The sequence below is a fragment of the Carassius auratus genome, chromosome 9 (assembly GCF_003368295.1).
Source record: "Carassius auratus strain Wakin chromosome 9, ASM336829v1, whole genome shotgun sequence".
Lineage (NCBI taxonomy): Eukaryota > Metazoa > Chordata > Actinopteri > Cypriniformes > Cyprinidae > Carassius > Carassius auratus.
Window position 1 is genome coordinate 23,159,699 of NC_039251.1, and position 72,089 is coordinate 23,231,787.

At 40.7% G+C, this 72,089-nt stretch overlaps 1 protein-coding gene across 1 annotated transcript; it reads right to left on the reverse strand.

The window, feature by feature from the left end:
* Positions 1 to 9,327: 9,327 nt before the first annotated feature.
* Positions 9,328 to 50,623, reverse strand: LOC113108777 (Krueppel-like factor 7). Its single transcript, XM_026272082.1, has 4 exons — positions 50,146 to 50,623; positions 24,138 to 24,747; positions 19,436 to 19,559; positions 9,328 to 14,130 (listed from the first exon to the last, which is right to left on the reverse strand). The coding sequence occupies exons 1-4, from the start codon at positions 50,245 to 50,247 to the stop codon at positions 14,079 to 14,081; spliced, it is 888 nt and encodes a 295-aa protein (XP_026127867.1). The 5' UTR covers positions 50,248 to 50,623; the 3' UTR covers positions 9,328 to 14,078.
* Between the last annotated feature and the right edge of the window lie 21,466 nt (positions 50,624 to 72,089).

The following is a 72,089-nucleotide window of genomic DNA, read 5'->3' on the forward strand; positions in this document are numbered from 1 at the left end:
CAAACCGTTTCTATCTGGAGAGTTAAAGAGAACAAAAACGTCATTTTCTGAAAAAAATTACACTAAACATGAAGGAAAGGAGGGAGAAGCAACTGAATGTAATAATTTGAATATATAAAAAATTTGTGCCTCAGAACGAGCAGACGAAACACAATGAATGCGGTCGTACTTTGATGACAAACTTTGCTTGGACATTTGTGACCCTGGACCACAAAGCCTTAAGTGTCTTAAGTGTCAGTTTTTTTAAACTGAGATTTATACATCATCTAAAAGATGAATAAATAAGCTTGCCATTGATGTATGGTTTGTTAAAAGAATATTTGGCCGAGATACAACTATTTGAAAATCTGGAATCTGAGGGTGAAAAAAATCAAAATACTGAGAAAAATCGCCTTTAAAGTTGTCCAGATGAAGTTCTTAGCAATGCATATTACTAATCAAAAATTATGTTTTGATATATTTAAGGTAGGAAATTTACAGAATATCATCATGGAACATAATCTTTACTAAATATCCTAATGATTTTTGGCATAAAAGAAAAATGTATAATTTCGACCTATACAATGTTTTTTTGGCTATTGCTACAAATATACCCCAGCGAATTAAGAATTTTTTTGTGCACCAGGGTCACATTTCAGATTCTGTGCAACAAGATCGGTCCACTGGTTAGTCAGGTTACGTTTATGATGAGGTTATGACTTTTTGGATGCACATGGAGTAATTTATTCGGCATATGCGTTTCCATCTCCAATTATTGGCCTTTTTATTATATTTGGCATTTCCATCACTTGTTTTTCATTCGATACTTCAAAATGTGCATTAAAACAGGGTGATGGAAACATAGCTACTGATAGACCACAGATTGTGTGAGACTCAGATACGGTGTTTCACCAGGTCAAGCACTGTGAATGGCATTTGACCTATAGCTACTAGTAGCTAGTAAGGGAAAGAAATTGCGGTTTTCGCCCTTTGCCCTGCACCTGTGGCCACAACAATACACACAGGCCTTGAGAAAAAGGAAACACGTGTGACTGTCAGCAGAGCCTTTCTCTGAGTGTGTGCTTCCTTTTCCTCTGCCCTCTCAGGCTTGCTTGATAAGAGACGGGAAAAACAGGATGAAAGACAAGACAAACGGCAGTGGGGCTTTTTCTTTTTACACTTTTTCTGCCAAGGGGATTAGTTCTGAGGTGAGTTTGGTGACAAAGGAACATTGTTCACCTCATGCTCTATGAGGCTGTATGTATGCGCAGTGCTGTTTTTCCCGCTAGAGGAACCAGGTCTGGATTATACTTTTTTTTTTTTTTTTTTTTTTTTTTTTTGAGGCGTACTTGTGAGTGGGACAAGTTCCTTTTAAGTTCATGTTCAAAGGCTCATCTAATAGTTGAAACCTGATTCAAGGGAAATTAATGGCCCCACGCTCTTTTTGAAGACTGAGAAGATGGGGGTGTCCATTTCATTGGCAAATTCTGCAAAAGATTTTCCATTTTCTGTAGAGCTGTGTTCTGAGTGACAGTCTAAAACTCATTTTGCTATACAGTATCATTTCTTATATTGAGGTTAGATAATAATCTGTCAAATAAATATAATGCATCAAAATAGTGAGAGCTTAAAGTGGAGACATTTTTAACGTTATGCAAATTAGAGATGAAAAGTGGCAGGCAGATTTTAAATGCAAATGCTTTATTGGACATTTCAAATGTATTTTGGATTCTTGCATTATGGATGACTGAAGCTAAGCCAACAAAAGTTTGAGATGTAGCGCAAAGATCGCTCTTTTCAAATTGAAAATGATGCGATTGAAAGCTAAGGACTGAATGTGCAGAAAAGCACTTAATGTAATCCCCTGATAGACAAGAGGGCTATAAAGATAGCATTAAAATCAATGTGGATTTGCTGTGACAGAGAGCAAGCTGCAGATATAGTGGTCCACAGTTCTTTCAGAGACACAGGATGATCAGGATGATTCCTCCCGACACGGGCCAAATTGATATGCACTGAGAAGGGAACGTGGAAGAACAACAGGCTGCTCTCTGAGATAAGCCTCCTCGGTCCTCTTCAGATATGCATGTGTTTACCCTGAATAATTTAAGCAGTACACTCCAGCAACTGTCTGATAAAGACTGCGTATGACATTAATGAGTCTGAGCAGTCAGTAGATAGCAGTTGAAGTGCTGGTATTGGCTATTCGAAGCTTGTTGATGTGACTACTCAGCAGAGCAAGAAATAGGCCATAATGGTGGATCTCAGCAGATTTACTGAATGACCCTGATTCATATCTGAAATCGAGCAGAGAGAACAGACATGATGAGGTCAATTTGTTGTTGATTTTTATTTTATTTCATTTTTAAATTCTTTAGTCTGGGCAACCATTTGAAACAGCATTTTGCTGACAAATTTAAATGATCTTTCCAAATGTTATTTTTATTTAAATGTAAATAGAGAAATTGATGTCAAATTATCGGGGCTATTTAATTTTTAATCAGTCAATCAATTAATTACTTTTTTTAAATGGATTTTGTTAGATTTTTATCCAACATCGTTGTTTTCAATAAGTTGTTTTTTATTTTTTATGATTTTATTTTCTGCTGTTGTACTGCAGATTTCACAGTGGTGCAGGAAGCACTGCTACACATAAAAAAAAAATGAAAAAAAACAAACAAACAAACAACAACAACAAAAAAACCCACACAAACTCCATCCAGGAAGTTAGTTGCTCAGAACTGATGCTCAATGGAATCTGCAGATGTTTGGTCTGAACTATGGGGGAATTTTGAATGGGCTGAGTGGTTCTGACCCTGTGCGACCCTGAGTGTGAGTCATTGGACTGGACTCAGCTGCTTTTAAGATTTTCCTTGAGGAAACAGAGAGAAAGCATGTGCAGGAAAACGGGCAGGAAGTAGTTGTGTGTGTGTGTGTGTGTGTGTGTGTGAGTAAGTGAGTTGCTGAATGAGTTTGAAAACCAGGCTAAAGAGGACGATCTAAATCCTCTCTTGATTTACTGTCATCCTGAGATAAGTTTGCATCGTCTTGAATCCTTATACACCTTTTATAATTACTTTCATTACCTTGAGCACTTTATCTGGATTAATGGTAAGATCTGGCTAAAACGCTGTGCGTTTGTAACCCCCCCTCTCTGACCCCTGACCCTAATGAATCTTGACCTTTGAGGCTGAAGTAAACAGAGGCATTTCTGGAGGGTAGTCCAAGGTGTCTGCACTTTAAAGATATGGCTGCTGTTTCCCAGAGGAAAACAAGCAAATCGCATGCTGTTCTTCACAGCAAATTTGTATATTTTGTTCCAAGTAAAATTCTGGTGAGATCGCATATACATTTACAAAATTTGAACTAGAATTTTTACATTTCTGAAGAAAGCGTTAGTATTCAGATGTTTAGCTGTCAATAGGACTACTTAAAAATATAGATTTCATGATATAATCACTAATATATAATATAATCTATTTTTAAAATCCCAAGATTACAAATTAATCAATAAATAAATAAATGTTTGTACAGTGCATCCTGTCCTGCAGGTGTCACTGCGTTCTGTAGAATTGTGTGCTGTGAACGTGAATTCGCAGAATGTGTTGTGATTTAAAAAGTGCATGTAATAAATAATCTTTCTGTTGAGGTTTCCATACGGCCTGCAATCAAAAACAAACACTAAAAGTAACCAGGTAGTTCAATTCACGAGCAAATAGCTCTTAAAACATTATTTAAATATATCATTTAAAGCATTAACAGAGTAAATATAATTATGTATGCATCAACACAATGGGCATTATAACTGAAAATTACATTGTTAATTTATTTGATTGGTAAATGAATTGAAGCTGAAGCTGAATCTGAAGTGAATCAGAATCGAACTGTGAAATCTGTGTGGAAACCCAGCCCTAGTGGCCAGTTGCTGAAATGTTGTGATTTGTTGTTCAAAGTGTATAGCAGTGGGTTCCGAAAATAAAAAAACTCTCTATTGAAAAATTTATTTTTTAAGGGATAGTTCAACCAAAAATTAAAATTTGATGCTTATCTGCTCACCTATCTCTCAAGTGGACCATTGACACTCTATCTACAATCTCAATTAGGAGTGTCATTATCCACTTGAGAGAAAGGTGATGTTAATGCACTTATAAATCTGTGATACGCCATAAAGCAAGAAGAAGAAGAAGATGCCTCACATGTCTGCTGCTGAGAACACGCACAACCAGACGACCTCAGGAGAGCTCTAACAGTTCGGACATTGCGTGAATCAGAGGTGAAAAACAATATAAATACTTTTCAGGTTTTTTTTGCACAGAGCAATGATTTTTTGTCTTTACACATCAATGTATTGTCACGAGCCGCAGGGTTTAATTTGGCTTTTTTCTTGTATGTTTTTTTTTTTTGGGGGATTCCCATCCACTTACATTATATGACTGATAGACTACAATGGTTAGTGTTAAAAATCTGTGTTTGTGTTCTACTGAAGAAATAAAGTCACCTACATCTTGGATGCCCTGGAGGTAATCAGATAAACATAAAATTTTCATTTTTGGGTGAACTATCCCTTTAACAATAACTTAAAAACCTTTTAAAGACAGATCTACCAAGTTCCAAGGTTGTTAATTTATGCTTTTGTTGAAGCTTGAAGCTGGACAGAAAATGTTACAAATTAGACTCACAGCAAAGCAATAAAAAAAAAAAAAAAAAAAAAAAAAAAAAAATGAAATAATTGTATTAATTTGATTATATAATTAGCTTTATCTTTTTTTCCCTCCTAATTTTCTAATATTTTTGTTTCAAATAAAATTGTATAATACTATGATACACTTTGTCTCTGGTCTCTAGTTAGTTTGTTTCATAGCCTATCATACTTTAATAAATAGTTTTTTTTAAAATCACTGTAAAAAATGAATGAAAAAATAATAATACTTTCGAAAAGTGGACAGGCACTAATGCACTTTATTGATTTGTGGTTGCTAGGGTGTTTTGAGTGGTTGCTAGGTGATTTCCTACTAGTCGTTAGACTTGGGTTTTATGGTTTGTGGTATTCATTCATATTAACATGAGCCAAAGTTTAATTCTAATAATAGTAATCCTTGTCTTAGCAAGCAATGCTAATTGAGTTTTAATCCTCAGACAGTCCACCTTCAGATCTAAATTTTCCAGACTTGATTTTTTTTCTTCCTTCTTTGAGTTGTAGACACGTGCAGAAGGGTAATGAATACTATTTACAGCAAATCAGTAGCAAAGGACAGACAGATCTAGCACAGTCACTTCAGAAACAATCACAATAGATATTTGGAGAGGGTACTAGAAATGTGTTTGGGTGTGTGTGTCAGTGTGTGTGCTTGACAATCCAGTGGGGAAGTGTTTACTGTGTTGTGTTTCCACTGCTGCTTGTGAGATCATAGTTTTCCTTCCCTCTATTCTTGGAAGGCGGAAGTCATTTTACAGGGATTTCTCTCGCTCTCTTTGTCTGAGCCACCAAGAATGTTGCTTTCCTGTTTCTTTGTCAGCTGTTAAGTTCATTCAAAATGTTAAAGTGACAATGTTCACAATTCACCATCAGATGCAATCCATAAAACCTATTTTTCGAACACTCCCAGTGTGTGTACCAATAAACAAGCTTGCGCTGAATGAAGTGATATCCGTCTACATGGAGGCGGTATTGTTCCAAGCTCGTGTTAGTTAAACTACCATGTTTGCCATCATTTCCTGCTACCAGCCTGTCAGGATACAAGTATTTCCTGTGCTGGGACAACCATGAAATCCTTCAATTTATGCCATATCCCACTCCAAATACCATCTCCTCTGGCAGTTAATATAATTCTCCTCCTCCATGGTTAGGAATAAATTGCTGGCTTTTATGGGAAAGCGCTCATTGCGCCCTAACAGCAGATATTTTATATTTGAGCTAATGAAACAAAAGCATATTTATTGCCATCTTAAGATTAAAGGTTTAACAAAATGTGATCATCCCTCTTCAGACAGCAAAGGAGACATTAAATTATAGCCTAATACAAATAATATTTGTTAAAGGGCTTTTTCTTTTTCTTTGACATTTTCACCATTTTCAATCAAATTGGATATTTCATTGAGGTGGCAGTAATTTATTTATTTATTTGTTATTTTGTTTTTGTAAAATTGCTGGTGAGTGATAAAGCTAAAATTCAAGGTTATTATTTAAAGGAATCATATTTTGACCTCTTCAATGTTTATAAATTTGAAAAAAGACTCCTTTCAATTCAGCCTTCCAGTCTGCTTTTATGCACATTTATATACATCTACAGTATATGTGTTAATATTACAGTGTAAAACAACTCTTTTCTATTTTATTGTTTTTTAATGTTTTATTCCTGTGATGGCAAAGCCCTTCACTGCTTATTTTTTTTTTTTTTTTTGGATTTTTCTTCAGAATTTTTTGATGCATATAAGGTTCAAAAGAACAGCATTTATTTGAAATCAAATTTTTCTAACATTCTAAATGTCTTTACTGTCACTTGATCAATTGAATGCCTCCTCACTGAATAAAAGTATTAATTACGTTTTTATACGGCTCATATGAATATCATGGGAGACTAATATTTAATCATTCAATACCATTGCATATATCAAAGTACAGTGATATTCTAATCTGATACAATTTGTGTAAGCGTAGAGAGTGGGATCATGGGAAATTCCTTGTGCTCATGCCGCCTTCCCAGAATGCAGTCTTAAGGAAAATCCAGATTGTTTACTAGCACACAATCAAGGGGTTCATGAGAACATGTTGTTTGTAACAAAACATTGTTTTGCTGTCCCCAGCCACCTCAAGAGTCTTATAAATTCCTGATTATCTTCTGCTATCACTTCCTTAATTAAGTGACCTTTTGTTAGTCAGCATCAGTTACAGGGGTTTAGCCCTATTAAAGCAATAATCACATCAGTGGCATAATTTCCATTTAATCAACACACTAATTTTAGTACCATTGTCTCAGCGCACAAGGGCACGGGGACGTATTACATTAATAAACTTGGCATGGATGAATGTCTTCTCCGCCACCCAGACGATTCGACCCCTGTGCCAAGAGCAAAGGGGGTGAGTGGGCTGGTGAATGGAGGGGGCTGGATATGCACATTAAACTACTGACACGCATCCCGAGAGACCGAGTTGGAAATTTGCAGCCTGCAGAATTCCCTTTTCCCCCCTGATCAGCCTAGGTGAGATTATTCAGCAGTCACTGACTCATCTATTCCTACAAATTAACAATGCAATTAATTGGATTTACTCTACACATTTGACACCAGATGTGCTGTGTATCAGGTTGCCGCTGTTGAGATGAAACGTCCTGGCGTTCGAGTGTCTGTCAGGAGTAAGGCTTGCATCAGGAGGTGGATGATGCATAAATCTCACATTTGCTTTTGGTTTGAGGCGGTGACAATGTGAATTTCAATTACCGGCATCAGCTATAATAGAGCAAAGCTGATGGAGGAAATCTCACTGGAAGACATTTACAGGGCTGTGAGAATGTGCGCTAGAAGTACCTTTTCTTTCACATAATTACTCTCTAATTAACCATTAGTTATTCGATTAGCCCTTTTAATCCTTGAGTCATGGGTACGAGTTTCTAAATGGTGGCTTAGTCATTGGCAGCCCTGTGACGACTAATTAAAGGATGTGATGCACAAAATGGCCCGGAGAGAGAAGTTTGAGGAGGGGGAGGGTCATTAATTTGTTATAAAAAATTAAATTATAAAATGGACAGTTCTGGCTCGAAAATCTGATTGGATGAGTAGTTGTAAAATGGCCGACTTCACACAACTTCAGGCCTGTTGCAATAATTAAATATCCGTCTAATCGCGATAATCTGATCTAATCGCGGTTGTTTTCATGCACTGTATAGCATATATAATAATAAGACATTCCATATCTTAAAGTGAGGGACAGAATTCTATTTACATTGTTAAATTACATTTTACAGACTCCGCTCAGCATTCTAACAGCATGTCAGATTCAGTTATGACAGTCAGCATGGTAAAACTCTCTCTCCGATATGATATATTCCCATTATAATACTTTATGTGTAGATAAAGGTCTGGGGATTCCCATAAAATGACATCTTCTTGGAATTCATTGCTCTCTCATTTCTCTTCTCTGTTTGTATAGTCTGGAGTACAGTCAGAGACAGTTTATAAGAGACATGCTACTTCCTCAATCCTCCATTCAACTATATAAGGAAAATCCGTAACGGCAAAGATGGCGGTTGTGGTTGTTTTTAACAGATGATGAGCCGGGAAACATTTAAGCCTAATGTCTGGTTCCACTGACGTACGCGCACAGTTGAGGAACCCTTGCACATGCATAGTAAAAGTATAACCTGTGGGAAAAAAAGTCATAAGAAATTGTCAGCGATTTTTATCATATTTTACTGCTGTTTCTATACATGCAGGTTTTATGTCCCGGTGACCAGTGAAAGTGCAGTTGTGACTCTCTTCCCATTCATTTAGATAGGAGCCTGGTCTTGTTAGTCTGAAATAGCTGCCCGGAGGCGTTGCCAAGATGGCGGCCGAGTGATACGACTTGCCTAAAAGGACTTTTGTACAGTCCACTGTGACTTATGTTGCTTCAAGCACATCATTCTGAACCTTATATGTACAATTAGCGCTGCGACTCCATGTTGCTTCAAGTGCACCATTCTGCACCTTGGATGTGCATAAAAACTTTGTGCCATTGTGTTTGAAGCATTTCACATTATCAAAGTTTTGCACACAGAAAGATTATTAGCCTTTTATTTTTCTCTTGATTTCTATATTATTTTCATGAATGTATTTTGTAAGAATACAAATAGTTAACAGAATAAACATGTTTAAAATGTATAATGTGCACCAAAGAGTTTTTTTCCAAGCTATTGTTTTTGCTGCTAAATTATACAGTCAGCTAGTTTAATTTAAAGCTTAGATATGTTTATTCCAGTGTAGTTTTTCACTTTAATGAGGATGTGAGTATTTAGTGGATTGTTTAACAAAGGGTTTAAAAAAGAGTGACCATTAGTTCCCCAAACACAGTATTGATATTCTTTAGTGGTGTAGAAAAAAAAAAATAGCGCTGGTGTTGGATTGAAATTATGTTCGGCTTTCCAATTCCAATGAACCGTGGACACACAAAAAAAGTCATTTTGAGCCAATGTACACAGAACCATTATCACAATGTGGTGATTTCTCTGACAAAAACGGTCTAGTAATGAGACTTGGCTATTTGAAAGAACTCCACCAAAGGTTATAAAAGGTTATGACAAGACTGCGTTTCTCTCACTCGCTGTCAAAGTAATATTTCTTCTTTCTGGTCACAGGAAATGTCAGTCTGAGGCATTCAGATTCTACCATTTATTACACTTATTACATTCTTAAATAAAAATGCTCCACTGAACAGTTCTTGCATAGATATCTTACAATACCAATTTAAAAAAGAATTATGAAACAGACCAGTAACAAAAATAAATTTCATCTTCTTCCTTAATAAAGAACATTACCATACTAACATTATATCATACAAATAATAATATTTTAAACACTTTGTACAGCAAAAGAAACAATAAAGAAAAACACACAAGGAAAGAACAGAATAGAAAAACGGAGAGAAAGAGTGTGAAGATTACAGGAAGTGAGGGGGTGGAGTGTTAGTGATGTGGCGAGGGAATGAGAGGACAGTGAATATGAGGGTCCCTGCTCTAGCGAGAAACTACATGCTTCAGCCTACATATGGCAAAATGTCGTCCTACTTCCATACAGATAAATCAAGATGGCACATAACTGTTCTATTTTTTCCTTCCTTTCTTTTTCAGATTTGTACCTGCTCTACCAACTGGCGGCTGTCTGCGAGATCCATGTTTGGATAAGAGAGAGAGAGAGAGAGAGAGAGAGCACCTGTGAAAGCATTGAGGTCTGTTGTTGGCCGGTTGCTCCCTGGTTAGTGATGTCTAGGGACATTCATAGGTAAGAGGTCGCTGACTGCTGCTAACGCATAACTGCGGGATGAAGCTGAAGTGATAGAGTTTTCAGGAAGTAATTGTGGTTCTGCAGGTGCAGGGTGGGATAGACTGGGGATGGGAGGTGAGGAACGCAAAAAGCCAAAGGGAAAGACCCGGTGAAAACCTTATGTACTGACATATCAAGTTTGGACAAACACGGATACAGACGCACTTCAAGATGCAGTATATCTCAAGACAAAAAATGTGCTCACCTCTGTTTGAGAGTGACTGGGAACCCTATGGATGAGTATTTGAGTGTATATATATATATGCAGAATAGCAGACTTTATTTAGATGCACTGTTGACTAAAAAGACAATTTATGTTATGCCATGAACCTACAAGCATTTTCTACTAAGCAGAAGAATGAATTGTTCCCATGTTCTTGTGATAAGTGCATCTTGAAATGCCACTAAATGTTATGTAGACATTTGACAGCAGTGTCATTTAAACAGACTAAGCTAGTTGTAACAATGAAGAGTGTTATGCAGTGAAATGTTGTTCCAATACGGACAATAAAAATGAAAAAGTTGTCACCTCTGACCTTTTGTCATAAAATTCCCTTGTGATGTTTCAATCATCTTTTTGTATAAAATTTAAGCTGCCAAAAGCCTCTTTGAAGCTGAAAAAAGCAAACGGCTTGGGAAGGGAGCTCCACTGGAAGAGTGTCCAGATCTAGTACACCTAAAACTGTTCCCTTAGAATGTTTCCAAACATTCTTACTGTCAGGTAAAATGCTCCGCCACAGAATTATCTCCGTTTCATAGTCCTACGGAAACTCGCGGTAGATAAAGTGGTCTTCTGTACAGCTAAATCAGAATTGTGTTAGGATTGTGTGAATGATCGCTTTAAAATCGATTCCTAAAGACATTCCTGACTATAGAAGTGCTAGAACCGATGCGACTAATTCGCTGTTTAAACTTCACGTTAGGCTCTAAACTCATCCTCAACTTTGCATTCAAACTGTATTTTACAAGCTCACATATTTGAGACCAGGTCAATGGTCTCCTAGACGTTCAAGAACAAATCATAGGAAGCTGGTGTAGGGCAGAAGAGATACTGTGAGAATAAAATTAAGCACAAATGTCTCTTTCATCACCCAGCAGTTTATTTGCAAATGTGTAAATCTTTGGGCAAAGTATGCATCAGAAACCTGTGCGATTGCATGGACCGCTGCTGTCGTGAGAGTGAGATATTAGGGGTTTCAAATGGCATTGATATGTAAGGTAATATATATATCATGCTGCCTGCTAATGAATCTGATTGGCCTATTCCGTATTTATTTGGTAACGTCTGGAGCATGTTGGCAAAAAAGGAGTATTGTTTGAAATTTTGCATTTAACGTTGCTTTGCACTGTATTTAAACAGGCAGTATTTATATTTATATCTTCAGTGTTGATTTGAAGATTGGCTTCATTGTTTGTCGGTTTAAAAAATGATATGAAGCATTTTTTTTAGGTTCCTGCTGTTCTATCCCATATGGTGACTGAAAGAATAAGCAGAATCGTCATTTTGTAGAGTAAAGTAGAGCAGTGTGGAACAAACGTAGCTTCTCATCACCGCTACAAAAACAGAAATGTAACCCATTCAAAGCTTTAAAGTGGATGTGACACATGTAGAATGCTGTACACTGTCAATAATTGCTCCATTTGTGGAATTAGAGCACATCATTATGACATTGTATCATTACATCCTGCTTGCTTGCTTTACAGAAACTCATACATACAGTCGTCACATAAACAGGCCGCTTCTTGCGGAAAAAAGTGCCACAAACCACAACTGATTGTACATTAGTGGAGATGAAGCAATTCACCTCCTGTTTTGTCAATTTTGGCATGACTTTGCATTTCAATGGAGAACATGACAAGGAAATAAAAAGAAATCAACTAATAATGACAACTGATATCTAACGTGTAGTTGTGGTCAAACAGAAGTGACGGCGTTTGTGAATCTGTGTATGTGTGAGTGTGTGTGCGTGTGATAGAAGAGTTGCCTTCAGCAGGCCTCAAACCAAGAGTAAGGCACAGAACCTTCACTCATGGGCAATGTTACAATGAGAGTTTTGGTGCCAATCGTTAAGCTCTGGCGGTTCCCTGAGGGACACTCTGGGATCGTTTAGTAGAGTCTGCGATGACTACGAAACACGGGTGAGCAGGGAAACGCCCTGATTGCCATGCCATGACAGGCTTCACAACCTTGGGCACAATAATATATATTGAGTCACCCGTGATTTAGAAGCTGATTGTTAAGGGAGCTAGACCTAGGCCCGGTTTAGCAAAAAAAAAAAAAAAAAAAAATTACTTAGAGTGTGTAAACAAGCTCTCGATTTAACGTCTGACGTCTGGATGGAACGCAATCCTACAAAACAACAATTGCTAAAACCCTGCTGTGAAGATTTCGGTGCAAAACAAATAATGCTGAGAGGCAAGCTGTGCATGTATGTGTGCGAGTGTGTGTATCTGTCTGAAAGAGGCTGCCATGCAGTGTTTCATTTTAACGCTGTTCATTAACTTGGTAATTATTTTTCTACTTTTTTTTTTCTTCTTTAGTTTTTCTCAGGAAAAAGGCAAGAGCAAAGAAACCGTTCTGTCTGTATTGTGGTGTGTGTGTGTGTGAAGTTTTTTTTATGCATTTTTTCTTTTCTGCTTTTTTCCCTCCAAGTAGTTTTTTGTTTTTATGCTTTTTTTATTTTTGTTTTTGAACTTTTTTTGACTGTATGAAAAAAAGCACAGAGAACATTGAAAAAATCAGTGCAGACAATGGATACGAAACAGGCAAAGTTAATCTGGGCTGAAGCCACCAAGTTCTTTTGGATCCTGATCCCAGCAGGTGCTCCAATCTGAGAGTCAAACGTCCTGCCAGCTGTCCCACCCCCCCACCCATAATGCCTCCTCCATTGGCTTCCTCTGGGGCACCGGACTACTACGTTCTTACAAGGGTGCCAGTATCAAAACAAAGCAAAATAACTTTTTCAGTGTCAAGAGCGACACAGAAGGTCCGTGCCGACATGCTCTGGTTTGTTTTTCCCGGAACAAATCAGAGCAAAGCAAAATGAAAAACAGAAGACTTCTGTCTTTTCATACCAAGCCAGCAATCCTGATCTTTTTTTGGGGGGGGGGGGGGGGGGTTCTGTTCCCGTCTTATGCTTCAAACGTTTCCTTTCAGTGTCAGATAGCAGTCACTGAACCTTGTGCATACTGAGAAGGGCTCACAGTTCCCTCCCGTTGCCCGTGTGTGCACATTTATGCTTGTTCACAAAGCAAGTTTTTACATTTTTTTTTTTTTTTTTAGAAGTTTAAGACATTTCAGCTCAGAAGGAAAACAAACCATCTTTTTAACACTGTCTTAAAAAAAAAACAAAGGCAAGAAAGTGTCGCTGCGCATCATTTCGTTCGCCCATGAGGTGACGGGCGTGAAGAGCAGAGAAGAGTTCGCTCCTGAGCGATGAGTACGAGAAGTCAGCACACATCCTGAGCGTTGCCGTATCTTTTTGTTTTTCATTTTTCCCACGCAGAGCCTACTTCGGGGGCTGGCCGTTGCTTTTGGCCGCTTGCTCCATTGGTCACTCCTCAGAACGTATTGGCAAATGTTGTTTTCCGTGTTTGGTTGTTTGCTGTATACGACATAGCTGCAGGTTGGTTATTGTGATGTGTCCTTGGAAAAAGAAAAAGGAAGTTCCAGAAAGTACACTGAACATGATTCTCTAGTAGAACCGTTATGTTACGTGATGAATGGCATGTGTGTTTCGGTTTTATACATGTAGTGTTGAGTATCCTTTCCATGCTAATGGTTGATTTACTGTACACAAAGAGAATGACGAAAAAAAAAAACGGTGGTGTTTGGCAGTGTCTGACCTCCAAGCTAGCATTCGGTAAGGCATGGCTAATCGCTGATGAAAAGGCTTTTAGACTTTTAGAATCCAACAACGTTTGCCCACGCTGCCTCACATGTTCCTCCTGGTGACGTTTGCGGCCAGACCCCTCATGTGCACCCAAAGTCTGTTGTGAATGTTCCCGTCTGGGCAGTGCACACCTGTTCTCCTCTTCGTTCTCACTCGTTTTCTCTCACTCTCTCTCTCCCGTCTCCCTCGGCCTTAGATATGTCGCTTCATGTGCAAAGCCAAGTGATCAGACCGGGAAAAACATCTGTGAAGAGAAGGAGAGAGAGTTAGCCTGGATTCACTTAAGGAAACACAGTTATCATCGCACTAAAGAGAGACGCAGTCTGAGTTTCTTGGAAGACGTGTGGTGGCTTTGCAGATGGAACAGAGAAAACAACATTTGGCGTTTGGGGAAAAAAAACGAATTTTTAAGCATTGCCAGCTTTTTGCTCTAAAACTGGTGACAGATCGTTTCGAACGCATATCTTGCCAATGCAGTTAGCAGGGAAGTCTGTGCCGAGCCTTGCGAAAGAAATCATTTTTTGGGAGTGTGACCACAAATCACGCCGAGCCTGTTTGAATTAAGAAATTATTTCGAGGCTGGAGGTGAAATGGTATTGTTTAAACTGTGCAGCTGCATTAGTTATGTAGCACTTGAGTCATGGCGGTTGGTTTCTTGTTGTGGGCCGTGGGCTTTTTTGTGTCATCATCAATAAAGCTCACATGTAGCCACTGCTGATAGGAGCAATACATAAATATGCTTGGAAAATATGGTGTTGTGATGCCATGTCTGTGTTACATTTATGCGGCTATGAGGATTGCAATATTACTGCTATAGTTTTGAAACGGAATCTTAACTGTAATGAATAGAAACTCAGAGTGTAGAGAGTTGGAAAGGAGTGGAGAATTATAATTTCAGTCTGCCTCTGGCTGTATCCATTATTAATTAGTCAAGAGCCACAGTGTTAAATCCTCTGTTGCTTTTTGGATGGGAAGCAGCCAAAATAGAAATTAGGGGGGAAGAAGGATGTACATCTACAGGTAGACACAGCTGGTTTTCAGATGAGGCATCCTGATGATTTTCCCCAGTTGCTTAGCAGTATTCTTTTTTTTTTTACTTTTTTTCAGTATTATTCTCTGAAAGTTATTCTCTAAATTCCTTTGATTATATTTGTAATGATCAGTCATACTTATATGCTCAATGAGGGCTTCAGTTCTATGGAGCACAAAAGCCAGGTTTTAGAAGTTACAATCCCATTCATTTACTCTATTTTTTACAATTCCATAGAAACATTTCAAGATGGACCTACCACGATCTCTGGCGTTATGAAAAAAAGCAAAAAAAAAAAAATATTAAAAAAAGTATTTAATTGACATTGTCCAAGTGAAAAAGCACAGTTCACTACTCATGAATCCTTAAAAAGATTTATGAATATTTTGTAATTATTATTATTATTTTTTTTTTTACAAATCACACATTTCTGCAAATCAGTGTTTTTATATTGTACTATTGTTTTGGCATTCACAGTTCTTCACAGTTTTTTTCCCCTAATGTTCTAATGGTTACTAATGTTAATGTTTTTAATGTTTTCTAAGTTCTAATGTGAAAAATGAATGGGGACAAATATTTTCAGAACCAAAGGAAACACTGTGACATTGCTGACATTATTTTCACGGCAATTAAGCCCATATCCCCACCCATTACCATTCCTGCTATAACAGCTTTTTTCTATTATTTCTTATATTGTTTCATTTGAACACAGCTGGGCTGCAGTATTGACCAATCAGCATCTGGCAGTGGATTTGTTTTATGCGAATGACAGCTGTACATTTTCTTTTCATTCAGGTATGTGAATTTTTGCCTGAGCCTGATGACATTGTATATTACATTCGGTTAAATTTTCGTTTGTGATTTGCATCAATCTCGGTGTGACTAGTCTTTTAGGTGTGTGTGTGTGGAGGCAGGGCAGCGCGACTGGACAGATGGTCCTGTGACTCACTGTAAGTGGCTGCTACACCAGCTGGCACACCCTTAGATCTCATCCCCCTCCTCCCACCTCTCACTCAACCCCTCTCAACACCCGACAGGGGGCTGTGCTTGATTAGGCAGGATTAATGATGCCCAATACACTGGTGTGTGTGACTGTGAGACAGTAAGACTGTGTATGTGTTGGCTGACTGTATTTACTGTTAGACTGCCCATGACTGTTGCTCCTCATAACCCATTGTGATGATAACACAAACACACGGGCAGTCAGTAATTACACCTAGAAGAGAGAAACGATAGAACATATGCTGTTCCCAACTTAGATGCCTTTAATTTAATTTTAATGTTCAAACCTTTTTTTAATGTGTTTATTTTCTTTCTTTATTTCCTACTCATAGTTACCTTTTTTTTCAGTCGACATTGTTTTGACTGAGAAATACTAGTATGACAATACCACATTTGAAAATATTTAAAAGAAAAAAAAATCACCAAATAATTACATTTTTCCTTATTCAAACTTGTATGGCTTCAGAGGACTTTACATAGTGATGTAGTTGAGATGTATGGAGTCATTTTGGAGTCAGTATCATTTTATAGTGTTTATAAACTATTATAGCATTTATGAATCAGTCAGTCAGCTTTTATTTTTATGTTTGTAAATGTAACTTTCAATTATCTTTCAGTTTTAGTCATTTTAGTACATGAACTTAATTGTATAGGTTAGGAACAATATAAAGGTGAGTAAATGATGACAGAACGTAATTTTTGGTAAACTGTCTCTTTAAAGAGCATAGGTTATTAATGCTGACCTAAAAGGTTGTAGGTTCAACAATCACTGTTTTAGTCTTGACTAAGTCTTTTAACCTCAGGTTGCCCCAGAGGGACCATCTATGTAACTTAACACAGTTGCAAATGTCTGGCACTATACCAAATTATAGAAGAAATGTGAACATTGTGTGTTGTTCTATTCTATTCTATTCTATTCTATTCTATTCTATTCTATTCTATTCTATTCTATTCTATTCTATTCTAGATCAGGAAGTTCAGCTCTGTTACTGGACTCTGGACCCTGCACTGACCTGAGGCAATGCCAAAAAAGAGGACAGTTGCAAAACTGAAGACCATAATGGGCAATTTTGCACGTTTACAACAGAGGGCACACTGAATCAACTTTAGCCGCTGGTTTATTCCATCCAGATTCAACTGGGCATCCTTCCTGCCACCAGATTTTACAGTACCGCCTCCTGATGTCATTCCTACACATTACTCTTGATTGTTGTCCCAGTTAAGAGCAATAATGCTGCACAAGGTCACTTTCACATCCCAGCAGCATCGCTGTTTACACTTGTTATACTTTTTCCACTCTATATACAACACCCATAATGCAATGCACAACTAAATATGGATGTGCTCCCCAAAGAGATTCTTCAAGGTTTAGTATTAAAAGCGAGTAACAGGAGGGCTCAACTTATAAATGCTTCTCAGGGAATGATGGAGGTCTATCTGTGCGGATTCTGCAGCGGAGCTTAATTGCTTAGGCTACACTCCAAATTTAGAAGATGCCTTTGTTTATACTTGACATGAGGGAGAAAGAATTGTCGATGCAGATTTGCTTATCCAAGCCAGCTCCTCCTCCTTTTGTCATGCAATAGCTGCCAAACACTGAGTAATGAGTGTAGGGACACAGATTTCCCCATGCCTTCCCCCAGAGAGTTCACGTACTCGGCTGCGCCCGAGGGAAAACAGCGCTGTTCAGGTGTCAGCAGCAGTCTGAAGAACAGAGGCCGTCCTAGCCGCGTCTTGTCCGCTGGGATCGGTGGAGCAGAGAAATGTTCAATGGACAACTTTCAAAAGGCTGCAGTGAGGTTGGTTTGATGCCGACGGCGAGACAGGGAGCCGTGTCTAATTGTGCTTCCACCTGGAGCTGGCTCAGTGGGCACGCGGCCTCCACTGTGTAATTGCTGCCCGCATGCCAGGCCCGAGTGACAGCCTCTTAATACTGTCACCTGACAGGCTATCACTCTTTCTCCCCATGCTAATGCAAATCTCTCTTTTTCTCTGCTGTTCTCTTCACCTATTTATCACCAACACAAACACATGTTCACCACGCTGCCTCTGCATCGAGTGTCTGCCCTAAAAGATTCAAATGGGGATCATACAGTCATGGAAAACAGAGAACTATGAAATATAAAGGAATTTTTAACTTGTGATTTTTCTGTTTCCATTTTTCCTTGAAAAACCTGTATTATGTAGAATGTATAAATGTATGTATTATATGTTCAGCTAAAAAAAAAAAAAATTTTAGAAAGAAATTTGCTCTTTGGGAGTGCAATTTGTATGATTTAAGCAATTAAAAAAATCCTTACATAGTAGTCATGGACAATTGTTTAAATAGTCATGGAACATTGTTTAAATAATTATTGAGAAGTTTGCATACTTCTGTGCACTCAAAGTAAAGTAATTTGTTGGTTAGAGTACTTTCGGAACACAAAAAACTGTTCTCAGTATTAAAGAATAGCACAGAATAGATTCCACACCACAGATATAATGTAAAAGTTAAAGAGAAACGATATTGTTGAATCAATTTCAGAACAATTTTTTTTCAAGCTAATGAGCGCTAAATACATTGACACCAAATCTGAATCCATCCTGCTATAAGGAGCTTGAGAATTTAAAGTGGCAGTCAGGCCTGTACTTAGAATACACAGATGACATCCTTCGCTGATGTGGAATGCTAATACAGTTATCTTTATAGTTACCGTTCTTGGTGTGAAAGGGCCTTTACAGTTTCATTTAATTTCTTTAGACAAAATGCATTTCATTTATCATTTGTCAGCAATAACATCAGAATAATTGCTGGCTTGCTGTATTGACAAGAATTTGAATATCAGTGCATTTCTAATAGTATGCAAATGGCGATTAGTTACTCTACATAACGTCCTACAAAAAACTTACTGTGTGCTGATGTTTCAGTATTCAGTAAAAAAAAAACCCTCATCAAACATGCTGTGTCTTTCCTCTAGAGCCCTACGTGCATCCATTTCATCCTGTGCCTCTCACCAGCTCTTTTATATTACTGTTATATAACCCTTTTACCTTGGAATGCATACCCATGCCTGTAACTTCTCTTTTCCCCTCACTCAAGCCATAGTGTGGGCATACGCTGTACCGATGGGAGGACGGAGAAAAAGTGGAACCGAATGTGAGAAGGAGATATTTGCAGTAATTCGGTAATGGGTATCACAGGACCAGACTGTGAATGAGTTATTCAGCAGGGAACTGAGCCTGCACTAACTTCCAATGAGGCCGATGCAGTATTGCTATGTGCATGCCATCAGAGAGAATTCCAGAAAACAAGAGCGAAGGGAGGGGTGATTGGTTCTTATTAAGGGAGAGAGTTTACTCTTGTGGACTCATAACTTGAGGAATTTGTTTATGGGTGCTTGAGGACTGTGGACTAGTGTGTTTGAGAGTGTGTGTGTGTGTTGGTTGGGGGGGGGGGTGTTAAAGAACTAAAAAGGGTTAAATATGTGCATACTTTTATTGTGAGCTAGCATTGTAGCTTTTGCGGTGTGTCTCTTACCTGTCGCAGTGGTTGCACTTGAAAGGTTTGGCACCAGTGTGTTTGCGGTAGTGCCTTGTCAGTTCGTCACTTCGTGCGAAACGCCATTCACAGCCTTCCCAGGAGCATTTGTAAGGCTTCTCACCTGCATGAACAAACACACATCATTTAATCCCTGCTTCGCCATTCACACACACCTGTACACAGATGGTGCACCTCTGGAGCGAGGCAGCCGCTGTGCCACTGTGTGCACCGTCAGCAGTTCCATTATCTACATCATTCATTACTGTTTCTCTCAATCACACATCCAAGCCAGCCAATCAGATTGCTCTTGCTTTCTCTCCCGTTCAACCAATCCCATCTCTGTAGCCCAAATCTTATACATTCTGAGTCGACGAAACATGAAAAAATGCTGTCTTCTCTGGCAATATATGGAGGCGATCATTTTCTGACACAGAAATTTAGTCGATCGAGGGTCATTTTCCACCTTTTCTTGAATTGAATAGGAACTGCCTAAATGTGCTCAGTCACCATAACAGAACAAATTCATAACCCAAAGTCAAGTATCCAAAATGAAGCCATTTGTGCTAAATGTTCTCCACCCTCCCAGTGAGCTCTGAAATACAAATTAAATTAAACAGATGGGAAAGGAGATACCAAGTTCCACATTCCGTACTTTTATGCCTCAGATTTAAAATATGGCCTTGATTGAGGGAGGAAGGGGGGTTTCAGCACTGAAGACAGGGTCCCGGCACAGTTGCAGTGTTCCTAGGGAACAGAACGGGCTCCAGCCTGGGGCTTGGGTGGGTATGGGGAGGGTGTCGATGGCACTGATTCAGATCTGGAGGTGGTAATGATAATTGGGGTCTTAATGACGCTTAATGGGAAACAATGCCATATTCACAGAACAAGAGCTGCCAGCTTTTCCAGCAATCAATGTGTGCACCAATCTTCCTAACTAGAGTAAGGCTCCATTAAATTGGAAGTTGCCCATTTGGAAATAGTTGTTCACTAAATTGATGCTAACTATGCTTCTAAACTAGGATGACCACCATGTTGGTAATTTATTTTCTTCAATAAAAACACATGATATTAGGCATGTAGGCTCATTTTAATCCTTTAGTCAGGTTTAAGTTAAGTTTATCGAGACATTATGTTGGCTTGTCTAAGCCTTGTCTGAAAGTTTAAAATGATTATTAGATTTATTAAATCAGTCAGACAAAGTTGGTAGGTTGCTAGGGCATTATAAGCAGTTGTTTTAGCATTACTAGGTGGATGGTTAGTTTTTCCAAGTAGTTCTTTTCGATGGTGTTTGTATGCGTTTCTATGTACCTTGGATAGGGAGTCCAGACATACAGATGTATGGATTGACATGTGAAAGTGAAAGAAAATGAAAGTCATGACTTTTGCCAAGTATGGTAACCCATACTCAGAATTGGTGCGCTGCATTTAACCCATCCACGTGCACACACACAGCAGTGAGAAGTGAACACACCATAAACACACACCCGGCACAGTGGGCAGCTATATATCCAGCGCCCAGGGAGCAACTGGGGGTTCAGTGCCTTGCTCAAGAGCACTTCAGCCATGGGTATGGAGGGTAGAAGAGAGCGCTGTTCATTTACCCCCCCCCCCCCCACCTATAACTCCTGCAGCACAGAGACTCGAACCGGTCACTTTCGGGTAACTAGTTCATCTCTCTAACCATTAGGCCACAGATAAATAGATAGATTGAAGCACAGATTTTTGGTTGTTGATTATTGGTAATTAATCAAATGATCTTACTCAACCAATCTAAGATCATCCTAACCAGTCTAAACCAGTCTGGACTAGCATAGAAACTCATGCTTTTCTATGCTAGTCTTTCAGCAAGGAAGTGCCTGGACCTCCACGATGGACTCTGGATACTAACAGAGAAAATCATAGAGAGGAATGGAAATGATTACAGGCTGTTATTTTCCTTTCTCCTTTCCTTTTTCTTGTGAGGAAAATATTATCCAGTAAGATGTGGAGAAAGTGGAAGGAATTTGCTTTCGCAATATTTCATATCCCAAAAATTTATGCAGTTGATTTGAGCATACATATTGCTGTAATGAAATCAAAGTCTGTTCAGCTATTTATCCTGTCTCGTTTTTTAGCTTTATGATGCAAGATGAGGTAAAGCATGACATAATGTCGGGTTTACCACTACATCACTTGTTCGGTCCTGGAAGTCTCTTATGATGCAATACAAAGTAAAGAATGACAAGGCAACAGCGGCTAGGAACACGACTCCAAGTAAGATGTCTGACCTGTTCCTCTTTCCATCCCCCACAGACATATTTTTTTTACTTTAGATGACAAAGAGAGGAGGATTTTTAAATACAATACCACATACTTGGTCTTTTATCCAGTGGTTCACCTATGGGAATACTGCAAACAAGCAGCGGGCCTTCTTTGACATCTCTCATCTTTCTCTGCCAGGCAACACGCACACAGACAAACAGCCGGTCAAAGTGCCTTGAGGTTTATTTTATTATGTTTGCTTGTCCTTGAGCTCCTTCAATTTATAAAATCAGTTGGACAAAATATTGCCACGTCTGCTCTTGTGTCTGTGACTGTGACTCGTGTCAAACGTTTCGCACTACACTCACAATAATTGGCCAAAGACCCCCTCACGCTGGCTCCCTCCTTATGCCGTAGCCCCCTTCTTCCCCCTCTTTATTTCCTTCCTTGTCTTGCCGTCTGACAGCAGCGAGGCAGGCTTGGACCTGCAACCAAGGCAACCATAACACAGGCCAATTATAACTTGGAGAGTCATGGATGCATGATGGAGTCGCCTAGCAACCAGTTGAGAGAGGTAGAGAGAGTATTGAAGGAGAGAAGAGAGGGAGAAAAAGCCATCCAGTCGGTATGCAACCTATGGACACTCTGCAATACCAACCAATTATTGCTTGCTTTAGATATGCATGATGTAGTTGCCTGGCAACACCAACTGTACCCAGAGAGGGTAGGGGAAAGGTAAGATTGATTTGAAATATTGATGCTTCAATTGGCATCTACAGGTGCAAATAATCAACCTATTACAGTCTTTTGATATAGTCTCCTAGCAACGAACACCCTCCAAAACAGCAAGCTCCTTCCCTCGCAACAGTGTACTAGGTGTGTACGGTGTGGTCAATTACATTTCCTCTGGACAGAGTGTCGTTAAGCTATTATTGTCTAGATTTCAGAGGTACTGAGAGTTGCAAAGTTGGACAATCTCATTATGCTTCATGGCTGCTCTGCATAAAATTACTAAATTACTTGACTGACTTCTGACACCTGATCAAATGTATCTGTATATTAAAACAATCAGAATGAAACTCTGTGATGCAGCTAACATTACATGCTTCAGTGTGCTTTTGTTTTCTATTCGAGAAAGCGTGGTTGTATTTTTCTCAGCATTCTTAGGCATGAGGGGTTGTGGATTTTTTATTTTATTTTTTGTAAAGACAGCATCAGGATAAAAATAGTTCTAAAAAGATTTCATACATGTCAAGATTTCAGCATTCTGCTCCATCCATTTCTCACTGTCTAGATGTTTTTGAACACAGTCAATTTTAATGTGAAGTTTTAAAACATTTGGACATGCAGTGGTTCTTAGGCAAACTTTTGGAAGCATCCAGTCAAAACTTGTCATTAGCTTTGTTGGATTTGTTATTTTGCCAGCTTATTAATGCATGCTTAACAAATTCTGTCTCTAACATAATGTAATATCACATAATGTAATTCATCTTCATGAGAAAATTGTTCACCTTATTAGGATTTGTTAATTACAGTGTAATGATATCTCACATTGAGATATCTCAACATCTCAATGTCACTTCTAAAGTTATCTTAAAATATTCTGTTTGGGAAATGGTTATGCATGTCTTATTTCTACAGAATTGAGTAACATTCAATTTTTTTTTCAGGTTCAGGAGTGCACCTAAACAACATGTAAGCTTTGCTTAAATCCTGTTGTAATTGTAATCTCCCTGTTTAGTAATCTACAGAAATGATAACTGAAAAAACAGGATTAAGAAAATTAAAATAATAAATCTGTCTTCTGATGAGCCCACAAGCCAAAATGTCTCTTCAGGGTTTTATTTTTCTCTTTTTACTTGCTATTGCCTATTTCCCCTCATTTTCAAAACCGTAAGTGCCGTCTATACACTAGAGTCAGCCCAAAAGCGATTAGCATCACCAGCACTCACTGGAACCTGCCGAGTCAACAGCTGGCTACAGGGGCCAGATACGCTGCATTGAGGCCACTGTCACAGTAGGTTTCGGGGCCACGGTAGAGTGTAAGACGGTCTCAGGTTCAGCGAGAGGGCAGAAACGACGGCACCGGAGCGTGCAAGCCCGAATTAGCTGGGAAACGAGATTTAGCTCAGTCGGTCTATCAATCATCTTGCAATTACTGACTGCACTGGCAGGTTTTGAATGGTGTGGCTGGGTTCATTTTAGTCTGAGATTAAGGTGCAGGAGGAAACCAGCTATCTTGCTGTGGGGTTGTGCTGCAAAAATCGTGTTAGCTTCACAAGATCTCTTGTGGCCCTTCTGTAGTATCAGAAGCTTGGCAAAGAACATTTTCCAAACTCTGAAACTTCATCTCATTACACGCAGAGTTGGATTTGATATACCAGAAACCTTTTTCTAGGATAGCTAAAAATGCTACACGGGATGCTGAAAAACATATGTCATTGGTGCAGTTAATCACCTGTATGTGTCCTCTGGTGTGCCTTTAGGTGGGAGCTTTTTGTGTAAACCTTCCTACAGCCATTAAACTGGCAACGATGGACCCTCTTTTTGTTCTCTGGAATGTCTCCTCCGCCTACCGTTCCCAGTCCTCCCTCTCCGTCGCTCTGTGCGCCGCGATTTGGTGGCGATGGTAGCGAATGTGTTGCCACCAGCTTTGCCGCCCCAAGACCAACTTTCTTGGCCACCAATTTCAGAGTGAGTGTGCCATCGGCTGTGGCGGTAAGAGTCTGCGTAGGCTTGACAAGATGGCGTCCCAACTCTGGCGAGGAAGGCGGCGTGAGGGATGTGACTGCGTTTAGCTGGGCGGGATTAACCCCTCCACTGGCTTCTTTCAGCCCTGCCTCGGTATTCTTGGTGTTGGCTGGGGCATGGAGGTTTTTGGGAAGGGATACGAGCAGAGGTGGCGGGCTGGGCTCATCAGATAAACTGGGCAGCAGGGGGTCCATAAGGTCCTCGTCGCTGTCTCCCTTCATGAAGGCTGGTGTTAGGAGGCAGTCGAGCTCCTCGTCGAAGAGTTCCGAAAGCCTTTTGGGCTCCGTCTGTAGGTACCTCTCCAGTTCCAGACATGTCTGCAGGAAAAACAGAAATGTATAAACATGAGACGGTAAGCCTCAGAATACTCTTTAAGTCCAGTGATGTTTACAGAGGGAATGCTAAGTGTCTGAAAAACACTGTTGATTACAGCTGAATGTGCAACAATGAAACCAAGGCACGTCAACACATTTCCATCTGGGATTGGTTCAGTTGGTCGCACCATGGAAGGTGTAAATGACTAAATCTGCTACATAGACACTTTGGGACAGCAAAATTTTGTGTGCAGCTGGGGGGCAAGATTTTCTGGGAGAGAAACTGAACATCCGTGGAATTATTTCACTCGCTGTGGTTGAGGGAACAGTATTTATCCATGTAGCATAGCACATTTCAGATGGTGCTTATTGAGCGAGAAATGGGCATCTTATTACTTAAGATACCTTTCCCCTCATGCGGGTTTTTCCTCTGATGAATACTTTGGCAGACAGAGGGAGGATGGAAGAGAAAGACACCGCTATCATGGCTCACTGACTGCTCACTCAGCAGTTTCTTTTTCAGTGGTTCAACATTATTGTTCCCCAGTCACAGTGGCCAGTTTGGATATTAGAGACTTCTGTTCACTGTGTTGCGGTAAAAGCACTTTAGCAGTCAAACAGCAGTCCAACTCTTTACTTCATGTCAGCTGTAAATTACAGTCGCTGTACATGCCCTATCTTAACTTATTCTGTCATCTCCTTTACATCAGACCTTAATAAAGAAGATTCTGCCTAGCATCTGTTGTCTGCTGTTAAGCTGCTTTTTACTCTATTTTACTGAATTGAAATATGCATTTGCATGAGCTTTTCAAACTGGAGTCTGGGGGCCCCAAGGGGGTCTAAAAAAACAAACAAACAAAAAAATCTTTTTTTTCATGTACACTAAATGTTTGACAATTTTGCTTATTACTTAGAAGAGAAATAACAGTAAGAAAAACAATTCTACATTACATATAATATGTATATACGTCAGCTATTCTTTTTTTATATTTTAGGTAAACCCTCTCAATAGGATCATACTTGAGGTCTTTGGCAACTAAAAGTTTGAAAATCCTTGTGCATACAGGCTTTTTTTTTTAGAGGTTACTGTTTAAAACCTATTGCAGAAGTGTTAGAAATAGTATCAGATGAATTCTTATGCAATGCAATACCATCTACTGCTGCAGTATAAAATTGACTATTCAACAAATGGTTCCTGTGCACTTTCTCTGACCTCACTGGTGACACCAAAAGAACAGCACTAATACTATAGCTACAATTTTGACTCATGTTATGCAATATAGCAGGGCCTTCAACAAAGACTGAACTAACTGAAATGCAGTCCACTGCAGCAGCTACAATTTACCACTGCAAGCTCTCCCTGTGAGCTCTGCGTTTATTTATGATTCTGAGCACTACCTGGAAAGTGCATGAATTATCCATACACTGAGGCTTTTTTAGCCATGTTTTAGCGAGCAGGAATTTTAGCAACCAAAAAAGATCATGCACCTCTGGAATTATTCCATTCTTGTGCATTTTGGAATCCGTATTACTTTAATAGATGCTCAGAGGACATACCCAACCTGCACTGATAAGCACAGAGCATAAATTCTCTATGTCATGCAGCTTAAAGCAACATGCCGTTGAGAGATGACAGAGGGTTGAAAGAACTTGGCATAAGCACACTATATTTTCACACACTCTGTGCAACAACAAAAACAAAAAAAAGGAAATGTAGATGAGGTGAATCAACTCTTCTGGACTGGCTGCTAGTGCAGAAAGCCCCTTCATACCCTTCGTATATTGTATGCCGTGAGCTCCATCTATTATAAATGCAGTGCCAGGGGGTTCACAGGCATCGCTAAGAGCCAATGTCAGACAAAGAGCGGGCAGAGAGAGGCGAGGGGGAGAATCGCAAAACTGTTATTAGCGAATGTGGATGCAGTCCAAGTTAGACACAAAGGGGAAATTATCGCCAATCTCAGAGTCAGTTCCTCTCGCTGTCTCCGCTCCCTGCTTGGATAATAAAGTCGGCACATTATCTAAACTAATGTGTTTATATCTCCACCCGCATCTAACAAAACAGCTTTTTTTTCACACCCTCTCTATTTTTGGGGTTGAAATTATGATGATTTTTCGCTCATACAAGTAGATTTTAATTAAGCATTTTGGCTTTCATCAGATGTCGTTTGAAGTTCTACCTCTTGATGCAAAACCGATCTCTCCTGCTCTCCTCTCTCTCTCTCTCTCTCTCTCTCTCCCTACACAGTATGCGCTGATGACTAATTAGCCACTCAAACGACCCAGCAAAGAGAGGCTCTTTATTCAGTTAATTTGCTGATGGGAAGCCTAAGTGTGTATGTGTGCGTTTGTGTTTGTATGTGTGTAAGATGAACTGACTACTTGAGTTAAAAGTGCTGTATTTATACATTTATTTAAAAATTTTTAGGATTGTAGGAAGTGTGCTGCTAAACATTCCAAAAAAAGTTTTTTTAGAGTTTAATGCAGCAGAAGAACCTTTTTATTTTTCATCCCTGCTGCAAAAAAAAAAAAAAAAAAAAAACAGCAAGCATGTTCCCAGCCTGCACTAGTTTGTCACCAAGCTGGCTGAGCCGTTAAGCCAGCTAGTTGAGCTGTAGTACGTTACACATATTTCAGAGAACCCAAGTGAGCTTCATTTTTCTTATTTTTCCACCAGTATACTAACCTGAATGACATATAATGTATCATCAGTAACTCTTCTGTGACCCTAGTCAGCACAAGAACCATAAATAGTCAAAAGGAACACAAGAAAAGGGTTCTTTGATGTATGTTAAAGATTGTATGTCATGCAAAAATATGAACGGGCCAGTTGTTCCTTCCAGCAAAACCTGTCTTAAGCTCTAGCAGTGTTTTGTTCAGTACTGCACAGGCGTTGCCAATGATCTGGCCATGAAATCTGTCTATAATATGCCATCATTCCGTACCCTGCAGTGTTCATAACAATTTCTCTGGGTGCTGTGATTCTACCATGGCCATTAGCTCTTTTATGACCATAACATCCCCTTGAAAGCCTGAATATGCATCAATCATGTATTGAAGGCTTTTGGCCTGTTTGCACACCATGTTCATTCATATACATTATTTCATGTATTTTGTTTAGGGATCCGCCATGGCTCCTACACAATTACCTCCATAAGGGCACAACAATTACCCTGGAACTCTTGGAGACGACTTGTGCCAAGTGACACGCACTCTCCATCAACCTCAAGAAGTGTTTCAAAACTCTATAGCCCATAAGGACCTCCCTCCAGGATCTGTCTATCCATGCAACGAGAGAGATACTGAGCTGCCTGCAAATTTGCAGTCCGAGGCATATCCTATCTGTCCCGATGACATATAAACCATCATCACAGCAGGGTGGACATCAGAGTCATCTGAGGCCCTCATCGTCATGGATAGGATTTCACGGATCTCGCTCGCCTTTTCAACCGCTCTCTCTGTTTGGTTCCTGCACCTTGCTGGATGAGCTCGGGGAGGGGAGCTGTCACTGCTGTCCTGGTGTTGGTTTGAGTAATGGTGGGGAGGCTAACAGGGGTCCAGGGAGGGGAAAGTGAGTGTGGAAGAAAACAGCTGTCAAACACACACATGGAGTGAAGCTTGAATCTCTTCACTTCATCTACTGTCATTGCTCATCCCCCTGCACCCCCGTGCTGGACTCCTGACATTTAGACAGTACTGTTATAGCATTGGGCTGTGCACAGTTTGTGATTTACTGCGGACCTCAGTGTGCGTGTGTGTGTTGCAAATAGCCAATTGATAAGTGGCCATAAAACCAATGAACTACAATCTCTTACAAGCAGACCTCCTAACAAAAGGCCCAACAAAAGCATGAAAAAGAGCCTCAGTAAAGCAGTTAATAACCAATAGAAGAGCCCTTATGTGAAAAGCAAACATCAGTGTGGTACGATCCTGAGCAGCTACCGCATCTCCTTTTGATCTCGCTTGTGATTCTCCCCATCAAAGCCAGCGCAGTCAATAAACGGCCGCTTCCATTGCAACCTCACTTTCACAAAAGAGATGTCAGCAACTTGTTAGGAGTCTACTGAGACACGATTGCATCTGAAATTGTAGCCCTAGCCTTCCCACAACCCGTCACTCTCACTAAACTGCAACATTTAGACAACAAACAATACATGTGGCTAGCGAAAGCACCCGGCACCTGCAGAAATGCATTTGTGTGCTAGTCACCAATAAGTACAAGGACAGAAAACAGTAGGATATGGGTTGATGAAGTGACCCTGGTTTTTGTGTCCTATCTATTAATTTAATAATACAATTCATTCATATAATGAATTATGAATAGACCTCTTTATTATGAGTGCCTTTTATTATGAGTATATATATATATATATATATATATATATATATATATATATATATATATATATATATATATATATATATATATATATATATAATGATTTGTATATGCACATTAATTCCAAGTATAAGCAAAATATGTTTTCACTTCTACATTTTTTTTTTTTTTGTCAACATGGCTTTCTTCGAAAAATTTTACAGAAACTTTTCTTGAAAAGACAACCATATGAATACAAACAGTACATTTCTAAGAAACCAGTTGTTTTTACCCAGTGTTTTATTGCGGACACTTCATTGACCCATAACCCTACACAAATAAAGGAAATACAACTATTTCCACTTGCCTCCATCCACTTCTACTGTTTTACTACTACCTACAGCAGACTTGCCCCTTGGCCCCCTCCTATGAAATTTTAATCAGTGGTCTGTGATGGAGTGACTTTTTGCAGACTCTCCCGCTGTGTAATAGCCCTCCTTTTTCCCTGTTTCTGCACCTGTGTCATGCCTCCCTACCCCCTCTTACATTTCCACCTCCCTCTTTTTTGCCAACACGGTGGGCTCCTCTGAACACACACAGACGTTCTCTAGCATGGCGAGGCAATTAGCTCCCGAGCGCCAGTCCTTGGTCCCCTCTGCCCCACTTTGGCCTAGTCAGTCTGATAAACACAGATTTATAAAAGGAATGAATGGCATGGACACATGTGGGAGATAAATGCTAACAGCTGTTAGCGGGGACAAGACAGATACGCTCTTTTAATTTGGGTGGATATTTAATCCCGTTTCCCTTGGCCCTTGGCCACTGTTGCAGTGGATGGAGGCTCGTCGCAGGTCATTTGTCACGTCATGGTCCCTGTCTTCCGATGTGCAGCATTTGTTTGCTGAGTAGAAAGATGCAAGGAGGATACAAGAAAAAAAATATATTTATAGAAGGATGAGATTGTGCAGTTCTAGAGTGTATTTACGCATTTAAGATCAGATGCTTTCAGCTTATCCATGTGCTTGAGCAGCAGAGAACGATCTTGAAAACTGTGTAATTTTAGTAAAAAAATATGATTCTTGAACGCCATGGCTAAACCATTTGTCATTCTTCAGTGACGTGCTAATGACCACCTGCCACCGATTTCTCCACTTCTGCTTCTGCTTCATTGCTGAAGAATAGGCTGAGATGGGTTATGTGCATTGGAACTGACTATCTGTCATCAGGGGAATGCTGGTAACATGTTGAGAATTATCCATTTTAGAGATCTCTAATATCCTGCCTCTGCCAGAAGAGACACCAAAGCCCCAAGAGAAAATAAGTAGCTCTTGCCATGGCGAAATTAAAAAGTGTGTTTTCAGAGCTACAGTAAAATTCTGAAAAAATAGGGCCAAGTACTTACTGAGGATGGTGTCCTATTAGCGAGCTGGCAAAACTGGACACTCTGTGACGAATGGGCCACTGCAAATAAGCCAGAGGCTCTGGCAACCGGACTGGCTGAATGTTTTTTAGGGCCAGATTTACTGAGCAGCTCTTTAGCGGAAGAACCTCTGCCCCAGATTTCTCTGGAGAAAATGACTTCGTTTTGTGTCCTGCATTTACATATAGGTTTCATTATTGTTGTGGTTGCCTGGGAACCAGATGATATTCAAATCCCTCGTGTACATCTGCAAATGTAACTTGCATGGCTTGTCAGGGAGCCTTTCTGCACAAACAAAAAGCCAGATTCGGTAGGCTTACGCTGCAAATGCATCTTCACAGGCTAGTCATCAAGTTGTTCAAAACCACCTCTGCACTACACAGGGTCATGCTTTTAGGAACAACACAACTTGATTACAAACAAGTGCTTTTTATATAACAGCAGTGTAGTTGTTCATTAAGGCATCTCAAATTATACATCCTAATTGGAAATGATATCTTACAGAGAACATTTCAATGCTGTAGTTATGCTGAGTAAAGCATGGCTTCAGAAGCCAGGTCTCCTTCCACAAATGTTTATAAAATTCTGGATGGAACCACCAAGATAAATACATAACTGCTCATATACCTTTAATTGAGGTAGGCCTAGATATATTTTGTATTTTGTGTGAGGACATGCACATAAACAGTGCTGTGTACATATTTACCGAACAAATGCTTAAATGTGCATTAAAAAAAACTAATTCAGATGATTGACTATTACCTCCCAGAACTGTCTGGGAATCTGTTGCTTCCAGACATAAGGCATCTGTCACCAATTACTAGCAAATGTCATCAGAACATAGGGATGGATGCATGATTTATCAGTATATGATGTCATATCATTTTAATTTTTTTTTTAATTTTTTTTTATAATTTACAGATGCAGATCTGTCAATACATGCTCGTTTGTCCTATTTATACATTTTGGCTGACTTTAAAAACATCTCCCACTTATTTAAAGAGTGCATATGCATTAGCTGCTGGGTTCTCTGCTGTAGACAGATGCACAAGTTTTTTTTTTTTTTTTATGTCTAGTGGCCTGTCTGCCTGCCAAACCTGGGAACGAGTGTGTGTCTGAGTGCTCGGTTATGTAATGACTGTTATCACCTAATACGAAGATGCTGGCTGCAGTTTAAATCATTATGTCTTGAATATCTGTGTACCGGACTTGACCTTGCTCAAATGTGTACTTGGAGTAATTGAATCACTGGCCCGGTCCCAGTGCCCAGAATATTTTGTATCCGCCATTATTTTACACGCAACAAATTTGACAGGAGCAGCCAGGACAAAGTCATATTTCAGGAAGTCAAACACGCTTGTACTAATACTGTCATCTGGAATCGCATGTATCGAGATTACCGTTTTACCTCTCATTACAGTTCCCTGACCCAGAACAAAACATGTGGTATCTGTGCTTACTCAATACTCTGTTCACCTGTCTGCCTCATATCTATCATGTTTCCAATCTTGGGTTATTATATATTGATGAAGGTAATGTTAGGAGCTGTTTTCCTGATGTGGCTTCTGTTTGTCACTCCTGTTGAGTCATTTTTTTCCTTGTCTCAGCATGTTCACATCTGTTCCGAAACAATATTACGTGACTACACTGAGAAATCAGATATTTGTGGTAAGGTTGCTTCTTAGTGCTTGCACTGTCCCTCTTCTGGAAAACCATAAAAAGCACCACGCAAATACAATGTAGGGATAATGCCACTGAGCATAATGGTCGTACAGAGCACTCTCTAGAAAGGCTAAGCTTGGCTTTGGGTTTCAGATTAGTGTAAACTCCATGTACTCATTACTGTGTGTCAATATTTACACTCGCACACAAAGCTAATTACATGTTGACCGTGTAATGCGATTTGCAAGTTTGTTTTGAAATCCTCATCCTTTCCCTGCCCTCCATTTTCCTTCCTAGTCTTCCTTCTTGCTTTTGCAGCTGCACCTTGTTTGAGAGAGGGCCTCTCCAGTGCTGTTCCTGCTCCTGTGTCTCTTTTTGGCTGGTAAACACAGACCAGCTCCTCTGGGAAATGAGAGGAAACAGACAGACAGGAACTCGGCCAGAGATGAGCACAACAGGCTTGGCAGCTGTTTCCATAGCGGCCACATTGTCGGGTTTTGAAATTTGAAAAGACAGCAGGACACTGGTTTCGGGAAGTTATTGTGAGCACTGGCTGTATCAGAAAGACACATTTTCCTGTTTCCATTATCAGGTGAAGGCTAGAAAAGCGAGAGACCAGGGTCTGGTGAAGCGTTTTAGTTACATTTCTTTGCACTGAATAGCAAGGTTTTAGTCATCACGAGTTGTTGCTGCAGTCACCTAACCATCTTTGGTGAGAAAATACAAGCTAATAAAAATATTTGGCAGATTCGCTGTCTAGTGAAGGAGTCCAGGGATAAAAAAAAAAAAAAACACATTCATTAGCTTTAGTTGTGGTTGAATTTATCCCTGTCGACAGCTCTTGGCGGAACATTAGGGCCCTGATCAGGTTCATGACATAACTGAGACAGCTTTATTATGACACAAACACTTGTGAGGTCAGGAACAGGAAATACGCACCCGTTGCTGTCCACTCCATTAATACATCTGGCATGATCACTGAGCCTATTCTCTACAGACACATGGCCCATTTCTCCACAATTCGTTGAGTGAGCATGCATGTAATGCGAAACAAAGAGCAATGCTAATCATGCAAGATAACAACCAAGCGTTATCTGTGCACTGTACCCTTAGAGGCAGGATTATTTCACAGATGGATGCTACTACAAGCAAAGAAGTGAGAATTATGACACAATTGGCACCAAAGATCAACGAGCTAGAATCCACTTGCATGTTCATAGAGTTATATATTCAAGTCTTGTGCATTGAAAACTCTTTTTGAACACCAACTGACTAAAACTTTGTATATGATGCTGCATTCTAGGCCAGGCTAATAACAGATCAGATAATACTGTTCTTGTCTGCTTGTTCTTCTTTAGTTGTTTTGCAATCCTTTAGGCTAGATCCATGCATTCCAGACTTCAGTGCCTCATCGCATCAAAGCTTTTACTTGATAGGACACTTTCAATAATTTAGGATTGACAGTGAAAGACAGTGTCTGCCGACTTCTCCATCTGCATCCAGCCACACAAGGAGACTTTAAGTCTGACATGGTGCAGCTGCATCTAATGAATACCTCCATTTAAAGATGGAAGAGGCGGCTTGGGTGCCAATCAGCCTTTGGGTGTGCTTGTATGGGGCTGCTGAGAGTTATTTCTGTGTACACAAACACTGCTTTTGCTTTTAAAGTATTGTGAGTCTTCAGTAGCAGAGGTCACAAAAGGGACAAAGAAGATGTGAAGGAACAGAAAAGGCACTATGGCGTCTCTCAATAACTTCATCAGCACAGGATTGTAGAGGACATAATGCGACCTTGATCGCGTTCCCAAATGAACAAAGTCACTATTAACTCTTTGTGAACTCGGTGAAGAACACCTGATTCATTTGTTGTGGGGGGAAGTGCACAGATGAAATTGCTGTTATGCTGTGTGTTATAATGTGAAGTCTGTGAGACCACAAAGTATGATTTGGTTAAACAAGCTTGCTATTTGAAAGATATGGATTCAAGTTAACCATAACCTGAGTGTATGCTGTGATCTGGTTATCTGAACCATATCTTGCTATATGGTTGTTTTTTTAAACACATTTATAATAATAATCTATTAAAAAAAATGTTTAGTTAAAAAACAAAAATGTATTGCTATGGTGCTCAGAAATATTAGTAAAATGTACATTATAGTCTTTGATCTTGAAAGTAATACATATTATGTATATATATATATTGCCATATTAGATATTCTTTTGTTTTTTGTAAATATTTTGCTAATTTTAAGTTTTAGATTAAGTTTGAGCAATATGGCAAATATGTAACCCTTTAAAGGGATAGTTCACCCCAAAATGAAAATTTTCAAAAACTGTATTAGTTACCTTCTTATGTTATAAAGATATTTTGAAGAAAGCTAATCAAACAGTTGATGGTCCCTGTTGACTTCCATAGCATTTCTTTACAATGGAAGTCAATGGGGACCAACAACTGTTTGGTTCTTCAAAAACTCTTCAGAATATCATCTTTTGGGTTCAACATAAGAAAGAAACATATACAGTTTTGGAACGACATAAGCGAGTAAATTATGACAAAAGTTTAATTTTAGGGTGAACTATTCCTTTAAAGCTTTCCCATTTTATATAAAAATATTAATATACAATTTGTGGGAGATATAATCATTCACAACATGTAATGTTTTCATATTTCTTCTAGTATAGATTTAAATATTCGGAAATTACTGAGCATAATTAACAATATAAAACAAAAATAATCTTCATCACAATTTCAATATCAGTGCATCCATAAAAGATTAACCATAATGAATGCATGGTCTTTTCAAATCTATTAACCTAAATTTTGCTTCCAGATATGCTGTAGATTATCACGCTCAGCAGAATGACAGAGCAATGAGACAAGCACAATAATGAGTATAGAGTGGGTGCAGGAGGATGTGAATGAGTCCTCACCATAGATGTGCCAAATGGGGGATAATCCCACTGACAAAGACTGCAGGCTGGTAAGAGGCAAGCTGAGCCTCAGAAAACCTCTCTCCGTCTTCCTTTAACTGGATTTGTGGAGCGGGGCTGCTGTTTATCTGTGTACGGGGTCGGCTAATGGCCACTGGCTGGCGGCACTGGGGTAATCTAATCAGGATACAGCGATTTTCATTAAATCGCTCGGGCTGGATTATTCCCCATCACAAGCCGATTGAAAGAGGACATTTTTAAATGGGGTTAACAGCTTGTTATAAGATTGGGGAGTCTAAGTAAGGGATACTAGTGATGGGGGGGCTCTATTGTGACGGACGCCAGGCTAATCTTCATTACTCAATGCAAAGAGAATGCCACATGGGTGGGGGGATACAACACATGGAAACAAAAGAGAACACGAGGAAACAAAAGAGAGCTGGCCATCAAGGAGCGAGTTGGAAGAGGGGGCTGAGTTGGAGGGCGTTTTGTTTCATAAGATGCATGGCCCTCTGGGTATTGTGTAGAGATATCTGGTTACATACCATACTGTAACAAGCAACAGACATGACTAATAGGCCAAGTTTTCCAAGGGAGTCAATTTCAGCTGCAGTCCCATTATCAGGCACCGGTAAATGTCTATACCCCTAGGAGACATAAAGAGGGCTCTTTATTTCACCAAGAATGTCTCTTATCTTGGCTGTGGCGACAAACACAGGAACGTGTTTGAAGCACTATAAATGATTATGTCCATTAACTTGATGAGATTTCACACAAATCCCTGCAAATGAGCTCCTACTGACCTCATATTAAACATAAAACTTCTTGAGGGAAGCTGTTTGGATTTAAGGCTCTTATTGCATTCATATATTCTTGTCTCGAGCTATGTGTTTGTTATAATCATTAAGCATACTTGAGTGGAATAAAGATTCATGATTTGGATCCACCTCTCACATCGGCACTTCTGCGCTGTGCATTACTTGTGGGAAGCCACATGGAGAGAAGATTAACATTTCCCTGGTGTGACGACTCTGGCACTGGTGTGAAAGGGCTGTGTTCTCTCATTCTCAGTTATGTCATCGCAAAGCAGTAGTCTACATGACTTCAGATTGCAAGGACCTTGGGTTCACTGTGTCATGTTGTCAGTCTCTCTCTGTAGGACGAGGCATCAGCCAGGGACACAGCAGGTGCTCTCATTACGCCTATCCCACTGTGGGGAATATCAGTCAGACTTCCCTGCTTTTTTAAGCTCTGCAGTGTGGCATAAAACCATGGGAAATTCACATCTAGACAAGGAACAGCAGGGGAGAAGTGAAGAGGCCAGTCTTATTCATTGACCACAGAGTCAGTGGTGGGGACTGATAAATGGACTGAAAAATGCCTTTGGTAAGTAAGAAGAAAAATAGCAGTGCTGCCAAAAATAGGCTTCATTGCAAAACCCTTGTATAAATGTAAAATTAATTTTCTGACAAAAAAAAAGAGAAAAAGAAATGGTATCAGAAGCTGTGATAGTGTGATCTCTATTTACTATAATTTTGTTTTACAAACAATTCACTTTATTTCAGCTATTTTTGTTTTTACAAAAAGTTTACCTTATTGTAGTCGTTTTGACAATGTGTCCAGAATTTTCATTTTCAGCCAAGAATTTTTGTTTAGGTGCATCACGATGTTAAACCCACATGCTTCACCATGCTTGGCTGTCATTGTATCCTCATGCTACATTTAAGCCAGGGTGATGCTTTGTAATAAACCACAGGATGTGAGCTGCAGGGAGAGTGCCACAGCATTGACAAGGAGCCCTCGTGGAGAGGAAACACTACATCTATCTGAGCTTCCCGTCCCATGCGAGTAGCACGCACAATGGCCTGGACAGCAAGCTGAAAGGAAATGGAAAAGGAAATTGCATAGATGGGATGCAGGGGCCCATGCCTTTCTGCAGATGCTATGACTGGAGCAGGGAGAAGTTACGTAACCCCGCTAGGCCTCCATCCTCTGGCTGCAATCCTGCCGATAAGCACACATAAAACGATCGGCACAAACAAATTTTCTGTCTGGAGTCGGTGCGGACTAGTGCGTGCACGCTACCCTGAGGGGAATGGATATGGTAACCTGTCCAATCTCCAACTTAGCCCCTGGATCAGGCCGCGGTGATGGACAAAGGCAGTTATGATAACAGGAATTTCAGACCCCTCCCAATCTGGCAGCTGCCCCTACCAGGCTTTGTGCTGCGGGGATTTTTCACGCACGAAAGGCTCCAAAACAAAATGAAGAATGCAGATTAGCAAAGCCGCTTAAAAAATTAAACAACTTGCTCGAGCCTGTTCGCGAGGCTCACCTCCAAGAGATAGGAGAAGGCCGGTCGTTTCTGGTTTGTGTGATAACTGACTGCGAGGATTTCCAACCCAATTTCTCAGTGCCGGGATAGGGATCCTAGTTAATTGCCATCGCTCACTTAAGTGCGCGTAAATGGCTTTTTCATCCCTGCATCTGTCCTCTTTATAATTATCCTGCAGTGTGGTAATTACACAGACTTCGCACGACTGGTATTTTATGGGACAACAAACTTCTTTGCTCTTTTCTAGTCTCTATTCCTCTCACTTTCGTGCTCCAGGAAGGTTAACATAAATCCTGTCTTTGAAAGCCCATCTCTGGGGATGTTTACGGAAATCACAGTATTGCTATTTGCTGGATGCTTCCGAAGTATGTAAGCCGGAGTGATGAGGATGTCGTCTGTCATGAGAGGAGAGTTAAAGCTTTGACGACTGCAGTAAAAATCGCAAAAGTAATCTCTCAGAGAGCCTACTACAACTTTGTTTCATGCTAGCAGCGAAATTGTCCTTTCCATCTAGATGTCTCATTACTGACACGTACGGGAGAATTTACAATAAAACAATAGCCTCGTGTAGCTTTTAAAACGCTGGCATAAATCATAGACACCTCGAATCAGATGTCTGTCTCACCGATACCTCCTATGATCTGATACCGCTCCAGCACGTGCTCTGAATGCTCAATGGCAAACCGCCACAGCGTTGTGACGTCTCAATCCTCGCAGACTGTCCTGTTTTCTCCACGTGGCTATCAGCCCAGCTCATCTCTATAACAACAGACACAAAGCCCTGCCACTCTGCCAGTCAGCCATAAATGGAGTGAGGTGGGAGGGAGCATTTGATCGTGAACTGATACATAAAAGCTTTTATGTGAAGAATGAAACCGAAACAGGGGACGGCAACAATTTTTTTTTTTGCTATGAAAAAATTTGAAACCTCAGTGTGGTTGAAACTAGTTTGGAACCTGTCTTATTATTTATTTTTTAGAATGTACTTTGTATGTTTGACATTTTTGTATCAAATTCATTTAGATTTTAAATATAAACAAATTTCATATGAAATAAAATGTCAGATAATTTAAAACAATAAGTTTAGGTTTTAAAATATCATGTGGCGTGCCTCCTCCAAAATGTGTTATGAATTTATTTATTGATTTATTTTTCACTTTTTACTTGATGGCCTTTAAAATGTTAAATTTCTTTCAATTATGAGAAATATGAAACCAACATGAATACAAAGAGTACATTTCTATGTGTTCCAAACTAGATTCTTCCTTTTCTTTATTGTGGACATTTTATTGACCAAATAAAATCCTAAGCTTTTTGTTTTGCGTTTCATTTTCTTCTTGCTTTTTGGTTTTTTGTTTTATCAGTGTCAAAAAAGTAAGCTCAGAAATCTCCAGGCTTATCACTTCCAGCGTTTATCATTCATGCATGCAGACACGCACACAAAGACACCTACGCAAATCCAGCCCACAAACTCCCAGTGAAAGAATGACCTCATCCCCCATCTACTCTCTCCCTCCTCCCTGCACTCTGGAGCAGCTGGGCCGAGAGTGAGGTCACCTGAGACGGCGAGGTTCCGCCCCTTCTGACTCACTCCCACAAAGCTTTTTACTGTGATGGCACTTTGAACCCAATTACCAACATCTGACAAGACTGCTACAGTGACATAAAAGGAAACCTAACTGGGAGTGGATGAATGCCTTTGCAGTCTATTAATTCCTGACTAAAATGAAAACTACGGAGAGGGAGACCTTTGCCAAGTGCGCATGGAGTATGTGGGCATTCGGAGTCACACCTCTCTCCGGGACTGGCACACTCACCCAGGAGTCGGGGTTTTTGAAGCCACTGGGCTCGCAGACGGGGTGGGATGGCTGAACGGCAGGTGCCCCTGCTGCCGTCACACCTGTCTGCACCACGGGGAGCTGCATACAGGAGCTCCGGCAACACCTTGCCAAAATTCCCCAACCCTTTGCTGATTATCACAAGGTCACGAACGCAATGACAGCATCGTTGCTAGGACGAGGTAGAAACTCGGAGATGGATCTCAGGCATTACCTCATCATTTTACTGGAATCTACAGAGCAGTTGAGCGCATTTAGCACTTTGCATTTGACAAAGTGGGTGATCTCATCCTGAATATTGTAGCGCACGAGATGAGTCACAGGCACTCAAAATGTAGAATTGAGCTGCTGGCCTGTTTGAGGATCGCCTGAGGGGGAAGGGTAACATAAGAGCAAGAGTGCCAACGTGATGCCGGCTAGTCTCTACTGGGCTTGCCCTGGTGCAGTGGCCCATGTCTAAAAGCACACATATATGCCGCCTGCTCCACTGAACCTAAGAGGGTACGAGAGGTGCCCAGTAGGCATCTCTCATACTAAAGCAAATCTTTCTTCTGATCAGCACGCTCTAACCCGCCATACCTATGCATACACATGAAAACTGGCTCTTGCACACAGACAAGCCCCCATTCCAACAGAGCCGGGCTGTTCCCCCAGGTATTCCCAGCAACATTACAGATTAAAATAGCAGCCGACCCACATAGCTGTACACTGGCTCAGCCTCCCCTTCGGAGAAGGCAGACTTTTTACATTCTTGACTGCAAACACCTCACAGTCGCTGTCATTTTTGCACTCCTGTTTCACTGCGTTCACACCAGATGGTGAGAGCGCTGTCATAGCATCCAGGTGCTTTGAGAAAACAGTGCTAAAAGAGCTCGGTAACTGCTGGAAACACACTAACAAAAATGGATATTACAGACATTTTTGTATAAATTATAATGAGATGATTAAGAATCGGGTGCAAATGGTGGAACGTCTGTCTCTTTGCAAAACAAAGAAGGCTGGATGTCTCAATGAGAAGGACAAATGCTCCAAGGTCGCTGGTCCTCAGCGCATGACCTATTTAACTGAGCCATAACAAACTGGAAGGACTAAGAGCAGCATGTTTGTTCTGTCTCCTTCCAAAAAACACTCAGCAGGACTTGCATTGTACAACCTTCAGCACGCAAGCGAAGTTTAGTGTGGCCATGGTGAGGAGGTTATTGTGTTTGTAGGGCAGCTCCAAATTAAGAGATGCAAAGTTTCTGCTGCTTAAATACACACTTTTCAAGATGGGCAAGATTTTAATATAAGAATCAGTTTTGTAAAAAAAATTTAAAGACTACATTTTTATTTAAAAATCTGACATTATTTGTCTGCTTTTGTATGTAGTAAATGTAAGTAATTAATGAATACAGAATACATGGATTTTATGGAAACCCATTTCTGCTTGTCCAAAACTTCAAAAGTAACGTTTTTTGGGGGCTTTTATGCTTTTATGGGCTTTTCATTTTAAAAAGTTGGGGGAAAAATTTTAAGGAGAAAATTAAAAGAGAAGCTTACCCCAGATTTTTTAATGGTAGTGTACATTTTCTATTTGCGACTCTGGATTGTCTTTATATGTCACAATACTACTTTTTCTTACGATATGGTTTTATATTTCACAATTATGATTTATAACTCAAAATTTTTACTTGTTCTTGTTGACTTTATCGCACAGCTTCCCATTTTAGATTTTTCTCCGCTTCCATAGGATTCAGCTTTATCTGAGTTTGATGAAAAATGGAGTGTGCCAGCGATAGGGAACAGGTGGTTCTCACAGCAGAGCAGCTCAGATCAGCTTCAAGGAGAGACAGCAGTGCCTGCAGATACTTAGCCAGAGCTATATCAGGTATACAGTATGGCACCTGGCACAATTTACAGAGGGTCTGGCCTGCCTAAAATAAAAGGCTTAAAATAAAGCTTACACAATATGGCGCTTGCACCAGCTTAGCAACCATCACCAGGGGCTGTAACCAGCGTAACTGTAACAGTACGGCTGTTGGGTTGATGAATGGAGAGGATGTTGGCAGTTGTCCATTTGGAGGGAATGACTTTCAGGGCATGGGGAAGGGAAGGGGGGCATGGTGATAGTGGAGAATCCTGTCGGTAAACAAGGGCTTGGTTTCCTCTACAGAATTGGCAGCGGATGGGGAGGAAGTGGTAACACGCACTTAGAAACTCGCTTTCTAGGAGAAGAACCGCAAACATTCTCTGTTTGTGCTTGATGGGGCAGTCCTGCTTTCTGAACTGTGCTCTCGAGTGTATTTGCATCAAGCTTCTCTGCTCGCTGGAGCAAAGAGTCGGGTTTGTATGCTCTTCCACACTGCCAGGTTGGACACACACCGGTCCTGTGCCCGGTGCCAGGGGGGCATCTGCCCTTTTTATTTTCTCCCCATGTAATTACTGAGCAGTGCTGTTAGTTAGATGGAGGGCTCTGCGAGGGTGATGTACACCAAACCTGCCTGCACACCTCTCAACATAAGTGCCATACACCTGCTTTGACACCTGCTTAGACAGCATCAGAGAGATGCAGTTTTAATTGCTTTACTATTTTAATAATCTTTATTATTTAGCATAACAAATTTCAAGTTCATGATATGAAGATTGTTCCATGAATGTAATAATATGACTTCTATTTTGTTGCGTACAATGTATCGATATATGTAGGATCTGGTTTTGTTTTTTTGCATTAGGAGTTTGGGACAGCCCACATCATGCAAATTATACGGTAATTATTGGCTGTACTCTAAAAGGTCAATGCGAACATGGTCAAATTGGGTGAGAGAGCAAGAAAGAATGATCGAGAGGAGGAAAAGAATGAGTTACTGGTCATGTGGCCATCAGAAATAGACGATATGCAAATAAGCACATGCATACAGATGTTTGTTTTTCTATCATGGTGGGACTGCTATTGTTTTATATTGTGCCAATGGCATTTTCATATATATCATAGGCGTAATGGGTTTTATTCTGTACAAACTGTATTTTCTATTGCCCTACCCCAACCCTACACCTAAACCTAACCCTCACAGGAAACTTTGTGCACTTTTGGATTTTCAAAATAACTAATTCTGTATGATTTATAAGCGTTTTGAATTACGGGGACACTAAAAAATGTCCTCATAAACCACCTCCTCATTGTAATACCTGTGTCATACCTATGTCATTATACAAATTTGTGTCCTCGTTAACCACATAAACAAGCTCACACACACACACACACACACACACACACACACACACACACACACACTTTTTTTTCTCCAAGTTGTTTCAAGGTCACAAAACATACCCAAAGGCATTTTATACCTGGTGGAAAGTTCCTGTTGTTTGGTCTTTGTGTTTAAATTGTCCTTGTGACCTGTCCTTTCTTCATTGTATGTCACCAACACCAAAACAAACAATGAGCTCACTAACTCTTGTTTGGCAGCTTGACAGCAGGTGTTGTGTGATTCAGACCTGAGCTTCCTGGCACTCTGAAACCCAATCTGAAATCACAATCTCCACTAGACAAAAGACCCAAATTCCTCAAAATGCATCCAGGAAATGCATCGAATCACATTTGCCAGTAGTGTTGCTACAACATCTGCATGCAAAACACAACTATTTCTTATTGATGGAAATTGTCTAGATACAAAGAACTGTGATGAGAGTGGGCTGTGTACATCTTAGTGCTCTGATGTCAAACAAGGTGACGTGGCTTGAATTTGTCATTGGCTAGCTACAAAATATGAACATTAGACAGGCTAACAGCAGTCTTGGATTTGCCGTATGCACATTTCCATCTGGACAGTGTCAGTGCAGGGAATTTCCAGAAGACCAAAAGAGGATAGGAAGAGTGCAGGACCATCAGCACCGTATTTCATGTCAAGAACACATCCTTCATCCTTCATTTCCCTCCTCTGACTTCCTCTCTGGCTCTTTCCACTCTTCATTTCTTTATTTTTACCTTGACATTCTGCAAGGCCACTTATAGCTGGTTAGGAATACACAAAAAACATATTTATTATTCATATAAAATGCCCTCCTGGTTTATGTAACTCTTGCATTTGCAGAATACTCAGTGCTGCAGTCTCAAATAGCATTGAGGTACCATTTGAAATGGGGAAGTATTGATTTCCAATCTGCCATGTTTTTTTCAGGGTGGTGTGAGAGATATCATCAGGCTGTTAGTCGGAGTTTGTATGCGTGTGTGTGCACTTGCACTTAGAGAAAAATGGCTGGTTCCTCTCAGCCTGTTAATCAAATCCTTGAGTGGCTAAACTGCCTCTCCATCGAGACCAAGGGGGACGACAGGCCTCATGCATAAAGATGCATTCCAAACACTTCTCTCTCTGTCCATGCTAGCACTGCTTCTTGTCTCCATGGGCTGAGAGACTCTTGAGTAGACGGCAGACAAATGACCCTCACCATCCTTACCATCCAACAGCTCCTCAATCATTGCCCCTGAAAAGCTCTTGATCCCTACATAAAAAGACCACCTCCATCAGCAATCACTCACAGGCATGGGGATAATTAGCACGTCAGCCCCTGTCTGCAAACTGAATGAATGGATGAGGGTAGGTATATTCAGTTTACCATTGGGTCAAATAATCACAACCTTTTACCCCAGAAAGAATTGGTTCTATGCAAGTGTTTCCTGTAGAAATTCATCTGTGGAATTCTGTGAATCAACTGCATGCTGTGAATCTTCTGCAGTTCCTTAGGCAGCATATGCAACCACACATTTTCTCGTGCACACAGCTATGTATTGTAGGTGAGACACTGTTAGACAAACATCAGACACCCTCGGTGAAGATAAGCATGGGCCCATTAGTGCATCAAAGCTTGCGCGGCCAGATCGAGAGTGAGATCACTTCCAGTGCTTACTGGAAACGGATAGGCATCAACATAATCAGTACATTGCTCAGCAAATCAGTGTTTCTCATAACATTCATTTTCATGATCTCATAATTAATGCACTATTTTTGGCTGTTGAGGTGATATATTTGGCTCAAACTACAGTGCTTCCTTGAAATGTAGTCACAAGCTTAATATTCAACTTCCATAGCTTATAATAGTTGTCTATTTCTCTTTTTTATCATTTTGAATCCTTTTCACTTATTTCCTCACCTGTTTAATGTTCCTGATTGTGTTTGCATGCGTCACAGCATTTTCTTGTCTTGTGACATATTAAAGTCTTTGTAATGGAAAATCATCTAATAATACCACTTTTTTTTCTTTTAATATGTAGGGACTGTTTTTAAACATATGACATATATATATATATATATATATATATTTATTTATATATATTATTTTTCTCCTTTATTTTTTTCAGCCCTTGACTTTCTTGTAGGTTGTGTTCTCTGGAGATGCCAATTATCCCCCAGTTTCTCATTTCACCAAACCTATGTTTGACTGTTCAAACACCTACCAACTGCCAGTTTGAAGCCATCTTTGATCTACCTCTAGCGCTGAGAATAAATTATAGAGCAATTGCCAGATTTCACGGTGTACAATATTTGGTAAACAGCACATAGTTTATATGAGGGTGAGTTAGGGCTGTGCTTCAAATGCTAATGATCTTGTAAAGGTGTTTCACTTTAATGTAGTAACTCAAAATCACAGATTAATAGTATAATTTCCACAGCTATAGTTGTTTATTAGGTTGCCCAGACCTGTCATGCAAGCTTGTGGTTACAGCTTTATTTTTACAAAGAGGTGGAATTCAACATTAAATTGATGTGTTGCTTCAGAAACAGCCGGTGTTAAGGCCTTAGTATGAACTTTAATCAAACATAACAGGAGAATGTGAAACCTGGTTGAGCCCTATACATGAAAGACCCTGCTGCACCCCACTACTGCCTAATTACTGTCAGCTGTCTGGGGGCTGAGTGATCTGCTGTGTCTGGGGCTCTGCTTTTGCTGTAGTCACTAAGAATACTGTCATGCATATTTGTATTTTAGCATTTTTTTAAGAAGTATTTGTGTATCTGGCTTTATCTGTCTGTGCAAGTATAAATGACACAACGTGTAACCAAATATTTAAAGGATTAAATACACGTTGCACCTTTGGAACAACTCTACAAAGCTAAGGCAAATTGTAGTAGATTCATGGGTATACACGCTGGGACAAACTGAGATATAATAACATTAGCCAGGTCTTTGAAAAAATCTAATGTTAATATGATTTATATCTCACTTTAGTGACTAAACATCGAAAAAACATTTTTAAATAGACTAATTATTGCTTTAGTCTGACTGTGCATGTCAACTTACTCCCAACGAACTTAATCACAAAATCTAAATCACAAGAGAGATATAGGTAGGCAGGAAGAAAAAATAAAACAATAGACAGCTCTTTAGTAATCTCAGACGATGACTTGACAGTTGTTCAAAGTGTATACTAAACACAGACAATGTTTGATTTTGACCTGTCTAGTCACCGGCAGGAGCAGCGTACAGGAAATGCCCGAAACAATGGGTTGGTTTATGATGACACACTGATAACAACACAGTGGTGACTTGTGAGTGTCTGTCTGCTCGCTGATCCCTGCCATTATATGGGACAGTCGATAACCCAGTGGAAACCAAACAGCTGACAAGATCAATCAAGTTTAAAAAAGTTCAAATCGGTAATAGGATCATAAAGAGTGACAGGTACTTTCCATTCTGGGTCAAATGTATGTACAACCAACATAGTGACTAATGGAGCCTGATGACTGGTTCAGCAGGGGCCACTGAGGTCAAAGCTGTAGGATTGGAAAGGGGGGGGTGTCAAAGTAGTCAAGCCCTCCACAGATGCACTGCATATCTACTTAAGATAACTTTCTAACGGTTAATTTATCTTGAAGTGGAGTCCTTATATTTCAACGAATGCCTGAGGATCAGCATGTACTGATAGACCTGTTAACACTTCAAAGTGCGGCCTGCCAGACAAGTTTGAGATTGAATCCGAATGTGGTTCCCTTAGAGTAAGGTCAGCAAGTGAGGACATCACCACTGACAAAATGTAGGTTATAGCAGAAAGCACAAAGCTTTGAGGGAGAACAAGGAACCTTCTTTGCCTGGACCTGCAAGTCTCCCAGGAGATAAGTAGGGGCTTTGTACAGTATCTTGGTCTCTGAAGACATCCCAATATTATCACTCGCTCCACAACTTTGGGGGAGTTTTCTTTAGTGCTGTCAACAAGGTAATGTGTTTGCCCATTACTTTGATGTCCTGGAGCTTTACCAATTGCAGAAAGAAACCTGAAAAGTGGCTTGAGAATCCTCTCTGCTGTCAGAAGATATACTGTGAGAAAGCAGCTGTGTTCCTCAGGGTATTACATAATGCACATTTCAGTGTTCACTGCCCAGAGAAAGCTTGAATGCCTTCAGCTGGAGCGAGCTCAATGTGGACAGCAAAGGAATGCGATAAAGAGATGGATGGCCAACTGCCTGCACCATTGGCTGCAGGGGAAAATTAGCAAGAAAGCATAGGGGCAAGCAAGGGAAGATGGTAGGCTCCCTTCAGCCAGGTGTGAAACCTCCACAGGAGCTTTGACGTAGCCCAGCTCAATGGAAATGCATTTTAATGGTATTATGCAGACACACCACCTCTTTCCCAGCCCCCATCCAGTGACCCAACTATCCAGCCCTTTTTTTTCAAAAAGTTACTGAGCTGTGAAATGCAAAAACTCATAGCACAGAATATGCAAGCAGTGCAATTCATTATCTTGTCAAACTGGACTTCTCTGGGACGGACCGAGCTCAACATTTGCACTGCCTTCGCTTCAGATAGTTGTTGCCTTTAGCTAGTCTCTGGGGCTTCCGTGACCCTGCTCAGACGTGTTCCTGTGGGTTAGTTGTCTGCCCTCCAGCTGCCATTGAGCACTGAGAAGTTCACCACATCTCAGATTCTATTTCTCAACCTTTTAGCAAATAAGCTAATGATATAAAATGTGAAAAAAGGTAAGTTTAAAGTTTTGCTGGGATTGTCAGGACGAACAGATTTCATGGGTTCGGACCACAATGCTTAAATTAGTAGTCCTAGAAAAGGTTTGAGATAGGTGCAAAACAATCAAACCCTGCTTCTGAAATTAGAACAAAGTCATTTGGAATTACTGATGCTGATGGAAACTTTACAAACAAAACAGTTGAAATGAGGAGAAGAATACTGTAAGCACAGGTCTGCCAGACTTTGTAGACAAAGAGACAGAGAGTGACCCATTTTTGCTGTGACCCACAAAAAGGCCTGCTTGTCAGAGGACGACACACCAACAAAGGCACCCACGTGGTGCACTAGCTGATGGAGGACAGATGGATGGATGCAGACAAACAGACTCAGCCCCCCAACCCGTCTCTTAGGTGATCCTTACTAATTGGGCAGGCTGCCTTGACTGCCTCTAATGGTGTTGTTTACTGCCTCTGCCTCATTCCCCAGGCCACTCCACCTGCTCTTCCAACCTCCAGTGTGGAGCTCAGAGAGTCGTACTGGGTGGCACTGCTTAGGGAGGTGGGTGAGAGCCAACAGGGGCTCTCTTGTTGCACAAACAGCCGCTCTTTGAATTAACTTCACTTGAGGGTCAACGGCGAAATAATCCCTCCCTTCTCTGCTCCAAGATAGGTTGGCGAGCTGTGATTACAGCGAGTCGCCCGCTCTGTCTTTTCCCTCTGTGTTCTTTTCTCTCTCTTCTGGGTCTCGTCTTGACAGTGAGAGAAAGTGTCTTTGTTTAAGTTGGGGGAGACGGTGCCAGCAGCTGGCGTCTCTTGTGGGGAATGGATGCAGTGCACATCAGGCCCGGGAGGACTTCATCACGTAGGACGGACAACCCCTCGTCATCCCTGAGCACATCACCTCCGTCACCCTCTACTCCATGGCCCCGATGCCCCATCCCTGTTCTCATCCTGAGCTCTGAAACTCAATTCACCCATATCGCATCCATTAAGGTCTGATTCATGCTCCGCTCGCAAGGGGCCAAGCACAGCTATCCATCTTGTCTCCCACTCAAAGAGTGCTGTTTACCTTGCACTGGCAGATCTAGGGCTACACTTTAAAACCATTCCAACCTGTAAAAGCATCAAACTTTAACTGTGATGTCACTCAAAGAAAAAAGAGATAGGATTTTTTTTTATTTTCATGCTCAATTTCTTGTCATAAATTCAACTTTTATTTTGTTTTGCCCATTTCCATGTGGTTGTTCCCCTCCTCTTCTAATGCAAGCCGATACGCTCTCTGCTATCTCTAGACTGTCTTTGCCACTGGCATACGATCACATCTGCAGGTTGTACAAGCTCACAACAACTTGTTTTCTTTTAAGTCATAATTAGGCTGGTAAACTAATCTTAATTCTAATTGTCTCACACTCTGTTTAATTCTTAAAACAGTAGAAGTAATGTAATATATATATATATATATATATATATATATATATATATATATATATATATATATATATATATATATATATATATATATATGCAAAGAAGTTTAAAACAGTAGTGTAAAACTTGTGATCCAAGTGTGCTTGGACAGTCTGTTCATGACACCACAGGGAATTAATGCTGCATGCACACAAGAGCCATTGCTTGATTTGACCATGATGCTTTGAGTTAATTAACGCCAGAATTAGCTGATGAACCAGACCTGTCTGTCCTCCTGCATGACATATTACTGTTCTAATCATCAAGATGAGATCGCCAGATCTGCATTTTCCTTCTATACTCATGCCAATATGTCTGTATTTGCATTTGCTACCAGACAATATTTGTGTTGCTGTAGAAGTTCCAGTTGAATTGCCAGTGGAGGTAGATCTGTTTCAAGTTCACACACCAGCAATAAATAACCACTCGCTGCATTTCCCTGCAGTTGAGCACATGGAATTGTAATGAGCTGAAGACAGCCGGTGCATGCGTGCAGAGGCGTCCGTCGTCACGTTGATTACCAGATGTACTTCTTACCTCCAACTATAAATCTTTGCATTAAACTGCTGCGGTTTAATTTACAGATCTTCCAAACCCTGTTGCTATTATTGCTATATTTGGCTACTTAAGCAATTACTGCCCAAGAACACCAAGCAATTGATTTGCATTGATCATATAAAGACTGAATCACTTAAAAACATGACCCTGACAGATATGTCCCAATTTGCACATATGTGCATCACTTCCAAATCGTCCAGAAGGCTTAAGTGGGATGTCATAAAAATGTAAAACACTACAATTATTATTGATTATATCTATCCCTAAAAGAGTCAGCAAATTGTCATACAGATGCACACCAGCTCTCAGAGGCAGAGGGATGCATTCTCCTCACATCCACTCACGCGCGCACCCTCGCGGCGGAGGTAATACATAATAGATGACGATCGGGAACTGCTCTTGATATCGTCGGGCAGAAAAACACGAAGTAATCTGACAGATGCAAATGCATTATTTAATAACGAGTCGCTTATTGTTAGCCAAGCCTTTATTTTTTTCTGGACACATTACGTTCGCTTTAACAAAACGCCATTCAGTCAGTTCCAGTTAGAAGTAGCCTATAATGCACATTAATAATCTCGTGTATCATACTGTCATTGACATCTATTTTGCCTTGAGTGTACATCAAAGAAGTGTACTAAATATACATTTTACTCCTTAAAGCATATTACAAATTATTCTTCATACTACTAATCACTTTTCTTTCGGTTAATTAAAAAGACTGGGGTTCTAGCCATGCCTTAGCGTGAGAAGCAATACAGCATTTGCATCACTAAAACCACTACGCGGAATAATTTGGACAAGGAAAACAGCGTGTTTGGGCATAAGCGCGCACTATGAAGTTGTGAATGTTTCCATTAGATGCATGTGCGCATTTACGGACGGCTTATTTGTGCGAACTAACAGTGCAAGTAGTTACGCGCAAACTCTCTCACCTGCTGCCAGTTCTCCTCCAGCGACGGCATCGCCGAGAAGTAGCCCGTGTCGTGCACCAGCTGAAGTTCCTGAAAAATACTGTAATTCGCCAACACGTCCATGTTGATGCTCACAAGAAAAGAAAAAGTCTTGATTTGATCCTCAGGTATAATCTGATTTCTTCTCAGCCCAATGTCAAATGCAAAACAATGCTTCAAATCCTCCGCGAAGTGTAGTATAAAGCTGGTAATTATACGCGCTGAGAAAAGGAAGTAAAATAAAAAATATATATTTTTTGTCACTTAATTGCAATCCCCACGAACTCTCAGATCCTCAGCCTGGGAGTGGGATGCAAACTCGGTGACATGAACTGTCCACCTATTTCCGCATTGCCTCTGTCTCTTTTGCTCTATAAATTCCAGGTAGCCTTTCTCTTTAATGCCGTGGATCACCAAGGCAAGTTGCTGGGCTCGCTGTCTCGCGAGCGAGAGGAAGCCAAGGGACTAAGGGGGCGTGGTTTGTTGTCAATCAATTCCGTGCGTGACCATATACGGTAAATAGGGTTGATGATCTCACTGGCGTCAAGTAAGGCGGTGCTTAAATGGCCAAAGAGGCGGAGTATAATTTGAATATTCTAGCGCGATTGGCTCTTGACAGGCAGTGAAAGGTGTGAGCTATTTTTAGAGAGCTATATAGCAGCGGCAGCGCTCTGGCGTCGCTCATACTGCCCGAGAGAACGCAACAAACAGAAGTAGAAGTTGCAGTTGTAATGTGAAACAATTCTACGCTTGTATGAAGTCATATCAGTTGGAAATCACACATTACGGTAACATACACCACAGAGCTGCCGATTAAGTTAGAAACAGTAGTTCAGAAAATTAGAATGTCGTTGTGATGCAATAGTTTGGCACAGACAAATACCGAAAAAGTGCGGAGATCCTCTCAGATATTCCACAGGCACTAGGATTAGGTGCTTCACAGACAAGATCAGGGCGACTCTAAATATTTTAATTCTGAAATAAGAGGCTTAGGACATAGAAATAAGAGTTTTAGCTCTTCTGATGGCGCAAATTACCTCAAAGAACATCTGTAATTGCAACTCTTTCTGCAACGGATGACATTGATTTGCAGTACTGATCTGGTTATTGTTGTGTAAAGGGTAATTGAGTCATCAGGATGTTTTTCATCCCTGTGGGCAAGCCAGCAACACTTTTAAAAGCAGTTAATTCCTGAAATCCATATATCCGAAACCTAAAAAAAAAAAAAAAAAAACGCACAATATATCTGAATAATGACTTTTGCCCTTGGCAGTGCTGTATAACTGACCACTCATCTTACAAAACAATGTTTCCTTCACAGCTGTGCCAGTATTCTGTCTGCATGCTAATAAAAAAACTTTCAGTATTTAATAATCATATATAAAATATTAATTAATTTGATAAGTAGTCATGCAGTGAGTCCAATAATGTCCAAGTCAACCAGTCTTAAAATAATGACTGTAATGATTGCAATATTAGGCTATATTTTTTTCATTGTGAAGTTTGGATAGACTTCTATTCATCTTAATTTGATAGCATGGAAATAATTTATCCAATTTTTCCTACTGAAGTCTCAGTTACACCTTTGTTTTTAAAAGACAAATCCTAGATCAACGATTATTGTAAAAACCAGGTCCCTGCCAAGCTGACTGAAGCAAGCCAAATTATTATTTTCTTAAAAATATAATAACTGATATGAACAAACACCTGACATTGGATTCTGTCAGAATAGAAGTGTGTAGGCTGCCACTTCACAAGTCAGATCTTTTTAGCTTTATAAACCATAGGCACAACTATACTTTCTGTATATAAACATATATGCATCTCACTGAGAACTCACCTAATTTTCTTTCATTCGTGATCTGTAAAGCAGATATTTTTAGTATATTGTGGTTCTGGTATTTTTGGTCTGTTTTGAAGGTAAAAATTAAACTTACTTTGCTCGGTGTTGCTAGAAGCTGCTATCATTACTTTGGAAATCGAATAGATTCCATTTCAATTAATTAGTGACATATGGCAATTCAATTACCACAATCTGTGGAGTGAGTGTGAGAAAATGCTATGATAAAGAATCATTTAATTACATGTTTGATTAACAAAGCAAATGTTACATTCAATTATTTAAGTTCTGATAGCACAACAGCAGCCAACACAGGTTTATTGTTCACTCGTAAAATGAGTATATGAACATAATCTGTTCTTAAGAAAGGTTCTTTGAAATTTAAAAACAGCAAACACACCTCCTGACCTTGCTGTCACACATACCAAATAAAATGTTTATATAAATGTAAATACTACATCAGTTAAAATTACTGTCAGGCAGTCAAAAAGCCTGACTTTGAAATGTGAAAGAGTGTTTTAGTTGTAGTGAGTAATTGAGTTTGTACTGTATGTGCGTCGTGCTGTCTGTCTCTTCCGTCACTTTCCCATGGGACATTGGCCTTTGTCTCAGTGGAGTACCAGGGCAGATGGTTGCTAGATTGGCAGTTTCAGGACATTTTCCCTATTGATTTTTACAGGTCTTCCTGCCAGAGAGAATTAGCCAGAGTGGGTGCTGGATGGAGGGGTGGAGGCTGCTCCGTAAGACACGACAGCCTGTCTATATCAAAAATATACAATGAACTATTTACAGCTGAATGTTGAAGAATATGCAGTTCCCTCCACTACAGATCCTTGCAGCAGGTCAGATGTCAGAGAACAAGATTGAGTCCTGCCTTTCTGTGGAGAGCTCTACTGAGGGACAGAGGATGCTGGGAAAAGAAGCAGGTGTGTGCTTTGGTGTTGTTGCGCAGCGGGTTAAGGGCAGGTGCAAGTCTGCCAGGCACAGTGGCACAGCTGGGCAGTGTAAGCCTTGATGACTGCACCCCCCCTTACCTAAACCTCTGTCTCACCAAGTCTGAAAAAGCTGGTTTCTAACTGGGCCTAGCCCTGACCCAGGCAAACCCTGCACCTTGCAAACTGGGCCATGGACTTAATAAAACACACTCAGGGTGCCTGCCCTGCAGTTCCTACCTCCCACATTTACCTTGGAGGATGAAGCGTTAAATTTTAAAGACTGTATGACGTCCACAGGGGAATAATTTGTTATGCCTAGACACAACTACATGTAAGATGCATGATATTACATGCAGTTGTGTCTAAACATAAAAAATTATTCTAGACTTCATACACCCATATTAAAAGGGATAGTTCCCCACAAAATCAGAATTTTTACCTTTTTTATTGTATATATTTTTATTTCTATATATATTTTTTTTATTCATTCTCATATTGTTTCACATTTGTATTGACTTTCTTATGTGTAACAAAAATGAAGAATGTTCATGTTCTGTCTCTTTACTGGAAATATGGTCTTGTACAGTATGTGAGTATTGAATTTCTCTAATTTTGACTTGCCATGCCAACATTTTCTCTGGCTTCTATTAAAAAATAAGAATGAGTGAATTAATAAATAGTAATACATTTATTAATACAATCTAGCAGTTCAATGTTATATTTTCTGTATTATATTTCTTTGTTTCTTTAAAAAAAATCTTCACAAATATTTTCTTTGCAAAAAAATAAAATAAAAAAATAAATGGCAACAAGCTGAAATTATACAGCTATAATTAGCTAAACTGCATCATTTTACGAACACTCTATTGCTGGAAAATGTCATACGATGGAAAGCATCACATATATATTTGTATTTTTCATCAAGTTTGTACTGATGCTTTCAAGGATATTTGAGTACATTTAGCAATTTTGGCAAAATTTCATTTTTGCTGATTACATTAGATTACATGACCTTTGTGACATTGCTGGCAGTGTCTGCAACAACAATGTTGAAAACATTACATAAAACCAAATGTTTAAGATTGCAAGACATAAAAATGGATGTACAAGATCAATAAGCAATGTTATTGTTGAGTCTTATATATTTTATGAGCTATCCTATGGCTTCAGAATACTTGGAATGTAACCCACTAGTCATATGGATTACTTTTACGGTGTTTTATTTATTTATTTTTATTTTTTTCTTATCACTGTATGCTTTTGTTGTATGGAAAAGAGAAGCATGAACTTTCTTGGAATACAAATGGAAACCATGCTAGAATTCTTTTTATTCTTAAGATAAACTGCTCTTTTAAACAGTGTGTTTAATCAAGACATCACCAGCGGTTGTGGGTGTTATGTTGATAATCCTGCTTTGCATGGTCCTAAATTAGCTGTGTTTCGCTGTTATTGTTTTTCCCTCGCCGCCAAGGTGACATCATGCGAATCTGCCTCTGCTCGGATAGTCATGGCAACTGATCTGTTTGCATAAACACATGGGGCAGACTCTCCTCCCCTGCGGTCCCTCGTGTCACTGGGATTCTCACAGATCCTAGCAGCTACAGGGTTGTAGCATTACTGCACCCTGCTGCTTCACACACTCACTGGGGAGAGCCTGGCGCCGATCCTGTCTGTTCAGATGGTCCGACTCCCAGAGCGACCCCTACCAGCCGACCCCGGGGCGCTCTTCACCCAACACCCCTCATCGACGACATCCCCCCAGCCTCCAGCACTTTCATCACAGCCCTCCACCCTCTCATCTGTGACCTGTGATCACACTCGACTTTCTGACATCCTTTTAAGTGTTCTTGCACAGTGGGTGCTTACGGCTCCAAGCTCACGATGCAATGGAGTCGCTCGCAGCATAACATAAATGTTAGTGAGATGAAACAGGAAGGCAAACACAGACTCATTTTTAGTTAATATGAATCCTGCTTGCTCAATTGTGACAGCACAAGCTTACCAGGCTAAGACGATAGCAGAAGTTGTAATTCATGCACCGCGCAATGTTTTACGAATGTACTAATTTGTCATCAGTGATTTCAGATGAGACGCTGGACTTTCTTTTGGTTATAGATCAAACCCCAGTTGGCAGTGCAGCGGTCGCCGACGTGGCAGAGTGCGGGAAGGGGAATCAGAGGAGAAGTAAGAGGTTGCAGCATGAGATCATAGGAGTCACGCTGAGGTAGGAATGAAATTATATCACTAGTGGGAATTGTCCCAATTAGGTTGGACTGGAGCGCTGCCACTGAGATGAAAACGTCCACTTGTATTAGACTGGCCCTCTTGTAGACGTGCCGAGATTTCCCTTTACTTGGCCTGTGTTGTTCTTCCTCATTCAGCCTCACTTCTCTTTCTTGTCTAGGCACGTGCACTGAAATGACCCTGACCTCTAACACCTTTGCTCTTGCATGAGAGAACACCTTTTGTGGCTTTGGATGGAAGAAGCAAGAGAAGGAGATGAGAAATAAAGAGCATGGCGCCATCCTTCACCATTATTATCGGGTTTTTGTAGGGGACTCTGCTATGGCACACTAAAAAAGGTCCTCTTTGAAAAGAAGGTTTTCAGATTCGGACCCCTTGAGAACAGAATGATTAATTTAGCACAAGGAATAATACTTTGGATGATAAAAGGAATACATTTATCTTTTTGCTTTCATCCGGTCATCTCTGACTGTGTGCGGGGGAGCCCGGGAAACCTTGAGGTATTGCGCAATTTCAGTTGCAATTAATTTTTTTTTCTTTTTTTTTTTTGTGCATGTCTTCCAGAAGCTTGTTTTTCATTACCTGAATTGTTAGCCAAACATTCCTGCTGAACATCACCATCCTCTTTTCTTTTACTAGGGAAATTGAACCGTACAAATTCAGCCTGGAATCCCTTCAAATGGATCCAAAGCCATGAGAGTGTGCTGGAGCATCTCTGGTTTAGCATGTATGGAGTGAGGGGGATTCAGTGCAGCTCTATTGATGTGGCACACTGGCCTGTAATCTCATTAGTATGCTACGAGGCTGACCCGGCAGTGCTCGCCATGCTCACGGCATTATGGGGGAGAGAAGAGTGGGCCACACAGCCCAGCATCACATCCATCCATTTGACACATTTAGAACTCCTCTCACACTGTCCCCTCAAACACTCTCCTCCTTTTCCTTTTATATCAGGCCCTTAATCACATGTTCAGATGGTAAGACTGCTCATCTAGTAGCTTTTTTCGGTATTTGTTCTTTTTTGCATCTAATCTCACTTTTATCTCTCCCTCTTTTATCCCCCTGTATCACTATACTTCCTCCATCTTTGTCACTGAAAGCGTGTCTATGAAAGCTTGTTGTCTTTCTCTCCGTCTATCACCTCTCTTCCTTCTCGCGCTTTCAATCTCACACCTTTTATCCCGATCAGTCTCTCTGACTCAGTGTTAGTGTGAGAATCAAGATAAAAACACCCCGTAACACAATGATGGGGAATTGCCTCCCTATACATGTTCGCTTTACAATGTGGAGGTGGCCGCCTTCTCCATCGCATCATCTCAGTGTCTTATCTCTGCTCTGCCGAGTGTAAATATTTAAAGAAGGCTCCAGGAGCAGAACTGGTAGCATCTCTGCAGACCGTCCTTCCCAACTGCCCACATTATCCACAGGCGATGTGATGGAGAGCCCAGTGTGCAAATTGTAGAATCACTTAGATCGACTTTTTAAAGGAAATGTTATAGGATATTTTGCGTTTAGGTTTGCTTACATTGTCTTTGGCTTTACTAGCACATTTGCTAACAATCTTAAAGGGATAGTTCATCTCAAAATCGATATTCAAGCTCATAACATAAACCTGGATGACCGTCCAGTCTTTCACTATACAGACAAAAAACGGAGACATTGTTCAAAATTTCTTCTATTAGGTCGACAGGAGGGTGAAATATCTATTTAAATGTGTTTTTTCATCTAATGACAGTATTTAGAGTTTTATCACAGTTTAGTCTGATGGTAATCCTAACTAGAAGGTACGCCAGCAGCCTGCTGTTGCTATGGTTACCTCAGGAGAACACACAATCTTCAACTTTTGTGTTTGTTGAAAAGCTAGAAAACCATGTTTAAGCATGCATTTATATAAAACCTCCTGCCAACTTTGTATTTTTGCTGCCTTTGGAGGTCCGTGCTTTAATTAGCAGGGTCAGACCTCATAATTTGCGCCCATGGAGTCTTGCTATCATCATGTGTTAAGGCCAGGGCAGATGAGGTGGGATTTGGGTTGTTCATAGCAGTCATTACCACGTCCCCCTTCACTTCTGTGCTTTTACCAATGAGGACCGCGCTGAGCCTCAAGATATGAAACCTGACACTTGCCTCAAATACACACATAAACATTCTTTAAAGCAATATAGTGCTCATCCAGCCTACAGCCACTGTTATTACACCCCAGCCCCCCGTGCTTGTGATTTTATTAATAATAGAGAAGAGGCAATATATCCTTCTGTTGTGGAAGGTATATGAGGTTAAGCATGTTCTCTTGCTAATTCTACGTTGAGATTTTAATAAAGAAAAGATGCATAAGCCAGTGTCATAGAGGCACTACAGTGCAAGTAGCACACAGGGAGGCACGTTTGGCTGAATACTGATAATAATGGTTGCTGTTACGACTCGTATTTACATAGAATTAAAATGAACGGCTAATGTCCTGGGAATGTGCAAGCATTAAATCTATGCTTACCACTTTGTGTAAGTGTACCCCTTAGAACACCCCTCAGAGATGCATTTGTGCTTGAACATTTCCAATTTTCTTATATAAAGTGGTGTCAATATGGAAGGCAGATATGAGGTGACACTAGCAGGTACATTATTATTGTCATGAATTATTGTTGTAGTGAAACCGAAATTTGTTTGTTTATGTGACTTTGTATTGCACACATGCAATAATGTGCACTTTTTCTAAATGGTCATTCCGTTTTTAAAAGTGATATTTAAATACAGTCTTCTGTTAAGGTTATAGAACGAGTTTATTAAATAAAGGATCTTTTACGACCTAAATTTTGTTAGTTATATTTATATATGTTCAAGCCTCGTCTTAGTCTGATACCTTATTATTAAAGAACCCCCCCCCCCCATTTTGTTTGCCAAAAAAAAAAATCTCTCTCTCTCTCAAAAAAATAAATAAAAAAAAGTGATAATGAATGGGGTCCAAAACAACATTGGAGAACACTGACTTTGATTATATGGACAAAAGCATGAAAACAACCTTCAAAATATCTTCTTTTGTAATCTGCAATAGAAGAAAGTCATAGAGGTGAAAACAGTATTTTTGGTTTAACTATCACTTTAAATAGTTCCATGTAGCTCCTTTTTAGTAACATTGAATTACTTTTTCTAAAGAATAGTTTGACCATACTTTGTATCTTGCCTAGCTACAGCCGACTTGAGGTTTAGCTTCTATAAGTAGGCACTCGAACGCTGGTGTATGCAGAAATATTGAATGATCATATTTATATGCATACATATTTCCGTCTGTTTCTGTTTGCTTTGACTGTTTGTCTGTTTATGCTCTTGTGGTTGTTTACCAACAGATGTTTGTGTGTGTGTCAGTGTTAGCTTGTGGGAGCATGTCGTCTGGGTACACTGACACACAGACACACGCACACACATGCCCTGTGTTGGCGCCCTGTGCTTGCAGTCGGATGGCGTTTGAGCTGGGGCCAGGACAAAGCTGTGCACTGGTGGACTGTCACTCCAGCTTAAATCTGCTCCCTGATCAAAGCCCTCCCCCCTCAGAGCTGGTCAGTCACCCCCCCCCCCCCCCCCACCTCTCTCCTCTCCTCTCCCCAACCTTGACTCTTGACTCCAAGCCAGGCGCTGGGCCACTGCGCCACCACGGACATGCAGCCTGGCACTTTGGAGAAAGAGGGCGAAAGATCATACTGCGAGATAGTCGGGATGCTTTGAGTATCCCGTTGAGACACGTTCTTTATGAAGTCATAAAAACAAACGCTACGGGCAGACTGTTCATCTACTAGAATGACCTTCCTTTTGATGATCGGCCCTTGTCAGCGGTGATTTTTACTGCCTAGGTAATGGCTGTTTATACATAGACAGTGTATATGGTCAATATAACCATGTAATACCACATAACCATATAATTAGAATTATGCTGCTGTGTAGCGTAATCCCTCTGGTGGGGTGGGTTTTACAGCATGATTGACATTTGAAAATAAATCTTCTTGTTGGGTGTACTCACAGGAATTAATTACGTGCCAATTGTGTCTAACGTATTAATTTGGTGAGATTATACGAAGCATTAACCAGGCCCTTATTAGTCATGGTTATTCAGTCTATTTTCAGCCTTGAAATCTCATTGCAGTAAAGCCATTTTTGTTTCTTTTGACTTTTTTTGTGTGATTTTTCCAGGATTAGCCCGCAGCATTAACTCACCCAGCATCCCCAAACTCCCATTAGAGGTTGGAGCAATCCCATCACGCTTTGCTTCTTTTCAGTCACTCAGCAAGGCGTTCGCCACACGATAGACTCGTGCACCATTACGTTCGGAGCACTGCGCATGTTTGTCATAAAATAAATCGCAAATAAATGAATTCATAATTGGACACGGTGCTCACGCTGGGAAACAAGCACTGTGCCGATGATTAAATTTAGTTTTGTGGGTTTGTCGCTTGGTGGTGGGCGATTTTTTTTTTTGGTGGAGGGGGATGTTGAAGTGTTGCAGTAGGAACTCCCAAATGCCTTGGGAAAACTTAGCATGTAGCTCTAGCACACTCGTCTCTCATTAGCATCTGAGTCCGTGTGGTTTGCTCTAGCTGCTAGGCTGTATACTTGGCTCTAGCATTTTTTCTGTGTGTTTCTGGTCTAAAACAGCAGGGGTGATGTCTGGTATGTCCAGGGCTGCGGGAGGGCTTGCTCACAGGGTTTCTGTAGTGACTTTTTTAAGCTTCACTGCTAGAGAGAGGATAAAATGATGTGCTCAATCCCTACTGATTACTGATGCCCACTGAAACCATCAACACGTCAACTTAAGACTTTTTCACTGTTGTCCATTGGAGAAATGTTTATATTGTCATTTTCTTTCGTCATATGTCATTTTATAAGCATTGGACAACAAAACACAGGATGGTTGGAAGCCAGATGTTAGGAATATCCTACATATAACTTGGAATGGAATTTAATATGTTCACTGCATTTACCTTAAGGAATGTCAGGCTATGTGCAAGGTACCTTTCTTCAATGTGCCATTATATTTTAGCATGTTTGTAAGTGTGGTTGTAAAGCAAATACATATTTTAAGCAAATTGGGGGTATTTGCAAATGAATTGTGGTTATAAAACCACTTGTTTACTTACAACTTGTATCATGCAAGCATCTTATGAAAACTTTAGGGACAGACATGCTTAAGAATCCTTGTAGGTTCATGGAATATCCTGTTCATGGAGTTAATAGGTTGATTTTATTGTATTTAATCAATATATTTTTAGATTATCGTCACGTTTTAAGCAGTGCTTAGCTATATTTACGGTTTTCGATGTAGTCAGTGAGTCAGTATTTCAGGATATATGTATAAATGTTCAAAATCATATCTGTAAACATTATTCATGAATACTAATCAGGCTACATGGGAGTGGCCAGTCTGATCACTCTTGTTCTTCATCAGAAACCTGAAACTCAAATGTATTTCTAATGTGAGTGGAGCGGGGAGAGTCTTTGAGCAAATAGCAGTGCAGACGAGGTGTGCGTAGGTCGATAAGACCTATATTTACTGATGGAGAGGGGGCTACAAATCATTCATAGGAGGAGTTCATCAGAGCATTATAGATACACTCACTGAATCTCAGCTGGAGGGATTTGGGGGCCAGTCATTTTCAATGCTCCCCGGGGGTAAGAGCGAAGGTCACAGGCTACAGCCTAGATGAGATCGCAAAACGCCGCCTGGTTTAGGGTGAAGTTGAGAGGAGAAGAGAGTAGCGAGAGAAAGAAAGAGGGGGGAGAGAAAGTGTGAGAGAGAGACAGTCAGAAAGTGCGTTCTCAGCGGGGTCAGTATTAGTGCTGTGTTGGTGTTTCTTGTGCCAAGAAAAAGAATAGACAGAAGAAAAAGAGAGGAAAGGATGTGGAAAAAACGGCAATAGAGTACACACAGGGGGCCAAGAAGGGCACACATTTATAGTGCATTAACAGGAATGGATGGAAGGAAAGGACAGATACAGAAAGACAAGAGTTTGACCATCTCTCCTCTAACTTCATAAGTCATTTGAATGTTTAATTTATTGCTAATGTGACCTGTCTTGTAAGAGTAATCAAGAAGAAAGAAAACAAACACCTTTGGCATCATGAGTGAGGTCATTTGACTTTAAAGGATAAAAAGAATGGATCTCAAATTATTTCAATGTATATATGCTGACATTTTTCCCCAGATGAACAATTTATTACTTGGCAGGTGGTCTTTTTTAACCGAGAGCTCAGTTATGTTTATTTTAAGTTTTAACACTCAGTGCCATAAAATTCTATCTTCTATAAAGTTGTAGGCAGAGCGGAATGGTTGCAAAAAGATGAAAAGGCACCAAATGTACATACAGTGACACATAAACTGGTATTTATAATGGCTTTTTCTTTTTTTCTTTTTTAAATATAGCACAAACCTTTTTAAATGATGAAATCAATTTTTTACTTGTTGAACATTAATGGAACGTTCATAATGGTTATTCTGCTAGGGCACCTGTGTAAACTTGAGAAGAACTGATTGTCATTGCAAATTGACTCTTGCAAATTGAATTTGCAGTCGTGTCTAGGGTCACTTTGTACAAAATTCACAATCAAGAGAAAATAATCTATCAAGGATAAAGAACATAAGAAGAGTGATGATTTTCATGACAATGGCTTTTCATGACAAAGGTTTGCTGCAGCATTTAGTTTACATAAAATTACATAAAATATATGTGCAGACATAGTAGCAGTCTTGAATATATATATTTTTTACTATTTAAGATTGGTGTTGTGGCTGGCAAAATAGCTGAGAACTCCCCGCTTCCAAGAAATTGCCCTAAATTACCTATTACCTATTATGCAAAATCCACTTTTACATGGTGTTTGGACATAAATGTGTGTTGGCAGGGTGTGGACACAACCTACGTACAATGATAAAAATCCACCCACTCATCATTTTTTATTCCCCTTTAATCCAAGTCAGTCTCACTAGGCCTGATGTTTGATTCTCATGCAGTGTGACGTCACTCTGCATAGGGCCGGGGTTAATTGAATGTCATGGGGTTAATTGACTGTCCTCCCTTTTCTCCGGGCTGGAGCAGCTGTAACGTAAACATTGTCTCGCAAGCAATCCTGATTCTCTGTGTTTGGGAATAAGAATGAACATAAGAGTCCTCATTTTCTCCAAACATCTGAGCTGCTGAGTATGCTGTGGATTACTTTTATTTTTCAAGGTAATGCATCTCAAAATCCCAAAGGCCAATATTACATCTTGTAAAAAGGGAATAATAGGTTCCCGTTAAGAAAAAGCCTGTAGTCACTTTTGCAGTTAATTTTCCTGGATTGCATTGCACTACACTAACTATTGGCTCCTGATTATGACTGTTTGGACCTTTGTTGTGAAGCCAATTTAGATGCTATTGGAATTTTGATTGAATACGGCTTGCACAGAACTATAAAAAGAATGTGGATCGCTCAGAGAATTTGTTCTTAAAAGATAAGAATTGTTTGTTGTAATGGTGAAGTCTGACATTTGCTTACAGACTTCGGGGTCTTGGCAATTCTGATCACAATTTCTGTGAAATTCTAATGGAGGCATTTGAGTTTGCTGTGGCCTTTTTCTTGATTTGAATCTTATTTGCTGTCCTCATTATTTCTTATTTAAAGAAACAATTAAGATCTTGAAAAGGTTTTTTTTTTTTTTTTTTTTTTTTAGTTCTTCAAAACAGAAAACAGGAGATAGCATTTTCCCATTCAAGTTTGGGCAACTTTGGGACTGTACTGCGGTCACTGGGGTCAATAGTGCAGGGATTGATCTTTCAGTAAGGGAGCCATGGCAACAACACACAGCATGTTAGCTGCCAGGTATCAACCTCAATAACTGGTGCTGCACCTTTAAAAGCTGCTGGAGCCCTGGTCCAGGAGCGGCCTAGATCAAAGGAGCAGTCCATCAATATCATGACTGTCAGCCCACAGGTAACTCTTCACCATCACACTCAATCTCACCCGCTGATCAGAGACAAAACCACAGTCAGCTTGGATTTGATTCAACTTTAATTTGTCATTGCACCCTTGTTTTTTACCCTAGAGCACCAAGATACTCAGGTGGATCCAATAAATAGAGAAAGAATGAGTGAAGATCTATGGGAAACCGATCAAAGAATGCTGTTTTCACATAATGGTTAAGAATTCAAATGTTGAATTTGTCTTTCTCAATTTACATTTGGTTAAATCATAAAGATCAGTTCAAACAAAACAGGCGAGACTGGATTTAAAGCTCTTGTTGTTTAATCACTACCATAACCTGCAACCCACCCAAAACATGCGTGTTACACAAATCGGTAGAGATCACTGCTTCAGGATTCGACCAAATACTGCTGTTCACATCGATAACCACTGCAGTCCAGCCAAGTGTCTCTGGAGCTGCACAAACGAGGCAGATAAAGCTTTTGCTCAACCGAGCTTATCTGAGCTTGTTTTCTTTGACGCGCATTTCTCGTGCATTACTACTGTTTCTCAGGAACAAAGCTCTTGCATTATGGTTTGAGGTGAAAAGAAATTATACTTCTAAGTTACGAAGTTGAGCACACCCTACTATTTGACTTCAGCACACCCTAATTTAGCAGAGAATGGCATGTTCTAAGGTCAACATGTATTGTTGGTCCTGGAATAAAATCCTTTAAAAAAAAAAAAACAGTCTCTTCACCCATAACCCAAACCCTATCCTAACCCTTAAGCCAGGGGTGTCCAGTCCTGCTCCTGAAGGGCCATTTTCCTGAAAAGTCTCTAACCCCAGTTAAAGACCTGAACAGCTATTCAAGGTTTGTTAGATTACTAGAAATTTCTAAAATGGTGTGTTGGTGTAGACTGGAGCGAAATTCTGCAGGACATTAGCCCTCCAGGTGAAGCAACATGACTGGTGTATAGCGTAACCATAAAATCAAATTAGTTGTCAGGAATGTTGTTCCATCAACATGACATGCTATTTTAAAATTGGTAAGTAGTAGTGTAAAGGTTAAGCAAGTTGTACATTGTATGAAAACCAGACCATGTCAGTTGCCTTGTGGTTATAATTTGTAGTCGTCAACACAAAATTCTCTTGTCTTTCAATGATTAGCACATGCAACTCACATGAAACAATCAATCAGCCAAACCTCACAAAGTCACTAGAATTTGTAGAATTATTGGTGTTTACATCAGAGATACAATCTAATTGCCTGGTATTATCCTCTCCTTTCAGGTCAGTTCCATCTCCCTCTGTATCTGTAATGCCTGAAAGTTTCTAATTAACATGTTCCAGCATGTTGTTTTGCTCTTTCATCGTGTTCTAATTTGCCTAATGCTATGATCTCCCATTTGTGTTTTGTGGGCAAGTTAACTGAATCTCTTTTGATGTGTTTATATTTTTAGGGAGGGAGACCTGCCGTTCGTTTCATTGTGCAAACTGGTGCTAATTGCTAAATGAGAGCCAGTTAGCTGCTAATTTAGAACAACACAGAGCAGATAGAATGTAGTGGCGAAAATGAGAATGCAGTCAAAGGCGGAAACTAAGGTGTGATTTGGAGGAAGGAGGCTTAATCAAAAGGCTTCTTTCTCCTGGGCGAGGGAAGGGGGTTGCGTTGCCCTCAGCTGGCACTTGCTTCTTTCCAATCCAATGAAAAGTGCTTCAAATGCATTACAAAAATAATGATTCTCAAGTGGGAACTGTGGTCTTTCCATTCTCCAGGAAATCACGTGACGAGCTTTGCTGACACTGCTTGATTCTCTTGTACCTTTGTTCTCACCGGTCCACAAAATCATTTAGTGGACCTCACCTCGGAGCCCGGCAGCCCAGCAAGTATACGTCATGTTGGGCCCTCTTCTAAGCAGCTCTTGGATGAAAGCGAAAGCCAGGCTTATCTCTTTAATTCTTTATTTCATCATTTTGTTCCTTGCAGCCATGTTCAGGAAAAAAGGCTTTCCAGTACGCTCCCATGGGATGCTCAACTCCTAGCTTCTGTGCTAATGTGGCGCTGTCATTTGAAGTGGTTTCTGCACCAGTCCCAGACTTGGCAACTCTTGTGGCTCTTTTGGTGTGTTTTTTTTTTTTTTTTTTTTTTAGTCCTTGTTTTCACTTGTGCATGGATGCATTCATAAATAAATGCAGAGTTCCCGCCCCAAAATAAAACTGTGCTCCCCATGTGCCTCCCAACAACACCCCCCCCCCCTCCCCACACACACTTTTTTTTTTTGCACTGTTCTTTTTAAGTGTGTCGACAGGCAGGGGAACGGTGCTCATTTCATTAGCATTGACATTAGCAGATGCCACCGCAAGCCTCAGAACTACAAAGGCTCCAGGGTTCAAAGCCACCCTGCCTGGATAAGCAGATCCCCTGGAAAAAAGAGGGGGGGGGGGGGGGGAGAGAGAAAAAGATCATCGTAGTTCTTGCATGGAAGGTTGCCATGCGTTCTGATCATTTAGTGGCTCCTTTCTCGGTGTTCACGCCTTTCACACTCTCCCCCCAGCAGAGAGTTTATACATTTAGATTAAGCCCCCTGCTGACTGTGGTACATTTGGGTCTTCGTTTTCTATTAGGAGTCACAATCTTGTTCCATGTTGTTTAAATTGTGCTAAATCCATAGAGATCAATGAAAACATCAGATCATATTTATATTTAAGACTTTATTCATCATTATATGTGTGTTTGAGAAAGTCAGAGAATGTGTTTTGAGCCCTATTTTAGCCTTGGGAATTGTTGCGCATGTAGATGTAATGCAATTTTAACATATGCAGTGCACGTTTTGCATTTCCAATTTTGCACAAATATTATACAAATATTATAATTTATATTTTAGTTAAAGGACTATATGATCATACTTGCCGCATGGGACTGACTACAGCCAAAACAAATTTTTTGTTTGTAGGATGGCAGAACTCGCTTGAACTCCAATCGCGTAAGTTTTATCGAAGCAGAGCCATGCAAATTTTCTTTTACAGATGTCACCCTGAGAATTACTGTCTGAATAGTGCTAATGTATGTGATTCTGGTGGGGCATGAGCTGTGGCTCTAGTATCTTAGTATTGTAGTGGCCTAGTAATAAAGTGGCCTCCCTGATTTCCATACACAGTGTATGCAGTGATTTAGGGCTTGATGAGAGATGATTAGGTGACAGGCTTATAATGAATAACTGTGCGCAAGAGGGACATGGAGGAGGACGCGCTGCTCCTCTCCTCACTGTTTACGGGATCTGTGAGATTGCAATCTAATATGTGATTAGCCCCTCTGTTATTTATTCTTCAATTTGGAGGGATTTGTATGTTTTGATAATATAATGTGAATTATTTATTGGCCTAATCTCTGAATTTCCTCTCCTCTGCATGTCATTTTGCTCCCAAAGACAAAGATATGTCACCAGAGATTGCAAAACAGAATTTGTCAATACACTGAAGGGTTGCACAAACCATTGACTATAACACGTTTTTTTTTTTTTTTTACTTATACTGTGAGACTTTACTGCTAGCGTTGAGAACAGAAGTAATTTTTTGAGCAATTTCAATGTCCCATCTTGTTATGATCCAGATGGGGATCGAACTCAGGTATGTATTGTGTATAACCTTGGCACTAACCACTACTCCACTGAAGCAGGTATCCCAAATGCAGAGGAAATAACCAAGAGGCTCAGAGTCTGACTCCTAAAGATCTTTACTCAAAACAAAACAAAAACTCCGTCCTTGAATGTCAGACAAGAGAGAAATCCAAAGCAACACTCAACAGAAGACAGCTAATTCTCTAACCAAAAATCCTTGGCAGCATCAAACTCAAAAAGACTTTAGGACTGAACAAGAACAATAGTCAGTGAGGCATTTAAATAGGGTGTGCAATTAGCAAAGAATCAATACAGGTGTGCTACAAGTCTCTAATAAAGAGGTGATCTGGGGTTGAAAGTACGCCATCCAGTGGTGAAACCAGGCAGAACATTACAGAACCCCCTCTTTTAGGAACGGCTCCTGACGTTCCCAACAGCTGGGGTCGGGTGGAGCCGAATGAAGTCCTTAATAAGACTCTTGTCCAGTATGTGGCAAGCAGGGACCCAAGACCGCTCCTCTGGCCCAAATCCCTCCCAGTCCACAAGGTATTGACGTCTTCCACGAACCAGCCGAGAGTCCAGTAGCCGCCGGACAGTGTATGCCGGCTGGCCATCGATGATGCATGGTGCTGGGGGTGGCCTGGTGGCAGGAAACAGAGGGCTGTATTTAACAGGCTTTAAACGTGAAACATGAAAGGTGGGATGAACACGTAAGGACTTGGGTAGCAGAAGACGGTAGGAAACAGGATTTACTTTCCTTATAACCTTGAATGGTCCTATGAACCTTGGAGCCAATTTTTTTGACTCCACTTTGAGGGAAGGTCCTTGCTTGAAAGCCAGACTTTCTGCCCTGGACGCAGAATTGGTGCTGGTCTGCGCCGACGGTTGGCCCGTTGCTGTTGTAGCCGTGAAGTCTTAAGAAGCGCAGCCCGGGCCCTCCTCCATACCCTGCGACAGCGTTGAACCAGATGTTGGGCAGCTGGGACTCCAACCTCAGACTCCTGCTCAGAAAACAGAGGAGGTTGAAACCCATATTGACACTCAAAAGGTGACATACCCGTTGAGGAATGGCGAAGAGTATTGTGTGCGAATTCCGCCCAAATTAGGTGTTTACTCCAGGACGTTGGGTTGGATGAGACCAGGCATCTCAAAGTTGTCTCAATTTGTTGATTAGTTCGTTCAGTCTGTCCATTAGACTGGGGATGAAACCCTGATGACAGACTGGCTGTAGCTCCAATCAGCTGGCAGAAGGCCTTCCAGAACCTGGAAGCAAACTGGGGACCACGGTCTGATACAACATCTTGGGGAAAACCATGCAACCTAAACACATGCTGCAAAACAATCTCAGCAGTTTGTGGAGCTGAAGGAAGTTTTGGGAGTGGTACAAGGTGGCAAGCCTTTGAAAATCTATCCACCACTACCAGGATCACTTTGTTACCTTGTGAAGGTGGTAGGCCAGTTACAAAGTCCATAGAAATATGTGACCATGGCCGAGCAGGAACAGGGAGGGGTAGCAGGAGACCTTGTGGGCGGGATCTGGAATCCTTATGCTGAGCACAAATTGAGCAGGCAGCCACATAGGCTCTGATGTCTTCAGCCATCCTAGGCCACCAGAAACGTCTGCCAATGAACTCTAGGGTCCTACTAGATCCTGGGTGGCATGTAATTGATGAGGAGTGTCCCCACTGCAAAACATCAGACCGCACTGCTTTAGGTACAAATAGACGGCCTGGAGGTCCATTACCTGGGTCAGCCTCCTGCTGCTGTGCCTCTCTGACGATGGACTCTATTCCCCATCTGACTGGTGCCACAATCTTGGAGGGGGGAATGATCTTTACGGGGCTTGAGGTCATGTTGGGTGGGTCAAACTGCCTGGAAAGAGCATCAGGCTTTTGATTCTTTGATCCTGGTCGATAGGAGAGAACAAAATCAAAGCGGTTAAAGAATAAAGCCCATCGGGCCTGGCGAGAGTTAAGTCTCTTGGCTTCTTGGATATAGGCTAGATTCTTGTGATCGGTCCATACTACAAAGCAGTGTTTGGCTCCCTCCAACCAGTGCCTCCATTCCTCCAGTGCTAGTTTGACAGCTAACAACTCCCTGTTACCAATATCATAATTTCTTTCCGCAGATGAGAGCTTGTGTGAAAAGAAAGCACATGGATGTAACCTGTTGTCTTTTATGGCTCGCTGGGAAAGTACAGCTCCTACTCCTATCTCTGAAGCATCCACCTCCACTATGAAGGGTAACTCAGGGTCTGGAATGGTAAGTATGGGTGCTGAGGTGAATCGGTCTTTAAGTTTGCAGAAAGCCTTTTCAGCCTCATCTGTCCACTGAAAACCCTTAACACTCTTCCTAGTTAGAGCCGTAAGTGGAGCAGCAATTGCACTGAAATTTCGAATGAACTTTCGATAGAAATTGGAAAAGCCAAGAAAACGTTGTACCTGCTTGGCGGAGGTGGGCTGAGGCCAATCTCTAACTGCTTGGGTCTTTGCAGGGTCCATCTGGATATGACCTTTAGACACAATGAAACCCAAAAAGGAAACCTTTTGAACATGAAACTCACTCTTCTCCAGTTTGACAAAGAGATGGTTTCTCAGGAGTTGCTGAAGGACCAGGCGAACATGCTGCACGTGTTCCTGTGGGTTCTTGGAAAAGATAAGAATGTCATCCAAGTATACAAATACAAATCTGTTTAGCATGTCTCTTAGCACATCATTAATCAATGTCTGAAATACCGCAGGAGCATTTACCAAACCAAAAGGCATAACTTGATACTCATAATGGCCAGTGGGTGTATTAAAAGCAGTCTTCCATTCATCACCAGTACGGATGCGGACCAGATGATATGCGTTGCGAAGGTCCAGTTTAGTAAATATAGTAGCCCCCTGGAGTAACTCAAAGGCAGTAGACATCAATGGAAGAGGATAACGGTTCTTTATGGTAATCTTATTAAGGCCCCTGTAATCTATACAAGGTCGGAGACCACCATCCTTCTTAGCAACAAAAAAGAAACCAGCTCCAGCTGGTGATGTTGAAGGGCGAATAAAGCCAGATGCCAGAGACTCCTGTATGTAATCCTCCATGGCCTTTCTCTCTGGTGCCGAAAGGGAAAACAATCTTCCTCTAGGGGGGCACGTACCAGGCAACAAGTCTATGGAACAATCGTACGGTCTGTGAGGTGGCAAAGACAAAGCCTTCTTTTACTGAATACCTCTAACAGGTCTGCATAGTCAAGGGGAACACATGAAAACTCTGGAGAAGTCCTTGGTAACTGTAGAGCAGACATTAACCGGCTGGGGGTAGCCTGAAGTAACTCGGAGAAACAGAAATTCCAAGAGATGAGGCAGAGAGACACTTATCACAGTCAGGCCCCCATTTGAGAATGTTACTGGAGGGCCAGTCTATCTGGGGATTATGAAGGACTAGCAAGGGAACCCCAGGATTAAAGGGAATTCGGGTGACTTAATTACATAAAACTGTATAGTTTCTAGGTGACCCCCAATCCGGAGATATAAAGGAATAGAGCGCAGACTCACCTGTCCAGACCCCAGAGGCCTCCCATCCAGTGCAGTGATAGTCAGGGGTCATCAAGGTTGGTGAGAGGTACTTTAAGACGTTTGGCGACTTCCAAATCCATAAAGTTACCAGCTGCCCCAGAGTCTATGAATGCCTTTAGAGGATGTAACTGATCTTTCCATAAAAGATGAGTATTCAAGAGAGCCCCAGAAGAAATTGAGTGGGGGAGAGGTTGCTTTTCTCGTCACAGTCCTCCCTTCCCTGGACGAGAGTTGGCTTTTCCCGAGAGAATTGGGCAGGAAGCTCGAAAATGGCCAGACTCACCACAATACAGGCAGCACCTCTCTTTCATCCTGCGGTCCCGCTCGGAACGGGTGAGCCGTGACCGGCCCAACTGCATTGGTTCCTCAGTGCATGTTACATACGTGGCAGGGAGGTCAGGAGTCATGAGGGGTGCCAAGGATCTTTGACTGGGGACATTTCTAAAAGTTTCAGTGCGCTCTCTACGCCTCTCTCTAAGGCGATTGTCCAGTCTAATGGCCATATCAATCAGGGATTCTAGGTCTGTCACAGGGTCCCGGGCTGCCAATTCGTCCTTAATATCATCAGCCAGCGCCCGAGTGAATGCCACAGTAAGTGCCTCTTGGTTCCAGCCACTCTCCATAGCTAGAGTTCGAAATTCCACAGCTAGTTCAGCAACACTTTGAGAACCCTGGGTCAACTGAAGTAGGCGGCTAGCAGCCTCACGTCCACACACAGGATGATCAAACACTCGCCTCATCTCCTCCATAAAGCGCCTGTAATCTGAACAAACTACTGGTTGTGGAGACTGCTCCCACAAGGCATTGCCCAGGCAAGGGCTTTCCCAGATAAAAGAGTAATAATATAAGCCACTTTACTACGTGCTGTTGGGAATCTATTAGGCTGCAATTCAAAGTTCAAAGAGCACTGGGTGAGGAAGCCCTTACATCTGCGGGGCTTCCATCATACCTTTCAGGATGAGGAAGGTGGACATCTGAACCTTGCACTGCAGTGATAGGAGGTGCTGGTGGGACCTGGGGTTGAGACTCAGCCTCCTGCTGTGGGTTTGAAAGAGACTGAAGATGATGTAGGATTTCCGTGATTGCCTGACCCAGCTTTGAAACTGCCACCTCTTGTTGTGCAAGTACTTGTTCATGTCGTTCCATGGTGGCTGCCTGGCTTGAAACAGCAGCAAGGATGCGCTCTGCATTTGATAAAGGTTGGTTCTCCTCTGCTGGGCTTGTATCCATGGTTCAGTCCTACTGTTATGATCCAGATGGGGATCGAACTCAGGTATGTATTGTGTATAACCTTGGCACTAACCACTACTCCACTGAAGCAGGTATCCCAAATGCAGAGGAAATAACCAAGAGGCTCAGAGTCTGACTCCTAAAGATCTTTACTCAAAACAAAACAAAAACTCCGTCCTTGAATGTCAGACAAGAGAGAAATCCAAAGCAACACTCAACAGAAGACAGCTAATTCTCTAACCAAAAATCCTTGCAGCCATCAAACTCAAAAAGACTTTAGGACTGAACAAGAACAATAGTCAGTGAGGCATTTAAATAGGGTGTGCAATTAGCAAAGAATCAATACAGGTGTGCTACAAGTCTCTAATAAAGAGGTGATCTGGGGTTGAAAGTACGCCATCCAGTGGTGAAACCAGGCAGAACATTACACCATCTGGACCCGGTCTTAAATTAAAGTGTGTCTGTGTAGCCATGGAAATTTGTGGTAATTAGACCTATTTAGCGGAGGTTAATCACAACTGACATGAGCAGATGAAAAGGCGAACAGTAAGTGCTGCCTATGCAGCTGGTAACCTG

Coding starts and splice junctions, on each gene's coding strand:
- LOC113108777 (XM_026272082.1), bottom strand. CDS start 50,247: ATGGACGTGTTGGCGAATTACAGTATTTTTCAGGAACTTCAGCTGGTG. Junction 19,560..24,137: donor ACACCAGAGGACACATACAG/GTGATTAACTGC, acceptor TTGTTCATGCAG/GTGAGAAGCCTTACAAATGC. Junction 14,131..19,435: donor AAGTGCAACCACTGCGACAG/GTAAGAGACACA, acceptor TTCTCTTCACAG/ATGTTTTTCCCGGTCTGATC.